The sequence below is a fragment of the Diuraphis noxia genome, unplaced genomic scaffold (assembly GCF_037042655.1).
Source record: "Diuraphis noxia isolate RWA-SAM2 unplaced genomic scaffold, SU_Dnox_SAM2 contig0003, whole genome shotgun sequence".
NCBI classification, from domain to species: domain Eukaryota; kingdom Metazoa; phylum Arthropoda; class Insecta; order Hemiptera; family Aphididae; genus Diuraphis; species Diuraphis noxia.
In genome coordinates, this window is record NW_028301713.1 from 83,926,899 (window position 1) to 83,998,987 (window position 72,089).

Here is a 72,089-nt window from a genome sequence, read left to right on the forward strand (position 1 = left end):
TTTATCGTTAAGTTCACATTATTTTGCATCTAAAACACGTATTTACAATACATTTGGGTGAATACAAAAAATAGAAAAAAAATTTGGGAAAAAATTGGGTAAAAAATGGTGATAATTCCGCTAAATATCGTTTAAAGTCATTTGTATTGAACTAATCATACTTTTTATATTTTTATCGTTAAGTTCACATTATTTTACATCTAAAACACGTCTTTACAATACATTTGGGTGAATATAAAATGTCGTAAAAAAATTTTGAAATACAGGTGATGAATCCGCTAAATATCGTCTTAAGTCATTTCTATTAAACTAATCATACTTTTTATATTTTTATCGTTAAGTTCACATTATTTTACATCTAAAAAACGTGTTTACAATACATTTGGGTGAATACAAAAAATAGAAAAAAAATTTGGTAAAAAATGGTGATAATTCCGCTAAATATCGTTTAAAGTCATTTGTATTGAACTAATCATACTTTTTATATTTTTATCGTTAAGTTCACATTATTTTACATCTAAAACACGTATTTACAATACATTTGGGTGAATACAAAAAATAGAAAAAAAATTTGGGAAAAAATTTGGTAAAAAATGGTGATAATTCCGCTAAATATCGTTTAAAGTCATTTGTATTGAACTAATCATACTTTTTATATTTTTATCGTTAAGTTCACAATATTTTACATCTAAAACACGTATTTACAATACATTTGGGTGAATACAAAAAATAGAAAAAAAATTTGGGAAAAAATTTGGTAAAAAATGGTGATAATTCCGCTAAATATCGTTTAAAGTCATTTGTATTGAACTAATCATACTTTTTATATTTTTATCGTTAAGTTCACATTATTTTACATCTAAAACACGTCTTTACAATACATTTGGGTGAATATAAAAGGTCGTAAAAAAATTTTGAAATACAGGTGATGAATCCGCTAAATATCGTCTTAAGTCATTTCTATTAAACTAATCATACTTTTTATATTTTTAAAGTTAAGTTCACATTATTTTACATCTAAAACACGTGTTTACAATACATTTGGGTGAATACAAAAAATAGAAAAAAAATTTGGTAAAAAATGGTGATAATTCCGCTAAATATCGTTTAAAGTCATTTGTATTGAACTAATCATACTTTTTATATTTTTATCGTTAAGTTCACATTATTTTACATCTAAAACACGTATTTACAATACATTTGGGTGAATACAAAAAATAGAAAAAAAATTTGGGAAAAAATTTGGTAAAAAATGGTGATAATTCCGCTAAATATCGTTTAAAGTCATTTGTATTGAACTAATCATACTTTTTATATTTTTATCGTTAAGTTCACATTATTTTACATCTAAAACACGTCTTTACAATACATTTGGGTGAATATAAAAGGTCGTAAAAAAATTTTGAAATACAGGTGATGAATCCGCTAAATATCGTCTTAAGTCATTTCTATTAAACTAATCATACTTTTTATATTTTTAACGTTAAGTTCACATTATTTTACATCTAAAACACGTGTTTACAATACATTTGGGTGAATACAAAAAATAGAAAAAAAATTTGGGAAAAAATTGGGTAAAAAATGGTGATAATTCCGCTAAATATCGTTTAAAGTCATTTGTATTGAACTAATCATACTTTTTATATTTTTATCGTTAAGTTCACATTATTTTACATCTAAAACACGTATTTAAAATACATTTGGGTGAATACAAAAAATAGAAAAAAAATTTGGGAAAAAATTTGGTAAAAAATGGTGATAATTCCGCTAAATATCGTTTAAAGTCATTTGTATTGAACTAATCATAATTTTTATATTTTTATCGTTAAGTTCACATTATTTTACATCTAAAACACGTCTTTACAATACATTTGGGTGAATATAAAAGGTCGTAAAAAAATTTTGAAATACAGGTGATGAATCCGCTAAATATCGTCTTAAGTCATTTCTATTAAGCTAATCATGCTTTTTATATTTTTAACGTTAAGTTCACATTATTTTACATCTAAAACACGTGTTTACAATACATTTGGATGAATACAAAAAATAGAAAAAAAATTTGGTAAAAAATGGTGATAATTCCGCTAAATATCGTTTAAAGTCATTTGTATTGAACTAATCATACTTTTTATATTTTTATCGTTAAGTTCACATTATTTTACATCTAAAACACGTATTTACAATACATTTGGGTGAATACAAAAAATAGATAAAAAATTTGGGAAAAAATTTGGTAAAAAATGGTGATAATTCCGCTAAATATCGTTTAAAGTCATTTGTATTGAACTAATCATACTTTTTATATTTTTATCGTTAAGTTCACATTATTTTACATCTAAAACACGTATTTACAATACATTTGGGTGAATACAAAAAATAGAAAAAAAATTTGGGAAAAAATTGGGTAAAAAATGGTGATAATTCCGCTAAATATCGTATAAAGTCATTTGTATTGAACTAATCATACTTTTTATATTTTTATCGTTAAGTTCACATTATTTTACATCTAAAACACGTCTTTACAATACATTTGGGTGAATATAAAAGGTCGTAAAAAAATTTTGAAATACAGGTGATGAATCCGCTAAATATCGTCTTAAGTCATTTCTATTAAACTAATCATACTTTTTATATTTTTATCGTTAAGTTCACATTATTTTACATCTAAAAAACGTGTTTACAATACATTAGGGTGAATACAAAAAATAGAAAAAAAATTTGGTAAAAAATGGTGATAATTCCGCTAAATATCGTTTAAAGTCATTTGTATTGAACTAATCATACTTTTTATATTTTTATCGTTAAGTTCACATTATTTTACATCTAAAACACGTATTTACAATACATTTGGGTGAATACAAAAAATAGAAAAAAAATTTGGGAAAAAATTGGGTAAAAAATGGTGATAATTCCGCTAAATATCGTTTAAAGTCATTTGTATTGAACTAATCATACTTTTTATATTTTTATCGTTAAGTTCACATTATTTTACATCTAAAACACGTATTTAAAATACATTTGGGTGAATACAAAAAATAGAAAAAAAATTTGGGAAAAAATTTGGTAAAAAATGGTGATAATTCCGCTAAATATCGTTTAAAGTCATTTGTATTGAACTAATCATAATTTTTATATTTTTATCGTTAAGTTCACATTATTTTACATCTAAAACACGTCTTTACAATACATTTGGGTGAATATAAAAGGTCGTAAAAAAATTTTGAAATACAGGTGATGAATCCGCTAAATATCGTCTTAAGTCATTTCTATTAAACTAATCATGCTTTTTATATTTTTAACGTTAAGTTCACATTATTTTACATCTAAAACACGTGTTTACAATACATTTGGATGAATACAAAAAATAGAAAAAAAATTTGGTAAAAAATGGTGATAATTCCGCTAAATATCGTTTAAAGTCATTTGTATTGAACTAATCATACTTTTTATATTTTTATCGTTAAGTTCACATTATTTTACATCTAAAACACGTATTTACAATACATTTGGGTGAATACAAAAAATAGATAAAAAATTTGGGAAAAAATTTGGTAAAAAATGGTGATAATTCCGCTAAATATCGTTTAAAGTCATTTGTATTGAACTAATCATACTTTTTATATTTTTATCGTTAAGTTCACATTATTTTACATCTAAAACACGTATTTACAATACATTTGGGTGAATACAAAAAATAGAAAAAAAATTTGGGAAAAAATTGGGTAAAAAATGGTGATAATTCCGCTAAATATCGTTTAAAGTCATTTGTATTGAACTAATCATACTTTTTATATTTTTATCGTTAAGTTCACATTATTTTACATCTAAAACACGTCTTTACAATACATTTGGGTGAATATAAAATGTCGTAAAAAAATTTTGAATTACAGGTGATGAATCCGCTAAATATCGTCTTAAGTCATTTCTATTAAACTAATCATACTTTTTATATTTTTATCGTTAAGTTCACATTATTTTACATCTAAAAAACGTGTTTACAATACATTTGGGTGAATACAAAAAATAGAAAAAAAATTTGGTAAAAAATGGTGATAATTCCGCTAAATATCGTTTAAAGTCATTTGTATTGAACTAATCATACTTTTTATATTTTTATCGTTAAGTTCACATTATTTTACATCTAAAACACGTATTTACAATACATTTGAGTGAATACAAAAAATAGAAAAAAAATTTGGGAAAAAATTTGGTAAAAAATGGTGATAATTCCGCTAAATATCGTTTAAAGTCATTTGTATTGAACTAATCATACTTTTTATATTTTTATCGTTAAGTTCACAATATTTTACATCTAAAACACGTATTTACAATACATTTGGGTGAATACAAAAAATAGAAAAAAAATTTGGGAAAAAATTTGGTAAAAAATGGTGATAATTCCGCTAAATATCGTTTAAAGTCATTTGTATTGAACTAATCATACTTTTTATATTTTTATCGTTAAGTTCACATTATTTTACATCTAAAACACGTCTTTACAATACATTTGGGTGAATATAAAAGGTCGTAAAAAAATTTTGAAATACAGGTGATGAATCCGCTAAATATCGTCTTAAGTCATTTCTATTAAACTAATCATACTTTTTATATTTTTAAAGTTAAGTTCACATTATTTTACATCTAAAACACGTGTTTACAATACATTTGGGTGAATACAAAAAATAGAAAAAAAATTTGGTAAAAAATGGTGATAATTCCGCTAAATATCGTTTAAAGTCATTTGTATTGAACTAATCATACTTTTTATATTTTTATCGTTAAGTTCACATTATTTTACATCTAAAACACGTATTTACAATACATTTGGGTGAATACAAAAAATAGAAAAAAAATTTGGGAAAAAATTTGGTAAAAAATGGTGATAATTCCGCTAAATATCGTTTAAAGTCATTTGTATTGAACTAATCATACTTTTTATATTTTTATCGTTAAGTTCACATTATTTTACATCTAAAACACGTCTTTACAATACATTTGGGTGAATATAAAAGGTCGTAAAAAAATTTTGAAATACAGGTGATGAATCCGCTAAATATCGTCTTAAGTCATTTCTATTAAACTAATCATACTTTTTATATTTTTAACGTTAAGTTCACATTATTTTACATCTAAAACACGTGTTTACAATACATTTGGGTGAATACAAAAAATAGAAAAAAAATTTGGGAAAAAATTGGGTAAAAAATGGTGATAATTCCGCTAAATATCGTTTAAAGTCATTTGTATTGAACTAATCATACTTTTTATATTTTTATCGTTAAGTTCACATTATTTTACATCTAAAACACGTATTTAAAATACATTTGGGTGAATACAAAAAATAGAAAAAAAATTTGGGAAAAAATTTGGTAAAAAATGGTGATAATTCCGCTAAATATCGTTTAAAGTCATTTGTATTGAACTAATCATAATTTTTATATTTTTATCGTTAAGTTCACATTATTTTACATCTAAAACACGTCTTTACAATACATTTGGGTGAATATAAAAGGTCGTAAAAAAATTTTGAAATACAGGTGATGAATCCGCTAAATATCGTCTTAAGTCATTTCTATTAAACTAATCATGCTTTTTATATTTTTAACGTTAAGTTCACATTATTTTACATCTAAAACACGTGTTTACAATACATTTGGATGAATACAAAAAATAGAAAAAAAATTTGGTAAAAAATGGTGATAATTCCGCTAAATATCGTTTAAAGTCATTTGTATTGAACTAATCATACTTTTTATATTTTTATCGTTAAGTTCACATTATTTTACATCTAAAACACGTATTTACAATACATTTGGGTGAATACAAAAAATAGATAAAAAATTTGGGAAAAAATTTGGTAAAAAATGGTGATAATTCCGCTAAATATCGTTTAAAGTCATTTGTATTGAACTAATCATACTTTTTATATTTTTATCGTTAAGTTCACATTATTTTACATCTAAAACACGTCTTTACAATACATTTGGGTGAATATAAAAGGTCGTAAAAAAATTTTGAAATACAGGTGATGAATCCGCTAAATATCGTCTTAAGTCATTTCTATTAAACTAATCATACTTTTTATATTTTTATCGTTAAGTTCACATTATTTTACATCTAAAAAACGTGTTTACAATACATTTGGGTGAATACAAAAAATAGAAAAAAAATTTGGTAAAAAATGGTGATAATTCCGCTAAATATCGTTTAAAGTCATTTGTATTGAACTAATCATACTTTTTATATTTTTATCGTTAAGTTCACATTATTTTACATCTAAAACACGTATTTACAATACATTTGGGTGAATACAAAAAATAGAAAAAAAATTTGGGAAAAAATTTGGTAAAAAATGGTGATAATTCCGCTAAATATCGTTTAAAGTCATTTGTATTGAACTTATCACACTTTTTATATTTTTATCGTTAAGTTCACATAATTTTACATCTAAAACACGTCTTTACAATACATTTGGGTGAATATAAAAGGTCGTAAAAAAATTTTGAAATACAGGTGATGAATCCGCTAAATATCGTCTTAAGTCATTTCTATTAAACTAATCATACTTTTTATATTTTTAACGTTAAGTTCACATTATTTTACATCTAAAACACGTGTTTACATTAAATTTGGGTGAATATAAAAGGTCGTAAAAAAATTTTGAAATACAGGTGATGAATCCGCTAAATATCGTCTTAAGTCATTTCTATGAAACTAATCATACTTTTTATATTTTTAACGTTAAGTTCACATTATTTTACATCTAAAACACGTATTTAAAATACATTTGGTTGAATACAAACAATAGAAAAAAAATTTGGGAAAAAATTGGGTAAAAAATGGTGATAATTCCGCTAAATATCGTTTAAAGTCATTTGTATTGAACTAATCATACTTTTTATATTTTTATCGTTAATTTCACATTATTTTACATCTAAAACACGTATTTACAATACATTTGGGTGAATACAAAAAATAGATAAAAAATTTGGAAAAAAATTTGGTAAAAAATGGTGATAATTCCGCTAAATATCGTTTAAAGTCATTTGTATTGAACTAATCATACTTTTTATATTTTTATCGTTAAGTTCACATTATTTTACATCTAAAACACGTATTTAAAATACATTTGGGTGAATACAAAAAATAGAAAAAAAATTTGGGAAAAAATTTGGTAAAAAATGGTGATAATTCCGCTAAATATCGTTTAAAGTCATTTGTATTGAACTAATCATACTTTTTATATTTTTATCGTTAAGTTCACAATATTTTACATCTAAAACACGTATTTACAATACATTTGGGTGAATACAAAAAATAGAAAAAAAATTTGGGAAAAAATTTGGTAAAAAATGGTGATAATTCCGCTAAATATCGTTTAAAGTCATTTCTATTAAACTAATCATACTTTTTATATTTTTAACGTTAAGTTCACATTATTTTACATCTAAAACACGTGTTTAAGATAAATTTGGGTGAATATAAAAGGTCGTAAAAAAATTTTGAAATACAGGTGATGAATCCGCTAAATATCGTCTTAAGTCATTTCTATTAAACTAATCATACTTTTTATATTTTTAACGTTAAGTTCACATTATTTTACATCTAAAACACGTATTTAAAATACATTTGGGTGAATACAAAAAATAGAAAAAAAATTTGGGAAAAAATTGGGTAAAAAATGGTGATAATTCCGCTAAATATCGTTTAAAGTCATTTGTATTGAACTAATCATACTTTTTATATTTTTATCGTTAAGTTCACATTATTTTACATCTAAAACACGTATTTAAAATACATTTGGGTGAATACAAAAAATAGAAATAAAATTTGGGAAAAAATTTGGTAAAAAATGGTGATAATTCCGCTAAATATCGTTTAAAGTTATTTGTATTGAACTAATCATACTTTTTATATTTTTATCGTTAAGTTCACATTATTTTACATCTAAAACACGTCTTTACAATACATTTGGGTGAATATAAAAGGTCGTAAAAAAATTTTGAAATACAGGTGATGAATCCGCTAAATATCGTCTTAAGTCATTTCTATTAAACTAATCATACTTTTTATATTTTTAACGTTAAGTTCACATTATTTTACATCTAAAACACGTATTTAAAATACATTTGGTTGAATACAAACAATAGAAAAAAAATTTGGGAAAAAATTGGGTAAAAAATGGTGATAATTCCGCTAAATATCGTTTAAAGTCATTTGTATTGAACTAATCATACTTTTTATATTTTTATCGTTAAGTTCACATTATTTTACATCTAAAACACGTATTTACAATACATTTGGGTGAATACAAAAAATAGATAAAAAATTTGGAAAAAAATTTGGTAAAAAATGGTGATAATTCCGCTAAATATCGTTTAAAGTCATTTGTATTGAACTAATCATACTTTTTATATTTTTATCGTTAAGTTCACATTATTTTACATCTAAAACACGTATTTAAAATACATTTGGGTGAATACAAAAAATAGAAAAAAAATTTGGGAAAAAATTTGGTAAAAAATGGTGATAATTCCGCTAAATATCGTTTAAAGTCATTTGTATTGAACTAATCATACTTTTTATATTTTTATCGTTAAGTTCACAATATTTTACATCTAAAACACGTATTTACAATACATTTGGGTGAATACAAAAAATAGAAAAAAAATTTGGGAAAAAATTTGGTAAAAAATGGTGATAATTCCGCTAAATATCGTATAAAGTCATTTCTATTAAACTAATCATACTTTTTATATTTTTAACGTTAAGTTCACATTATTTTACATCTAAAACACGTGTTTAAGATAAATTTGGGTGAATATAAAAGGTCGTAAAAAAATTTTGAAATACAGGTGATGAATCCGCTAAATATCGTCTTAAGTCATTTCTATTAAACTAATCATACTTTTTATATTTTTAACGTTAAGTTCACATTATTTTACATCTAAAACACGTATTTAAAATACATTTGGGTGAATACAAAAAATAGAAAAAAAATTTGGGAAAAAATTGGGTAAAAAATGGTGATAATTCCGCTAAATATCGTTTAAAGTCATTTGTATTGAACTAATCATACTTTTTATATTTTTATCGTTAAGTTCACATTATTTTACATCTAAAACACGTATTTAAAATACATTTGGGTGAATACAAAAAATAGAAATAAAATTTGGGAAAAAATTTGGTAAAAAATGGTGATAATTCCGCTAAATATCGTTTAAAGTTATTTGTATTGAACTAATCATACTTTTTATATTTTTATCGTTAAGTTCACATTATTTTACATCTAAAACACGTCTTTACAATACATTTGGGTGAATATAAAAGGTCGTAAAAAAATTTTGAAATACAGGTGATGAATCCGCTAAATATCGTCTTAAGTCATTTCTATTAAACTAATCATACTTTTTATATTTTTAACGTTAAGTTCACATTATTTTACATCTAAAACACGTGTTTACATTAAATTTGGGTGAATATAAAAGGTCGTAAAAAAATTTTGAAATACAGGTGATGAATCCGCTAAATATCGTCTTAAGTCATTTCTATGAAACTAATCATACTTTTTATATTTTTAACGTTAAGTTCACATTATTTTACATCTAAAACACGTATTTAAAATACATTTGGGTGAATACAAAAAATAGAAAAAAAATTTGGGAAAAAATTGGGTAAAAAATGGTGATAATTCCGCTAAATATCGTTTAAAGTCATTTGTATTGAACTAATCATACTTTTTATATTTTTATCGTTAAGTTCACATTATTTTACATCTAAAACACGTATTTACAATACATTTGGGTGAATACAAAAAATAGATAAAAAATTTGAGAAAAAATTTGGTAAAAAATGGTGATAATTCCGCTAAATATCGTTTAAAGTCATTTCTATTGAACTAACCATACTTTTTATATTTTTATCGTTAAGTTCACATTATTTTACATCTAAAACACGTATTTAAAATACATTTGGGTGAATACAAAAAATAGAAATAAAATTTGGGAAAAAATTTGGTAAAAAATGGTGATAATTCCGCTAAATATCGTTTAAAGTTATTTGTATTGAACTAATCATACTTTTTATATTTTTATCGTTAAGTTCACATTATTTTACATCTAAAACACGTCTTTACAATACATTTGGGTGAATATAAAAGGTCGTAAAAAAATTTTGAAATACAGGTGATGAATCCGCTAAATATCGTCTTAAGTCATTTCTATTAAACTAATCATACTTTTTATATTTTTAACGTTAAGTTCACATTATTTTACATCTAAAACACGTATTTACAATACATTTGGGTGAATACAAAAAATAGAAAAAAAATTTGGGAAAAAATTGGGTAAAAAATGGTGATAATTCCGCTAAATATCGTTTAAAGTCATTTGTATTGAACTAATCATACTTTTTATATTTTTATCGTTAAGTTCACATTATTTTACATCTAAAACACGTCTTTACAATACATTTGGGTGAATATAAAAGGTCGTAAAAAAATTTTGAAATACAGGTGATGAATCCGCTAAATATCGTCTTAAGTCATTTCTATTAAACTAATCATACTTTTTATATTTTTATCGTTAAGTTCACATTATTTTACATCTAAAACACGTATTTACAATACATTTGGGTGAATACAAAAAATAGAAAAAAAATTTGGGAAAAAATTGGGTAAAAAATGGTGATAATTCCGCTAAATATCGTTTAAAGTCATTTGTATTGAACTAATCATACTTTTTATATTTTTATCGTTAAGTTCACATTATTTTACATCTAAAACACGTCTTTACAATACATTTGGGTGAATATAAAAGGTCGTAAAAAAATTTTGAAATACAGGTGATGAATCCGCTAAATATCGTCTTAAGTCATTTCTATTAAACTAATCATACTTTTTATATTTTTATCGTTAAGTTCACATTATTTTACATCTAAAAAACGTGTTTACAATACATTTGGGTGAATACAAAAAATAGAAAAAAAATTTGGTAAAAAATGGTGATAATTCCGCTAAATATCGTTTAAAGTCATTTGTATTGAACTAATCATACTTTTTATATTTTTATCGTTAAGTTCACATTATTTTACATCTAAAACACGTATTTACAATACATTTGGGTGAATACAAAAAATAGAAAAAAATTTTGGGAAAAAATTTGGTAAAAAATGGTGATAATTCCGCTAAATATCGTTTAAAGTCATTTGTATTGAACTAATCATACTTTTTATATTTTTATCGTTAAGTTCACATTATTTTACATCTAAAACACGTCTTTACAATACATTTGGGTGAATATAAAAGGTCGTAAAAAAATTTTGAAATACAGGTGATGAATCCGCTAAATATCGTCTTAAGTCATTTCTATTAAACTAATCATACTTTTTATATTTTTAACGTTAAGTTCACATTATTTTACATCTAAAACACGTATTTAAAATACATTTGGTTGAATACAAAAAATAGAAAAAAAATTTGGGAAAAAATTGGGTAAAAAATGGTGATAATTCCGCTAAATATCGTTTAAAGTCATTTGTATTGAACTAATCATACTTTTTATATTTTTATCGTTAAGTTCACATTATTTTACATCTAAAACACGTATTTACAATACATTTGGGTGAATACAAAAAATAGATAAAAAATTTGGGAAAAAATTTGGTAAAAAATGGTGATAATTCCGCTAAATATCGTTTAAAGTCATTTGTATTGAACTAATCATACTTTTTATATTTTTATCGTTAAGTTCACAATATTTTACATCTAAAACACGTATTTACAATACATTTGGGTGAATACAAAAAATAGAAAAAAAATTTGGGAAAAAATTTGGTAAAAAATGGTGATAATTCCGCTAAATATCGTATAAAGTCATTTCTATTAAACTAATCATACTTTTTATATTTTTATCGTTAAGTTCACATTATTTTACATCTAAAACACGTATTTACAATACATTTGGGTGAATACAAAAAATAGAAAAAAAATTTGGGAAAAAATTGGGTAAAAAATGGTGATAATTCCGCTAAATATCGTTTAAAGTCATTTGTATTGAACTAATCATACTTTTTATATTTTTATCGTTAAGTTCACATTATTTTACATCTAAAACACGTCTTTACAATACATTTGGGTGAATATAAAAGGTCGTAAAAAAATTTTGAAATACAGGTGATGAATCCGCTAAATATCGTCTTAAGTCATTTCTATTAAACTAATCATACTTTTTATATTTTTATCGTTAAGTTCACATTATTTTACATCTAAAAAACGTGTTTACAATACATTTGGGTGAATACAAAAAATAGAAAAAAAATTTGGTAAAAAATGGTGATAATTCCGCTAAATATCGTTTAAAGTCATTTGTATTGAACTAATCATACTTTTTATATTTTTATCGTTAAGTTCACATTATTTTACATCTAAAACACGTATTTACAATACATTTGGGTGAATACAAAAAATAGAAAAAAATTTTGGGAAAAAATTTGGTAAAAAATGGTGATAATTCCGCTAAATATCGTTTAAAGTCATTTGTATTGAACTAATCATACTTTTTATATTTTTATCGTTAAGTTCACATTATTTTACATCTAAAACACGTCTTTACAATACATTTGGGTGAATATAAAAGGTCGTAAAAAAATTTTGAAATACAGGTGATGAATCCGCTAAATATCGTCTTAAGTCATTTCTATTAAACTAATCATACTTTTTATATTTTTATCGTTAAGTTCACATTATTTTACATCTAAAAAACGTGTTTACAATACATTTGGGTGAATACAAAAAATAGAAAAAAAATTTGGTAAAAAATGGTGATAATTCCGCTAAATATCGTTTAAAGTCATTTGTATTGAACTAATCATACTTTTTATATTTTTATCGTTAAGTTCACATTATTTTACATCTAAAACACGTATTTACAATACATTTGGGTGAATACAAAAAATAGATAAAAAATTTGAGAAAAAATTTGGTAAAAAATGGTGATAATTCCGCTAAATATCGTTTAAAGTCATTTCTATTGAACTAACCATACTTTTTATATTTTTATCGTTAAGTTCACATTATTTTACATCTAAAACACGTATTTAAAATACATTTGGGTGAATACAAAAAATAGAAAAAAAATTTGGGAAAAAATTTGGTAAAAAATGGTGATAATTCCGCTAAATATCGTTTAAAGTTATTTGTATTGAACTAATCATACTTTTTATATTTTTATCGTTAAGTTCACATTATTTTACATCTAAAACACGTCTTTACAATACATTTGGGTGAATATAAAAGGTCGTAAAAAAATTTTGAAATACAGGTGATGAATCCGCTAAATATCGTCTTAAGTCATTTCTATTAAACTAATCATACTTTTTATATTTTTAACGTTAAGTTCACATTATTTTACATCTAAAACACGTATTTACAATACATTTGGGTGAATACAAAAAATAGAAAAAAAATTTGGGAAAAAATTGGGTAAAAAATGGTGATAATTCCGCTAAATATCGTTTAAAGTCATTTGTATTGAACTAATCATACTTTTTATATTTTTATCGTTAAGTTCACATTATTTTACATCTAAAACACGTCTTTACAATACATTTGGGTGAATATAAAAGGTCGTAAAAAAATTTTGAAATACAGGTGATGAATCCGCTAAATATCGTCTTAAGTCATTTCTATGAAACTAATCATACTTTTTATATTTTTAACGTTAAGTTCACATTATTTTACATCTAAAACACGTATTTAAAATACATTTGGTTGAATACAAAAAATAGAAAAAAAATTTGGGAAAAAATTGGGTAAAAAATGGTGATAATTCCGCTAAATATCGTTTAAAGTCATTTGTATTGAACTAATCATACTTTTTATATTTTTATCGTTAAGTTCACATTATTTTACATCTAAAACACGTATTTACAATACATTTGGGTGAATACAAAAAATAGATAAAAAATTTGGTAAAAAATGGTGATAATTCCGCTAAATATCGTTTAAAGTCATTTGTATTGAACTAATCATACTTTTTATATTTTTATCGTTAAGTTCACATTATTTTACATCTAAAACACGTATTTACAATACATTTGGGTGAATACAAAAAATAGATAAAAAATTTGGGAAAAAATTTGGTAAAAAATGGTGATAATTCCGCTAAATATCGTTTAAAGTCATTTGTATTGAACTAATCATACTTTTTATATTTTTATCGTTAAGTTCACATTATTTTACATCTAAAACACGTATTTAAAATACATTTGGGTGAATACAAAAAATAGAAAAAAAATTTGGGAAAAAATTTGGTAAAAAATGGTGATAATTCCGCTAAATATCGTTTAAAGTCATTTGTATTGAACTAATCATACTTTTTATATTTTTATCGTTAAGTTCACAATATTTTACATCTAAAACACGTATTTACAATACATTTGGGTGAATACAAAAAATAGAAAAAAAATTTGGGAAAAAATTTGGTAAAAAATGGTGATAATTCCGCTAAATATCGTTTAAAGTCATTTCTATTAAACTAATCATACTTTTTATATTTTTAACGTTAAGTTCACATTATTTTACATCTAAAACACGTGTTTAAGATAAATTTGGGTGAATATAAAAGGTCGTAAAAAAATTTTGAAATACAGGTGATGAATCCGCTAAATATCGTCTTAAGTCATTTCTATTAAACTAATCATACTTTTTATATTTTTAACGTTAAGTTCACATTATTTTACATCTAAAACACGTATTTAAAATACATTTGGGTGAATACAAAAAATAGAAAAAAAATTTGGGAAAAAATTGGGTAAAAAATGGTGATAATTCCGCTAAATATCGTTTAAAGTCATTTGTATTGAACTAATCATACTTTTTATATTTTTATCGTTAAGTTCACATTATTTTACATCTAAAACACGTATTTACAATACATTTGGGTGAATACAAAAAATAGATAAAAAATTTGAGAAAAAATTTGGTAAAAAATGGTGATAATTCCGCTAAATATCGTTTAAAGTCATTTCTATTGAACTAACCATACTTTTTATATTTTTATCGTTAAGTTCACATTATTTTACATCTAAAACACGTCTTTACAATACATTTGGGTGAATATAAAAGGTCGTAAAAAAATTTTGAAATACAGGTGATGAATCCGCTAAATATCGTCTTAAGTCATTTCTATTAAACTAATCATACTTTTTATATTTTTATCGTTAAGTTCACATTATTTTACATCTAAAAAACGTGTTTACAATACATTTGGGTGAATACAAAAAATAGAAAAAAAATTTGGTAAAAAATGGTGATAATTCCGCTAAATATCGTTTAAAGTCATTTGTATTGAACTAATCATACTTTTTATATTTTTATCGTTAAGTTCACATTATTTTACATCTAAAACACGTATTTACAATACATTTGGGTGAATACAAAAAATAGAAAAAAATTTTGGGAAAAAATTTGGTAAAAAATGGTGATAATTCCGCTAAATATCGTTTAAAGTCATTTGTATTGAACTAATCATACTTTTTATATTTTTATCGTTAAGTTCACATTATTTTACATCTAAAACACGTCTTTACAATACATTTGGGTGAATATAAAAGGTCGTAAAAAAATTTTGAAATACAGGTGATGAATCCGCTAAATATCGTCTTAAGTCATTTCTATTAAACTAATCATACTTTTTATATTTTTATCGTTAAGTTCACATTATTTTACATCTAAAAAACGTGTTTACAATACATTTGGGTGAATACAAAAAATAGAAAAAAAATTTGGTAAAAAATGGTGATAATTCCGCTAAATATCGTTTAAAGTCATTTGTATTGAACTAATCATACTTTTTATATTTTTATCGTTAAGTTCACATTATTTTACATCTAAAACACGTATTTACAATACATTTGGGTGAATACAAAAAATAGATAAAAAATTTGAGAAAAAATTTGGTAAAAAATGGTGATAATTCCGCTAAATATCGTTTAAAGTCATTTCTATTGAACTAACCATACTTTTTATATTTTTATCGTTAAGTTCACATTATTTTACATCTAAAACACGTATTTAAAATACGTTTGGGTGAATACAAAAAATAGAAAAAAAATTTGGGAAAAAATTTGGTAAAAAATGGTGATAATTCCGCTAAATATCGTTTAAAGTTATTTGTATTGAACTAATCATACTTTTTATATTTTTATCGTTAAGTTCACATTATTTTACATCTAAAACACGTCTTTACAATACATTTGGGTGAATATAAAAGGTCGTAAAAAAATTTTGAAATACAGGTGATGAATCCGCTAAATATCGTTTAAAGTCATTTGTATTGAACTAATCATACTTTTTATATTTTTATCGTTAAGTTCACATTATTTTACATCTAAAACACGTATTTACAATACATTTGGGTGAATACAAAAAATAGATAAAAAATTTGAGAAAAAATTTGGTAAAAAATGGTGATAATTCCGCTAAATATCGTTTAAAGTCATTTCTATTGAACTAACCATACTTTTTATATTTTTATCGTTAAGTTCACATTATTTTACATCTAAAACACGTATTTAAAATACATTTGGGTGAATACAAAAAATAGAAAAAAAATTTGGGAAAAAATTTGGTAAAAAATGGTGATAATTCCGCTAAATATCGTTTAAAGTTATTTGTATTGAACTAATCATACTTTTTATATTTTTATCGTTAAGTTCACATTATTTTACATCTAAAACACGTCTTTACAATACATTTGGGTGAATATAAAAGGTCGTAAAAAAATTTTGAAATACAGGTGATGAATCCGCTAAATATCGTCTTAAGTCATTTCTATTAAACTAATCATACTTTTTATATTTTTAACGTTAAGTTCACATTATTTTACATCTAAAACACGTGTTTACAATACATTTGGATGAATACAAAAAATAGAAAAAAAATTTGGTAAAAAATGGTGATAATTCCGCTAAATATCGTTTAAAGTCATTTGTATTGAACTAATCATACTTTTTATATTTTTATCGTTAAGTTCACATTATTTTACATCTAAAACACGTATTTACAATACATTTGGGTGAATACAAAAAATAGATAAAAAATTTGGGAAAAAATTTGGTAAAAAATGGTGATAATTCCGCTAAATATCGTTTAAAGTCATTTGTATTGAACTAATCATACTTTTTATATTTTTATCGTTAAGTTCACATTATTTTACATCTAAAACACGTATTTAAAATACATTTGGGTGAATACAAAAAATAGAAAAAAAATTTGGGAAAAAATTTGGTAAAAAATGGTGATAATTCCGCTAAATATCGTTTAAAGTCATTTGTATTGAACTAATCATACTTTTTATATTTTTATCGTTAAGTTCACAATATTTTACATCTAAAACACGTATTTACAATACATTTGGGTGAATACAAAAAATAGAAAAAAAATTTGGGAAAAAATTTGGTAAAAAATGGTGATAATTCCGCTAAATATCGTTTAAAGTCATTTCTATTAAACTAATCATACTTTTTATATTTTTAACGTTAAGTTCACATTATTTTACATCTAAAACACGTGTTTAAGATAAATTTGGGTGAATATAAAAGGTCCTAAAAAAATTTTGAAATACAGGTGATGAATCCGCTAAATATCGTCTTAAGTCATTTCTATTAAACTAATCATACTTTTTATATTTTTAACGTTAAGTTCACATTATTTTACATCTAAAACACGTATTTAAAATACATTTGGGTGAATACAAAAAATAGAAAAAAAATTTGGGAAAAAATTGGGTAAAAAATGGTGATAATTCCGCTAAATATCGTTTAAAGTCATTTGTATTGAACTAATCATACTTTTTATATTTTTATCGTTAAGTTCACATTATTTTACATCTAAAACACGTATTTACAATACATTTGGGTGAATACAAAAAATAGATAAAAAATTTGAGAAAAAATTTGGTAAAAAATGGTGATAATTCCGCTAAATATCGTTTAAAGTCATTTCTATTGAACTAACCATACTTTTTATATTTTTATCGTTAAGTTCACATTATTTTACATCTAAAACACGTATTTAAAATACATTTGGGTGAATACAAAAAATAGAAAAAAAATTTGGGAAAAAATTTGGTAAAAAATGGTGATAATTCCGCTAAATATCGTTTAAAGTTATTTGTATTGAACTAATCATACTTTTTATATTTTTATCGTTAAGTTCACATTATTTTACATCTAAAACACGTCTTTACAATACATTTGGGTGAATATAAAAGGTCGTAAAAAAATTTTGAAATACAGGTGATGAATCCGCTAAATATCGTCTTAAGTCATTTCTATTAAACTAATCATACTTTTTATATTTTTAACGTTAAGTTCACATTATTTTACATCTAAAACACGTATTTACAATACATTTGGGTGAATACAAAAAATAGAAAAAAAATTTGGGAAAAAATTGGGTAAAAAATGGTGATAATTCCGCTAAATATCGTTTAAAGTCATTTGTATTGAACTAATCATACTTTTTATATTTTTATCGTTAAGTTCACATTATTTTACATCTAAAACACGTCTTTACAATACATTTGGGTGAATATAAAAGGTCGTAAAAAAATTTTGAAATACAGGTGATGAATCCGCTAAATATCGTCTTAAGTCATTTCTATTAAACTAATCATACTTTTTATATTTTTATCGTTAAGTTCACATTATTTTACATCTAAAAAACGTGTTTACAATACATTTGGGTGAATACAAAAAATAGAAAAAAAATTTGGTAAAAAATGGTGATAATTCCGCTAAATATCGTTTAAAGTCATTTGTATTGAACTAATCATACTTTTTATATTTTTATCGTTAAGTTCACATTATTTTACATCTAAAACACGTATTTACAATACATTTGGGTGAATACAAAAAATAGAAAAAAAATTTGGGAAAAAATTTGGTAAAAAATGGTGATAATTCCGCTAAATATCGTTTAAAGTCATTTGTATTGAACTAATCATACTTTTTATATTTTTATCGTTAAGTTCACATTATTTTACATCTAAAACACGTCTTTACAATACATTTGGGTGAATATAAAAGGTCGTAAAAAAATTTTGAAATACAGGTGATGAATCCGCTAAATATCGTCTTAAGTCATTTCTATTAAACTAATCATACTTTTTATATTTTTAACGTTAAGTTCACATTATTTTACATCTAAAACACGTGTTTACAATACATTTGGATGAATACAAAAAATAGAAAAAAAATTTGGTAAAAAATGGTGATAATTCCGCTAAATATCGTTTAAAGTCATTTGTATTGAACTAATCATACTTTTTATATTTTTATCGTTAAGTTCACATTATTTTACATCTAAAACACGTATTTACAATACATTTGGGTGAATACAAAAAATAGATAAAAAATTTGGGAAAAAATTTGGTAAAAAATGGTGATAATTCCGCTAAATATCGTTTAAAGTCATTTGTATTGAACTAATCATACTTTTTATATTTTTATCGTTAAGTTCACATTATTTTACATCTAAAACACGTATTTACAATACATTTGGGTGAATACTAAAAATAGAAAAAAAATTTGGGAAAAAATTGGGTAAAAAATGGTGATAATTCCGCTAAATATCGTTTAAAGTCATTTGTATTGAACTAATCATACTTTTTATATTTTTATCGTTAAGTTCACATTATTTTACATCTAAAACACGTCTTTACAATACATTTGGGTGAATATAAAAGGTCGTAAAAAAATTTTGAAATACAGGTGATGAATCCGCTAAATATCGTCTTAAGTCATTTCTATTAAACTAATCATACTTTTTATATTTTTATCGTTAAGTTCACATTATTTTACATCTAAAAAACGTGTTTACAATACATTTGGGTGAATACAAAAAATAGAAAAAAAATTTGGTAAAAAATGGTGATAATTCCGCTAAATATCGTTTAAAGTCATTTGTATTGAACTAATCATACTTTTTATATTTTTATCGTTAAGTTCACATTATTTTACATCTAAAACACGTATTTACAATACATTTGGGTGAATACAAAAAATAGAAAAAAAATTTGGGAAAAAATTTGGTAAAAAATGGTGATAATTCCGCTAAATATCGTTTAAAGTCATTTGTATTGAACTAATCATACTTTTTATATTTTTATCGTTAAGTTCACATTATTTTACATCTAAAACACGTCTTTACAATACATTTGGGTGAATATAAAAGGTCGTAAAAAAATTTTGAAATACAGGTGATGAATCCGCTAAATATCGTCTTAAGTCATTTCTATTAAACTAATCATACTTTTTATATTTTTAACGTTAAGTTCACATTATTTTACATCTAAAACACGTGTTTACAATACATTTGGATGAATACAAAAAATAGAAAAAAAATTTGGTAAAAAATGGTGATAATTCCGCTAAATATCGTTTAAAGTCATTTGTATTGAACTAATCATACTTTTTATATTTTTATCGTTAAGTTCACATTATTTTACATCTAAAACACGTATTTACAATACATTTGGGTGAATACAAAAAATAGATAAAAAATTTGGGAAAAAATTTGGTAAAAAATGGTGATAATTCCGCTAAATATCGTTTAAAGTCATTTGTATTGAACTAATCATACTTTTTATATTTTTATCGTTAAGTTCACATTATTTTACATCTAAAACACGTATTTACAATACATTTGGGTGAATACTAAAAATAGAAAAAAAATTTGGGAAAAAATTGGGTAAAAAATGGTGATAATTCCGCTAAATATCGTTTAAAGTCATTTGTATTGAACTAATCATACTTTTTATATTTTTATCGTTAAGTTCACATTATTTTACATCTAAAACACGTCTTTACAATACATTTGGGTGAATATAAAAGGTCGTAAAAAAATTTTGAAATACAGGTGATGAATCCGCTAAATATCGTCTTAAGTCATTTCTATTAAACTAATCATACTTTTTATATTTTTATCGTTAAGTTCACATTATTTTACATCTAAAAAACGTGTTTACAATACATTTGGGTGAATACAAAAAATAGAAAAAAAATTTGGTAAAAAATGGTGATAATTCCGCTAAATATCGTTTAAAGTCATTTGTATTGAACTAATCATACTTTTTATATTTTTATCGTTAAGTTCACATTATTTTACATCTAAAACACGTATTTACAATACATTTGGGTGAATACAAAAAATAGAAAAAAAATTTGGGAAAAAATTTGGTAAAAAATGGTGATAATTCCGCTAAATATCGTTTAAAGTCATTTGTATTGAACTAATCATACTTTTTATATTTTTATCGTTAAGTTCACATTATTTTACATCTAAAACACGTCTTTACAATACATTTGGGTGAATATAAAAGGTCGTAAAAAAATTTTGAAATACAGGTGATGAATCCGCTAAATATCGTCTTAAGTCATTTCTATTAAACTAATCATACTTTTTATATTTTTAACGTTAAGTTCACATTATTTTACATCTAAAACACGTGTTTACAATACATTTGGATGAATACAAAAAATAGAAAAAAAATTTGGTAAAAAATGGTGATAATTCCGCTAAATATCGTTTAAAGTCATTTGTATTGAACTAATCATACTTTTTATATTTTTATCGTTAAGTTCACATTATTTTACATCTAAAACACGTATTTACAATACATTTGGGTGAATACAAAAAATAGATAAAAAATTTGGGAAAAAATTTGGTAAAAAATGGTGATAATTCCGCTAAATATCGTTTAAAGTCATTTGTATTGAACTAATCATACTTTTTATATTTTTATCGTTAAGTTCACATTATTTTACATCTAAAACACGTATTTACAATACATTTGGGTGAATACAAAAAATAGAAAAAAAATTTGGGAAAAAATTGGGTAAAAAATGGTGATAATTCCGCTAAATATCGTTTAAAGTCATTTGTATTGTACTAATCATACTTTTTATATTTTTATCGTTAAGTTCACATTATTTTACATCTAAAACACGTATTTACAATACATTTGGGTGAATACAAAAAATAGAAAAAAAATTTGGGAAAAAATTTGGTAAAAAATGGTGATAATTCCGCTAAATATCGTTTAAAGTCATTTCTATTAAACTAATCATACTTTTTATATTTTTGACGTTAAATTCACATTATTTTACATCTAAAACACGTGTTTAAGATAAATTTGGGTGAATATAAAAGGTCGTAAAAAAATTTTGAAATACAGGTGATGAATCCGCTAAATATCGTCTTAAGTCATTTCTATTAAACTAATCATACTTTTTATATTTTTAACGTTAAGTTCACATTATTTTACATCTAAAACACGTATTTAAAATACATTTGGGTGAATACAAAAAATAGAAAAAAAATTTGGGAAAAAATTGGGTAAAAAATGGTGATAATTCCGCTAAATATCGTTTAAAGTCATTTCTATTAAACTAATCATACTTTTTATATTTTTAACGTTAAGTTCACATTATTTTACATCTAAAACACGTATTTACAATACATTTGGGTGAATACAAAAAATAGAAAAAAAATTTGGGAAAAAATTGGGTAAAAAATGGTGATAATTCCGCTAAATATCGTTTAAAGTCATTTGTATTGAACTAATCATACTTTTTATATTTTTATCGTTAAGTTCACATTATTTTACATCTAAAACACGTATTTACAATACATTTGGGTGAATACAAAAAATAGAAAAAAAATTTGGGAAAAAATTGGGTAAAAAATGGTGATAATTCCGCTAAATATCGTTTAAAGTCATTTGTATTGAACTAATCATACTTTTTATATTTTTATCGTTAAGTTCACATTATTTTACATCTAAAACACGTCTTTACAATACATTTGGGTGAATATAAAAGGTCGTAAAAAAATTTTGAAATACAGGTGATGAATCCGCTAAATATCGTCTTAAGTCATTTCTATTAAACTAATCATACTTTTTATATTTTTATCGTTAAGTTCACATTATTTTACATCTAAAAAACGTGTTTACAATACATTTGGGTGAATACAAAAAATAGAAAAAAAATTTGGTAAAAAATGGTGATAATTCCGCTAAATATCGTTTAAAGTCATTTGTATTGAACTAATCATACTTTTTATATTTTTATCGTTAAGTTCACATTATTTTACATCTAAAACACGTATTTACAATACATTTGGGTGAATACAAAAAATAGATAAAAAATTTGAGAAAAAATTTGGTAAAAAATGGTGATAATTCCGCTAAATATCGTTTAAAGTCATTTCTATTCAACTAACCATACTTTTTATATTTTTATCGTTAAGTTCACATTATTTTACATCTAAAACACGTATTTAAAATACATTTGGGTGAATACAAAAAATAGAAAAAAATTTGGGAAAAAATTTGGTAAAAAATGGTGATAATTCCGCTAAATATCGTTTAAAGTTATTTGTATTGAAATAATCATACTTTTTATATTTTTATCGTTAAGTTCACATTATTTTACATCTAAAACACGTCATTACAATACATTTGGGTGAATATAAAAGGTCGTAAAAAAATTTTGAAATACAGGTGATGAATCCGCTAAATATCGTCTTAAGTCATTTCTATTAAACTAATCATACTTTTTATATTTTTAACGTTAAGTTCACATTATTTTACATCTAAAACACGTATTTACAATACATTTGGGTGAATACAAAAAATAGAAAAAAAATTTGGGAAAAAATTGGGTAAAAAATGGTGATAATTCCGCTAAATATCGTTTAAAGTCATTTGTATTGAACTAATCATACTTTTTATATTTTTATCGTTAAGTTCACATTATTTTACATCTAAAACACGTCTTTACAATACATTTGGGTGAATATAAAAGGTCGTAAAAAAATTTTGAAATACAGGTGATGAATCCGCTAAATATCGTCTTAAGTCATTTCTATTAAACTAATCATACTTTTTATATTTTTATCGTTAAGTTCACATTATTTTACATCTAAAACACGTGTTTACAATACATTTGGATGAATACAAAAAATAGAAAAAAAATTTGGTAAAAAATGGTGATAATTCCGCTAAATATCGTTTAAAGTCATTTGTATTGAACTAATCATACTTTTTATATTTTTATCGTTAAGTTCACATTATTTTACATCTAAAACACGTATTTACAATACATTTGGGTGAATACAAAAAATAGATAAAAAATTTGGGAAAAAATTTGGTAAAAAATGGTGATAATTCCGCTAAATATCGTTTAAAGTCATTTGTATTGAACTAATCATACTTTTTATATTTTTATCGTTAAGTTCACATTATTTTACATCTAAAACACGTATTTACAATACATTTGGGTGAATACAAAAAATAGAAAAAAAATTTGGGAAAAAATTTGGTAAAAAATGGTGATAATCCCGCTAAATATCGTTTAAAGTCATTTGTATTGAACTAATCATACTTTTTATATTTTTATCGTTAAGTTCACAATATTTTACATCTAAAACACGTCTTTACAATACATTTGGGTGAATATAAAAGGTCGTAAAAAAATTTTGAAATACAGGTGATGAATCCGCTAAATATCGTCTTAAGTCATTTCTATTAAACTAATCATAATTTTTATATTTTTAACGTTAAGTTCACATTATTTTACATCTAAAACACGTGTTTACAATACATTTGGGTGAATACAAAAAATAGAAAAAAAATTTGGGAAAAAATTGGGTAAAAAATGGTGATAATTCCGCTAAATATCGTTTAAAGTCATTTGTATTGAACTAATCATACTTTTTATATTTTTATCGTTAAGTTCACATTATTTTACATCTAAAACACGTCTTTACAATACATTTGGGTGAATATAAAAGGTCGTAAAAAAATTTTGAAATACAGGTGATGAATCCGCTAAATATCGTCTTAAGTCATTTCTATTAAACTAATCATACTTTTTATATTTTTAACGTTAAGTTCACATTATTTTACATCTAAAACACGTGTTTACAATACATTTGGATGAATACAAAAAATAGAAAAAAAATTTGGTAAAAAATGGTGATAATTCCGCTAAATATCGTTTAAAGTCATTTGTATTGAACTAATCATACTTTTTATATTTTTATCGTTAAGTTCACATTATTTTACATCTAAAACACGTATTTACAATACATTTGGGTGAATATAAAAGGTCGTAAAAAAATTTTGAAATACAGGTGATGAATCCGCTAAATATCGTCTTAAGTCATTTCTATTAAACTAATCATACTTTTTATATTTTTATCGTTAAGTTCACATTATTTTACATCTAAAAAACGTGTTTACAATACATTTGGGTGAATACAAAAAATAGAAAAAAAATTTGGTAAAAAATGGTGATAATTCCGCTAAATATCGTTTAAAGTCATTTGTATTGAACTAATCATACTTTTTATATTTTTATCGTTAAGTTCACATTATTTTACATCTAAAACACGTCTTTACAATACATTTGGGTGAATATAAAAGGTCGTAAAAAAATTTTGAAATACAGGTGATGAATCCGCTAAATATCGTCTTAAGTCATTTCTATTAAACTAATCATACTTTTTATATTTTTAACGTTAAGTTCACATTATTTTACATCTAAAACACGTGTTTACAATACATTTGGATGAATACAAAAAATAGAAAAAAAATTTGGTAAAAAATGGTGATAATTCCGCTAAATATCGTTTAAAGTCATTTGTATTGAACTAATCATACTTTTTATATTTTTATCGTTAAGTTCACATTATTTTACATCTAAAACACGTATTTACAATACATTTGGGTGAATACAAAAAATAGATAAAAAATTTGGGAAAAAATTTGGTAAAAAATGGTGATAATTCCGCTAAATATCGTTTAAAGTCATTTGTATTGAACTAATCATACTTTTTATATTTTTATCGTTAAGTTCACATTATTTTACATCTAAAACACGTATTTACAATACATTTGGGTGAATACAAAAAATAGAAAAAAAATTTGGGAAAAAATTGGGTAAAAAATGGTGATAATTCCGCTAAATATCGTTTAAAGTCATTTGTATTGTACTAATCATACTTTTTATATTTTTATCGTTAAGTTCACATTATTTTACATCTAAAACACGTATTTACAATACATTTGGGTGAATACAAAAAATAGAAAAAAAATTTGGGAAAAAATTTGGTAAAAAATGGTGATAATTCCGCTAAATATCGTTTAAAGTCATTTCTATTAAACTAATCATACTTTTTATATTTTTGACGTTAAATTCACATTATTTTACATCTAAAACACGTGTTTAAGATAAATTTGGGTGAATATAAAAGGTCGTAAAAAAATTTTGAAATACAGGTGATGAATCCGCTAAATATCGTCTTAAGTCATTTCTATTAAACTAATCATACTTTTTATATTTTTAACGTTAAGTTCACATTATTTTACATCTAAAACACGTATTTAAAATACATTTGGGTGAATACAAAAAATAGAAAAAAAATTTGGGAAAAAATTGGGTAAAAAATGGTGATAATTCCGCTAAATATCGTTTAAAGTCATTTCTATTAAACTAATCATACTTTTTATATTTTTAACGTTAAGTTCACATTATTTTACATCTAAAACACGTATTTACAATACATTTGGGTGAATACAAAAAATAGAAAAAAAATTTGGGAAAAAATTGGGTAAAAAATGGTGATAATTCCGCTAAATATCGTTTAAAGTCATTTGTATTGAACTAATCATACTTTTTATATTTTTATCGTTAAGTTCACATTATTTTACATCTAAAACACGTATTTACAATACATTTGGGTGAATACAAAAAATAGAAAAAAAATTTGGGAAAAAATTGGGTAAAAAATGGTGATAATTCCGCTAAATATCGTTTAAAGTCATTTGTATTGAACTAATCATACTTTTTATATTTTTATCGTTAAGTTCACATTATTTTACATCTAAAACACGTCTTTACAATACATTTGGGTGAATATAAAAGGTCGTAAAAAAATTTTGAAATACAGGTGATGAATCCGCTAAATATCGTCTTAAGTCATTTCTATTAAACTAATCATACTTTTTATATTTTTATCGTTAATTTCACATTATTTTACATCTAAAAAACGTGTTTACAATACATTTGGGTGAATACAAAAAATAGAAAAAAAATTTGGTAAAAAATGGTGATAATTCCGCTAAATATCGTTTAAAGTCATTTGTATTGAACTAATCATACTTTTTATATTTTTATCGTTAAGTTCACATTATTTTACATCTAAAACACGTATTTACAATACATTTGGGTGAATACAAAAAATAGATAAAAAATTTGAGAAAAAATTTGGTAAAAAATGGTGATAATTCCGCTAAATATCGTTTAAAGTCATTTCTATTCAACTAACCATACTTTTTATATTTTTATCGTTAAGTTCACATTATTTTACATCTAAAACACGTATTTAAAATACATTTGGGTGAATACAAAAAATAGAAAAAAATTTGGGAAAAAATTTGGTAAAAAATGGTGATAATTCCGCTAAATATCGTTTAAAGTTATTTGTATTGAAATAATCATACTTTTTATATTTTTATCGTTAAGTTCACATTATTTTACATCTAAAACACGTCATTACAATACATTTGGGTGAATATAAAAGGTCGTAAAAAAATTTTGAAATACAGGTGATGAATCCGCTAAATATCGTCTTAAGTCATTTCTATTAAACTAATCATACTTTTTATATTTTTAACGTTAAGTTCACATTATTTTACATCTAAAACACGTATTTACAATACATTTGGGTGAATACAAAAAATAGAAAAAAAATTTGGGAAAAAATTGGGTAAAAAATGGTGATAATTCCGCTAAATATCGTTTAAAGTCATTTGTATTGAACTAATCATACTTTTTATATTTTTATCGTTAAGTTCACATTATTTTACATCTAAAACACGTCTTTACAATACATTTGGGTGAATATAAAAGGTCGTAAAAAAATTTTGAAATACAGGTGATGAATCCGCTAAATATCGTCTTAAGTCATTTCTATTAAACTAATCATACTTTTTATATTTTTATCGTTAAGTTCACATTATTTTACATCTAAAACACGTGTTTACAATACATTTGGATGAATACAAAAAATAGAAAAAAAATTTGGTAAAAAATGGTGATAATTCCGCTAAATATCGTTTAAAGTCATTTGTATTGAACTAATCATACTTTTTATATTTTTATCGTTAAGTTCACATTATTTTACATCTAAAACACGTATTTACAATACATTTGGGTGAATACAAAAAATAGATAAAAAATTTGGGAAAAAATTTGGTAAAAAATGGTGATAATTCCGCTAAATATCGTTTAAAGTCATTTGTATTGAACTAATCATACTTTTTATATTTTTATCGTTAAGTTCACATTATTTTACATCTAAAACACGTATTTACAATACATTTGGGTGAATACAAAAAATAGAAAAAAAATTTGGGAAAAAATTTGGTAAAAAATGGTGATAATCCCGCTAAATATCGTTTAAAGTCATTTGTATTGAACTAATCATACTTTTTATATTTTTATCGTTAAGTTCACATTATTTTACATCTAAAACACGTCTTTACAATACATTTGGGTGAATATAAAAGGTCGTAAAAAAATTTTGAAATACAGGTGATGAATCCGCTAAATATCGTCTTAAGTCATTTCTATTAAACTAATCATAATTTTTATATTTTTAACGTTAAGTTCACATTATTTTACATCTAAAACACGTGTTTACAATACATTTGGGTGAATACAAAAAATAGAAAAAAAATTTGGGAAAAAATTGGGTAAAAAATGGTGATAATTCCGCTAAATATCGTTTAAAGTCATTTGTATTGAACTAATCATACTTTTTATATTTTTATCGTTAAGTTCACATTATTTTACATCTAAAACACGTCTTTACAATACATTTGGGTGAATATAAAAGGTCGTAAAAAAATTTTGAAATACAGGTGATGAATCCGCTAAATATCGTCTTAAGTCATTTCTATTAAACTAATCATACTTTTTATATTTTTAACGTTAAGTTCACATTATTTTACATCTAAAACACGTGTTTACAATACATTTGGATGAATACAAAAAATAGAAAAAAAATTTGGTAAAAAATGGTGATAATTCCGCTAAATATCGTTTAAAGTCATTTGTATTGAACTAATCATACTTTTTATATTTTTATCGTTAAGTTCACATTATTTTACATCTAAAACACGTATTTACAATACATTTGGGTGAATATAAAAGGTCGTAAAAAAATTTTGAAATACAGGTGATGAATCCGCTAAATATCGTCTTAAGTCATTTCTATTAAACTAATCATACTTTTTATATTTTTATCGTTAAGTTCACATTATTTTACATCTAAAAAACGTGTTTACAATACATTTGGGTGAATACAAAAAATAGAAAAAAAATTTGGTAAAAAATGGTGATAATTCCGCTAAATATCGTTTAAAGTCATTTGTATTGAACTAATCATACTTTTTATATTTTTATCGTTAAGTTCACATTATTTTACATTTAAAACACGTATTTACAATACATTTGGGTGAATACAAAAAATAGATAAAAAATTTGGGAAAAAATTTGGTAAAAAATGGTGATAATTCCGCTAAATATCGTTTAAAGTCATTTGTATTGAACTAATCATACTTTTTATATTTTTATCGTTAAGTTCACATTATTTTACATCTAAAACACGTATTTACAATACATTTGGGTGAATACAAAAAATAGAAAAAAAATTTGGGAAAAAATTTGGTAAAAAATGGTGATAATTCCTCTAAATATCGTTTAAAGTCATTTGTATTGAACTAATCATACTTTTTATATTTTTATCGTTAAGTTCACATTATTTTACATCTAAAACACGTCTTTACAATACATTTGGGTGAATATAAAAGGTCGTAAAAAAATTTTGAAATACAGGTGATGAATCCGCTAAATATCGTCTTAAGTCATTTCTATTAAACTAACCATACTTTTTATATTTTTAACGTTAAGTTCACATTATTTTACATCTAAAACACGTGTTTACAATACATTTGGGTGAATACAAAAAATAGAAAAAAAATTTGGGAAAAAATTGGGTAAAAAATGGTGATAATTCCGCTAAATATCGTTTAAAGTCATTTGTATTGAACTAATCATACTTTTTATATTTTTATCGTTAAGTTCACATTATTTTACATCTAAAACACGTATTTACAATACATTTGGGTGAATACAAAAAATAGAAAAAAAATTTGGGAAAAAATTTGGTAAAAAATGGTGATAATTCCGCTAAATATCGTTTAAAGTCATTTGTATTGAACTAATCATACTTTTTATATTTTTATCGTTAAGTTCACATTATTTTACATCTAAAACACGTATTTACAATACATTTGGGTGAATATAAAAGGTCGTAAAAAAATTTTGAAATACAGGTGATGAATCCGCTAAATATCGTCTTAAGTCATTTCTATTAAACTAATCATACTTTTTATATTTTTATCGTTAAGTTCACATTATTTTACATCTATAAAACGTGTTTACAATACATTTGGGTGAATACAAAAAATAGAAAAAAAATTTGGTAAAAAATGGTGATAATTCCGCTAAATATCGTTTAAAGTCATTTGTATTGAACTAATCATACTTTTTATATTTTTATCGTTAAGTTCACATTATTTTACATCTAAAACACGTATTTACAATACATTTGGGTGAATACAAAAAATAGATAAAAAATTTGAGAAAAAATTTGGTAAAAAATGGTGATAATTCCGCTAAATATCGTTTAAAGTCATTTCTATTGAACTAACCATACTTTTTATATTTTTATCGTTAAGTTCACATTATTTTACATCTAAAACACGTATTTAAAATACATTTGGGTGAATACAAAAAATAGAAAAAAAATTTGGGAAAAAATTTGGTAAAAAATGGTGATAATTCCGCTAAATATCGTTTAAAGTTATTTGTATTGAAATAATCATACTTTTTATATTTTTATCGTTAAGTTCACATTATTTTACATCTAAAACACGTCATTACAATACATTTGGGTGAATATAAAAGGTCGTAAAAAAATTTTGAAATACAGGTGATGAATCCGCTAAATATCGTCTTAAGTCATTTCTATTAAACTAATCATACTTTTTATATTTTTAACGTTAAGTTCACATTATTTTACATCTATAACACGTATTTACAATACATTTGGGTGAATACAAAAAATAGAAAAAAAATTTGGGAAAAAATTGGGTAAAAAATGGTGATAATTCCGCTAAATATCGTTTAAAGTCATTTGTATTGAACTAATCATACTTTTTATATTTTTATCGTTAAGTTCACATTATTTTACATCTAAAACACGTCTTTACAATACATTTGGGTGAATATAAAAGGTCGTAAAAAAATTTTGAAATACAGGTGATGAATCCGCTAAATATCGTCTTAAGTCATTTCTATTAAACTAATCATACTTTTTATATTTTTATCGTTAAGTTCATATTATTTTACATCTAAAACACGTGTTTACAATACATTTGGGTGAATATAAAAGGTCGTAAAAAAATTTTGAAATACAGGTGATGAATCCGCTAAATATCGTTTAAAGTCATTTGTATTGAACTAATCATACTTTTTATATTTTTATCGTTAAGTTCACATTATTTTACATCTAAAACACGTCTTTACAATACATTTGGGTGAATATAAAAGGTCGTAAAAAAATTTTGAAATACAGGTGATGAATCCGCTAAATATCGTCTTAAGTCATTTCTATTAAACTAATCATACTTTTTATATTTTTATCGTTAAGTTCACATTATTTTACATCTAAAAAACGTGTTTACAATACATTTGGGTGAATACAAAAAATAGAAAAAAAATTTGGTAAAAAATGGTGATAATTCCGCTAAATATCGTTTAAAGTCATTTGTATTGAACTAATCATACTTTTTATATTTTTATCGTTAAGTTCACATTATTTTACATCTAAAACACGTATTTACAATACATTTGGGTGAATACAAAAAATAGATAAAAAATTTGAGAAAAAATTTGGTAAAAAATGGTGATAATTCCGCTAAATATCGTTTAAAGTCATTTCTATTGAACTAACCATACTTTTTATATTTTTATCGTTAAGTTCACATTATTTTACATCTAAAACACGTATTTAAAATACATTTGGGTGAATACAAAAAATAGAAAAAAAATTTGGGAAAAAATTTGGTAAAAAATGGTAATAATTCCGCTAAATATCGTTTAAAGTTATTTGTATTGAAATAATCATACTTTTTATATTTTTATCGTTAAGTTCACATTATTTTACATCTAAAACACGTCATTACAATACATTTGGGTGAATATAAAAGGTCGTAAAAAAATTTTGAAATACAGGTGATGAATCCGCTAAATATCGTCTTAAGTCATTTCTATTAAACTAATCATACTTTTTATATTTTTAACGTTAAGTTCACATTATTTTACATCTAAAACACGTATTTACAATACATTTGGGTGAATACAAAAAATAGAAAAAAAATTTGGGAAAAAATTGGGTAAAAAATGGTGATAATTCCGCTAAATATCGTTTAAAGTCATTTGTATTGAACTAATCATACTTTTTATATTTTTATCGTTAAGTTCACATTATTTTACATCTAAAACACGTCTTTACAATACATTTGGGTGAATATAAAAGGTCGTAAAAAAATTTTGAAATACAGGTGATGAATCCGCTAAATATCGTCTTAAGTCATTTCTATTAAACTAATCATACTTTTTATATTTTTATCGTTAAGTTCACATTATTTTACATCTAAAACACGTGTTTACAATACATTTGGATGAATACAAAAAATAGAAAAAAAATTTGGTAAAAAATGGTGATAATTCCGCTAAATATCGTTTAAAGTCATTTGTATTGAACTAATCATACTTTTTATATTTTCATCGTTAAGTTCACATTATTTTACATCTAAAACACGTATTTACAATACATTTGGGTGAATACAAAAAATAGATAAAAAATTTGGGAAAAAATTTGGTAAAAAATGGTGATAATTCCGCTAAATATCGTTTAAAGTCATTTGTATTGAACTAATCATACTTTTTATATTTTTATCGTTAAGTTCACATTATTTTACATCTAAAACACGTATTTACAATACATTTGGGTGAATACAAAAAATAGAAAAAAAATTTGGGAAAAAATTTGGTAAAAAATGGTGATAATTCCGCTAAATATCGTTTAAAGTCATTTGTATTGAACTAATCATACTTTTTATATTTTTATCGTTAAGTTCACATTATTTTACATCTAAAACACGTCTTTACAATACATTTGGGTGAATATAAAAGGTCGTAAAAAAATTTTGAAATACAGGTGATGAATCCGCTAAATATCGTCTTAAGTCATTTCTATTAAACTAATCATACTTTTTATATTTTTAACGTTAAGTTCACATTATTTTACATCTAAAACACGTGTTTACAATACATTTGGGTGAATACAAAAAATAGAAAAAAAATTTGGGAAAAAATTGGGTAAAAAATGGTGATAATTCCGCTAAATATCGTTTAAAGTCATTTGTATTGAACTAATCATACTTTTTATATTTTTATCGTTAAGTTCACATTATTTTACATCTAAAACACGTATTTACAATACATTTGGGTGAATACAAAAAATAGAAAAAAAATTTGGGAAAAAATTTGGTAAAAAATGGTGATAATTCCGCTAAATATCGTTTAAAGTCATTTGTATTGAACTAATCATACTTTTTATATTTTTATCGTTAAGTTCACATTATTTTACATCTAAAACACGTATTTACAATACATTTGGGTGAATACAAAAAATAGAAAAAAAATTTGGGAAAAAATTTGGTAAAAAATGGTGATAATTCCGCTAAATATCGTTTAAAGTCATTTGTATTGAACTAATCATACTTTTTATATTTTTATCGTTAAGTTTACATTATTTTACATCTAAAACACGTCTTTACAATACATTTGGGTGAATATAAAAGGTCGTAAAAAAATTTTGAAATACAGGTGATGAATCCGCTAAATATCGTCTTAAGTCATTTCTATTAAACTAATCATACTTTTTATATTTTTAACGTTAAGTTCACATTATTTTACATCTAAAACACGTGTTTACAATACATTTGGATGAATACAAAAAATAGAAAAAAAATTTGGTAAAAAATGGTGATAATTCCGCTAAATATCGTTTAAAGTCATTTGTATTGAACTAATCATACTTTTTATATTTTTATCGTTAAGTTCACATTATTTTACATCTAAAACACGTATTTACAATACATTTGGGTGAATATAAAAGGTCGTAAAAAAATTTTGAAATACAGGTGATGAATCCGCTAAATATCGTCTTAAGTCATTTCTATTAAACTAATCATACTTTTTATATTTTTAACGTTAAGTTCACATTATTTTACATCTAAAACACGTGTTTACAATACATTTGGGTGAATACAAAAAATAGAAAAAAAATTTGGGAAAAAATTGGGTAAAAAATGGTGATAATTCCGCTAAATATCGTTTAAAGTCATTTGTATTGAACTAATCATACTTTTTATATTTTTATCGTTAAGTTCACATTATTTTACATCTAAAACACGTATTTACAATACATTTGGGTGAATACAAAAAATAGAAAAAAAATTTGGGAAAAAATTTGGTAAAAAATGGTGATAATTCCGCTAAATATCGTTTAAAGTCATTTGTATTGAACTAATCATACTTTTTATATTTTTATCGTTAAGTTCACATTATTTTACATCTAAAACACGTATTTACAATACATTTGGGTGAATACAAAAAATAGAAAAAAAATTTGGGAAAAAATTTGGTAAAAAATGGTGATAATTCCGCTAAATATCGTTTAAAGTCATTTTTATTGAACTAATCATACTTTTTATAGTTTTATCGTTAAGTTTACATTATTTTACATCTAAAACACGTCTTTACAATACATTTGGGTGAATATAAAAGGTCGTAAAAAAATTTTGAAATACAGGTGATGAATCCGCTAAATATCGTCTTAAGTCATTTCTATTAAACTAATCATACTTTTTATATTTTTAACGTTAAGTTCACATTATTTTACATCTAAAACACGTGTTTACAATACATTTGGATGAATACAAAAAATAGAAAAAAAATTTGGTAAAAAATGGTGATAATTCCGCTAAATATCGTTTAAAGTCATTTGTATTGAACTAATCATACTTTTTATATTTTTATCGTTAAGTTCACATTATTTTACATCTAAAACACGTATTTACAATACATTTGGGTGAATACAAAAAATAGATAAAAAATTTGGGAAAAAATTTGGTAAAAAATGGTGATAATTCCGCTGAATATCGTTTAAAGTCATTTGTATTGAACTAATCATACTTTTTATATTTTTATCGTTAAGTTCACATTATTTTACATCTAAAACACGTCTTTACAATACATTTGGGTGAATATAAAAGGTCGTAAAAAAATTTTGAAATACAGGTGATGAATCCGCTAAATATCGTCTTAAGTCATTTCTATTAAACTAATCATACTTTTTATATTTTTATCGTTAAGTTCACATTATTTTACATCTAAAAAACGTGTTTACAATACATTTGGGTGAATACAAAAAATAGAAAAAAAATTTGGTAAAAAATGGTGATAATTCCGCTAAATATCGTTTAAAGTCATTTGTATTGAACTAATCATACTTTTTATATTTTTATCGTTAAGTTCACATTATTTTACATCTAAAACACGTATTTACAATACATTTGGGTGAATACAAAAAATAGATAAAAAATTTGAGAAAAAATTTGGTAAAAAATGGTGATAATTCCGCTAAATATCGTTTAAAGTCATTTCTATTGAACTAACCATACTTTTTATATTTTTATCGTTAAGTTCACATTATTTTACATCTAAAACACGTATTTAAAATACATTTGGGTGAATACAAAAAATAGAAAAAAAATTTGGGAAAAAATTTGGTAAAAAATGGTGATAATTCCGCTAAATATCGTTTAAAGTTATTTGTATTGAAATAATCATACTTTTTATATTTTTATCGTTAAGTTCACATTATTTTACATCTAAAACACGTCATTACAATACATTTGGGTGAATATAAAAGGTCGTAAAAAAATTTTGAAATACAGGTGATGAATCCGCTAAATATCGTCTTAAGTCATTTCTATTAAACTAATCATACTTTTTATATTTTTAACGTTAAGTTCACATTATTTTACATCTAAAACACGTATTTACAATACATTTGGGTGAATACAAAAAATAGAAAAAAAATTTGGGAAAAAATTGGGTAAAAAATGGTGATAATTCCGCTAAATATCGTTTAAAGTCATTTGTATTGAACTAATCATACTTTTTATATTTTTATCGTTAAGTTCACATTATTTTACATCTAAAACACGTCTTTACAATACATTTGGGTGAATATAAAAGGTCGTAAAAAAATTTTGAAATACAGGTGATGAATCCGCTAAATATCGTCTTAAGTCATTTCTATTAAACTAATCATACTTTTTATATTTTTATCGTTAAGTTCACATTATTTTACATCTAAAACACGTGTTTACAATACATTTGGGTGAATATAAAAGGTCGTAAAAAAATTTTGAAATACAGGTGATGAATCCGCTAAATATCGTTTAAAGTCATTTGTATTGAACTAATCATACTTTTTATATTTTTATCGTTAAGTTCACATTATTTTACATCTAAAACACGTCTTTACAATACATTTGGGTGAATATAAAAGGTCGTAAAAAAATTTTGAAATACAGGTGATGAATCCGCTAAATATCGTCTTAAGTCATTTCTATTAAACTAATCATACTTTTTATATTTTTATCGTTAAGTTCACATTATTTTACATCTAAAAAACGTGTTTATAATACATTTGGGTGAATACAAAAAATAGAAAAAAAATTTGGTAAAAAATGGTGATAATTCCGCTAAATATCGTTTAAAGTCATTTGTATTGAACTAATCATACTTTTTATATTTTTATCGTTAAGTTCACATTATTTTACATCTAAAACACGTATTTACAATACATTTGGGTGAATACAAAAAATAGATAAAAAATTTGAGAAAAAATTTGGTAAAAAATGGTGATAATTCCGCTAAATATCGTTTAAAGTCATTTCTATTGAACTAACCATACTTTTTATATTTTTATCGTTAAGTTCACATTATTTTACATCTAAAACACGTATTTAAAATACATTTGGGTGAATACAAAAAATAGAAAAAAAATTTGGGAAAAAATTTGGTAAAAAATGGTGATAATTCCGCTAAATATCGTTTAAAGTTATTTGTATTGAAATAATCATACTTTTTATATTTTTATCGTTAAGTTCACATTATTTTACATCTAAAACACGTCTTTACAATACATTTGGGTGAATATAAAAGGTCGTAAAAAAATTTTGAAATACAGGTGATGAATCCGCTAAATATCGTCTTAAGTCATTTCTATTAAACTAATCATACTTTTTATATTTTTAACGTTAAGTTCACATTATTTTACATCTAAAACACGTATTTACAATACATTTGGGTGAATACAAAAAATAGAAAAAAAATTTGGGAAAAAATTGGGTAAAAAATGGTGATAATTCCGCTAAATATCGTTTAAAGTCATTTGTATTGAACTAATCATACTTTTTATATTTTTATCGTTAAGTTCACATTATTTTACATCTAAAACACGTCTTTACAATACATTTGGGTGAATATAAAAGGTCGTAAAAAAATTTTGAAATACAGGTGATGAATCCGCTAAATATCGTCTTAAGTCATTTCTATTAAACTAATCATACTTTTTATATTTTTATCGTTAAGTTCACATTATTTTACATCTAAAACACGTGTTTACAATACATTTGGATGAATACAAAAAATAGAAAAAAAATTTGGTAAAAAATGGTGATAATTCCGCTAAATATCGTTTAAAGTCATTTGTATTGAACTAATCATACTTTTTATATTTTTATCGTTAAGTTCACATTATTTTACATCTAAAACACGTATTTACAATACATTTGGGTGAATACAAAAAATAGATAAAAAATTTGGGAAAAAATTTGGTAAAAAATGGTGATAATTCCGCTAAATATCGTTTAAAGTCATTTGTATTGAACTAATCATACTTTTTATATTTTTATCGTTAAGTTCACATTATTTTACATCTAAAACACGTCTTTACAATACATTTGGGTGAATATAAAAGGTCGTAAAAAAATTTTGAAATACAGGTGATGAATCCGCTAAATATCGTCTTAAGTCATTTCTATTAAACTAATCATACTTTTTATATTTTTATCGTTAAGTTCACATTATTTTACATCTAAAACACGTGTTTACAATACATTTGGGTGAATATAAAAGGTCGTAAAAAAATTTTGAAATACAGGTGATGAATCCGCTAAATATCGTTTAAAGTCATTTGTATTGAACTAATCATACTTTTTATATTTTTATCGTTAAGTTCACATTATTTTACATCTAAAACACGTCTTTACAATACATTTGGGTGAATATAAAAGGTCGTAAAAAAATTTTGAAATACAGGTGATGAATCCGCTAAATATCGTCTTAAGTCATTTCTATTAAACTAATCATACTTTTTATATTTTTATCGTTAAGTTCACATTATTTTACATCTAAAAAACGTGTTTACAATACATTTGGGTGAATACAAAAAATAGAAAAAAAATTTGGTAAAAAATGGTGATAATTCCGCTAAATATCGTTTAAAGTCATTTGTATTGAACTAATCATACTTTTTATATTTTTATCGTTAAGTTCACATTATTTTACATCTAAAACACGTATTTACAATACATTTGGGTGAATACAAAAAATAGATAAAAAATTTGAGAAAAAATTTGGTAAAAAATGGTGATAATTCCGCTAAATATCGTTTAAAGTCATTTCTATTGAACTAACCATACTTTTTATATTTTTATCGTTAAGTTCACATTATTTTACATCTAAAACACGTATTTAAAATACATTTGGGTGAATACAAAAAATAGAAAAAAAATTTGGGAAAAAATTTGGTAAAAAATGGTGATAATTCCGCTAAATATCGTTTAAAGTTATTTGTATTGAAATAATCATACTTTTTATATTTTTATCGTTAAGTTCACATTATTTTACATCTAAAACACGTCTTTACAATACATTTGGGTGAATATAAAAGGTCGTAAAAAAATTTTGAAATACAGGTGATGAATCCGCTAAATATCGTCTTAAGTCATTTCTATTAAACTAATCATACTTTTTATATTTTTAACGTTAAGTTCACATTATTTTACATCTAAAACACGTATTTACAATACATTTGGGTGAATACAAAAAATAGAAAAAAAATTTGGGAAAAAATTGGGTAAAAAATGGTGATAATTCCGCTAAATATCGTTTAAAGTCATTTGTATTGAACTAATCATACTTTTTATATTTTTATCGTTAAGTTCACATTATTTTACATCTAAAACACGTCTTTACAATACATTTGGGTGAATATAAAAGGTCGTAAAAAAATTTTGAAATACAGGTGATGAATCCGCTAAATATCGTCTTAAGTCATTTCTATTAAACTAATCATACTTTTTATATTTTTATCGTTAAGTTCACATTATTTTACATCTAAAACACGTGTTTACAATACATTTGGATGAATACAAAAAATAGAAAAAAAATTTGGTAAAAAATGGTGATAATTCCGCTAAATATCGTTTAAAGTCATTTGTATTGAACTAATCATACTTTTTATATTTTTATCGTTAAGTTCACATTATTTTACATCTAAAACACGTATTTACAATACATTTGGGTGAATACAAAAAATAGATAAAAAATTTGGGAAAAAATTTGGTAAAAAATGGTGATAATTCCGCTAAATATCGTTTAAAGTCATTTGTATTGAACTAATCATACTTTTTATATTTTTATCGTTAAGTTCACATTATTTTACATCTAAAACACGTCTTTACAATACATTTGGGTGAATATAAAAGGTCGTAAAAATATTTTGAAATACAGGTGATGAATCCGCTAAATATCGTCTTTAGTCATTTCTATTAAACTAATCATACTTTTTATATTTTTAACGTTAAGTTCACATTATTTTACATCTAAAACACGTATTTACAATATATTTGGGTGAATACAAAAAATAGAAAAAAAATTTGGGAAAAAATTGGGTAAAAAATGGTGATAATTCCGCTAAATATCGTTTAAAGTCATTTGTATTGAACTAATCATACTTTTTATATTTTTATCGTTAAGTTCACATAATTTTACATCTAAAACACGTCTTTACAATACATTTGGGTGAATATAAAAGGTCGTAAAAAAATTTTGAAATACAGGTGATGAATCCGCTAAATATCGTCTTAAGTCATTTCTATTAAACTAATCATACTTTTTATATTTTTAACGTTAAGTTCACATTATTTTACATCTAAAACACGTGTTTACAATAAATTTGGGTGAATATAAAAGGTCGTAAAAAAATTTTGAAATACAGGTGATGAATCCGCTAAATATCGTCTTAAGTCATTTCTATGTAACTAATCATACTTTTTATATTTTTAACGTTAAGTTCACATTATTTTACATCTAAAACACGTATTTAAAATACATTTGGTTGAATACAAAAAATAGAAAAAAAATTTGGGAAAAAATTGGGTAAAAAATGGTGATAATTCCGCTAAATATCGTTTAAAGTCATTTGTATTGAACTAATCATACTTTTTATATTTTTATCGTTAAGTTCACAATATTTTACATCTAAAACACGTATTTACAATACATTTGGGTGAATACAAAAAATAGAAAAAAAATTTGGGAAAAAATTTGGTAAAAAATGGTGATAATTCCGCTAAATATCGTTTAAAGTCATTTCTATTAAACTAATCATACTTTTTATATTTTTATCGTTAAGTTCACATTATTTTACATCTAAAACACGTCTTTACAATACATTTGGGTGAATATAAAAGGTCGTAAAAAAATTTTGAAATACAGGTGATGAATCCGCTAAATATCGTCTTAAGTCATTTCTATTAAACTAATCATACTTTTTATATTTTTATCGTTAAGTTCACATTATTTTACATCTAAAAAACGTGTTTACAATACATTTGGGTGAATACAAAAAATAGAAAAAAAATTTGGTAAAAAATGGTGATAATTCCGCTAAATATCGTTTAAAGTCATTTGTATTGAACTAATCATACTTTTTATATTTTTATCGTTAAGTTCACATTATTTTACATCTAAAACACGTATTTACAATACATTTGGGTGAATACAAAAAATAGAAAAAAAATTTGGGAAAAAATTTGGTAAAAAATGGTGATAATTCCGCTAAATATCGTTTAAAGTCATTTGTATTGAACTAATCATACTTTTTATATTTTTATCGTTAAGTTCACATTATTTTACATCTAAAACACGTCTTTACAATACATTTGGGTGAATATAAAAGGTCGTAAAAAAATTTTGAAATACAGGTGATGAATCCGCTAAATATCGTCTTAAGTCATTTCTATTAAACTAATCATACTTTTTATATTTTTAACGTTAATTTCACATTATTTTACATCTAAAACACGTGTTTACAATACATTTGGATGAATACAAAAAATAGAAAAAAAATTTGGTAAAAAATGGTGATAATTCCGCTAAATATCGTTTAAAGTCATTTGTATTGAACTAATCATACTTTTTATATTTTTATCGTTAAGTTCACATTATTTTACATCTAAAACACGTATTTACAATACATTTGGGTGAATACAAAAAATAGATAAAAAATTTGGGAAAAAATTTGGTAAAAAATGGTGATAATTCCGCTAAATATCGTTTAAAGTCATTTGTATTGAACTAATCATACTTTTTATATTTTTATCGTTAAGTTCACATTATTTTACATCTAAAACACGTATTTACAATACATTTGGGTGAATACAAAAAATAGAAAAAAAATTTGGGAAAAAATTGGGTAAAAAATGGTGATAATTCCGCTAAATATCGTTTAAAGTCATTTGTATTGAACTAATCATACTTTTTATATTTTTATCGTTAAGTTCACATTATTTTACATCTAAAACACGTCTTTACAATACATTTGGGTGAATATAAAAGGTCGTAAAAAAATTTTGAAATACAGGTGATGAATCCGCTAAATATCGTCTTAAGTCATTTCTATTAAACTAATCATACTTTTTATATTTTTATCGTTAAGTTCACATTATTTTACATCTAAAAAACGTGTTTACAATACATTTGGGTGAATACAAAAAATAGAAAAAAAATTTGGTAAAAAATGGTGATAATTCCGCTAAATATCGTTTAAAGTCATTTGTATTGAACTAATCATACTTTTTATATTTTTATCGTTAAGTTCACATTATTTTACATCTAAAACACGTATTTACAATACATTTGGGTGAATACAAAAAATAGAAAAAAAAATTTGGGAAAAAATTTGGTAAAAAATGGTGATAATTCCGCTAAATATCGTTTAAAGTCATTTGTATTGAACTAATCATACTTTTTATATTTTTATCGTTAAGTTCACATTATTTTACATCTAAAACACGTCTTTACAATACATTTGGGTGAATATAAAAGGTCGTAAAAATATTTTGAAATACAGGTGATGAATCCGCTAAATATCGTCTTTAGTCATTTCTATTAAACTAATCATTCTTTTTATATTTTTAACGTTAAGTTCACATTATTTTACATCTAAAACACGTATTTACAATACATTTGGGTGAATACAAAAAATAGAAAAAAAATTTGGGAAAAAATTGGGTAAAAAATGGTGATAATTCCGCTAAATATCGTTTAAAGTCATTTGTATTGAACTAATCATACTTTTTATATTTTTATCGTTAAGTTCACATAATTTTACATCTAAAACACGTCTTTACAATACATTTGGGTGAATATAAAAGGTCGTAAAAAAATTTTGAAATACAGGTGATGAATCCGCTAAATATCGTCTTAAGTCATTTCTATGAAACTAATCATACTTTTTATATTTTTAACGTTAAGTTCACATTATTTTACATCTAAAACACGTATTTAAAATACATTTGGTTGAATACAAAAAATAGAAAAAAAATTTGGGAAAAAATTGGGTAAAAAATGGTGATAATTCCGCTAAATATCGTTTAAAGTCATTTGTATTGAACTAATCATACTTTTTATATTTTTATCGTTAAGTTCACATTATTTTACATCTAAAACACGTATTTACAATACATTTGGGTGAATACAAAAAATAGATAAAAAATTTGGGAAAAAATTTGGTAAAAAATGGTGATAATTCCGCTAAATATCGTTTAAAGTCATTTGTATTGAACTAATCATACTTTTTATATTTTTATCGTTAAGTTCACAATATTTTACATCTAAAACACGTATTTACAATACATTTGGGTGAATACAAAAAATAGAAAAAAAATTTGGGAAAAAATTTGGTAAAAAATGGTGATAATTCCGCTAAATATCGTTTAAAGTCATTTCTATTAAACTAATCATACTTTTTATATTTTTATCGTTAAGTTCACATTATTTTACATCTAAAACACGTATTTACAATACATTTGGGTGAATACAAAAAATAGAAAAAAAATTTGGGAAAAAATTGGGTAAAAAATGGTGATAATTCCGCTAAATATCGTTTAAAGTCATTTGTATTGAACTAATCATACTTTTTATATTTTTATCGTTAAGTTCACATTATTTTACATCTAAAACACGTCTTTACAATACATTTGGGTGAATATAAAAGGTCGTAAAAAAATTTTGAAATACAGGTGATGAATCCGCTAAATATCGTCTTAAGTCATTTCTATTAAACTAATCATACTTTTTATATTTTTATCGTTAAGTTCACATTATTTTACATCTAAAAAACGTGTTTACAATACATTTGGGTGAATACAAAAAATAGAAAAAAAATTTGGTAAAAAATGGTGATAATTCCGCTAAATATCGTTTAAAGTCATTTGTATTGAACTAATCATACTTTTTATATTTTTATCGTTAAGTTCACATTATTTTACATCTAAAACACGTATTTACAATACATTTGGGTGAATACAAAAAATAGAAAAAAAATTTGGGAAAAAATTTGGTAAAAAATGGTGATAATTCCGCTAAATATCGTTTAAAGTCATTTGTATTGAACTAATCATACTTTTTATATTTTTATCGTTAAGTTCACATTATTTTACATCTAAAACACGTCTTTACAATACATTTGGGTGAATATAAAAGGTCGTAAAAATATTTTGAAATACAGGTGATGAATCCGCTAAATATCGTCTTTAGTCATTTCTATTAAACTAATCATTCTTTTTATATTTTTAACGTTAAGTTCACATTATTTTACATCTAAAACACGTATTTACAATACATTTGGGTGAATACAAAAAATAGAAAAAAAATTTGGGAAAAAATTGGGTAAAAAATGGTGATAATTCCGCTAAATATCGTTTAAAGTCATTTGTATTGAACTAATCATACTTTTTATATTTTTATCGTTAAGTTCACATATTTTTCCATCTAAAACACGTCTTTACAATACATTTGGGTGAATATAAAAGGTCGTAAAAAAATTTTGAAATACAGGTGATGAATCCGCTAAATATCGTCTTAAGTCATTTCTATTAAACTAATCATACTTTTTATATTTTTAACGTTAAGTTCACATTATTTTACATCTAAAACACGTGTTTACAATAAATTTGGGTGAATATAAAAGGTCGTAAAAAAATTTTGAAATACAGGTGATGAATCCGCTAAATATCGTCTTAAGTCATTTCTATGAAACTAATCATACTTTTTATATTTTTAACGTTAAGTTCACATTATTTTACATCTAAAACACGTATTTAAAATACATTTGGTTGAATACAAAAAATAGAAAAAAAATTTGGGAAAAAATTGGGTAAAAAATGGTGATAATTCCGCTAAATATCGTTTAAAGTCATTTGTATTGAACTAATCATACTTTTTATATTTTTATCGTTAAGTTCACATTATTTTACATCTAAAACACGTATTTACAATACATTTGGGTGAATACAAAAAATAGATAAAAAATTTGGGAAAAAATTTGGTAAAAAATGGTGATAATTCCGCTAAATATCGTTTAAAGTCATTTGTATTGAACTAATCATACTTTTTATATTTTTATCGTTAAGTTCACATTATTTTACATCTAAAACACGTCTTTACAATACATTTGGGTGAATATAAAAGGTCGTAAAAATATTTTGAAATACAGGTGATGAATCCGCTAAATATCGTCTTTAGTCATTTCTATTAAACTAATCATACTTTTTATATTTTTAACGTTAAGTTCACATTATTTTACATCTAAAACACGTATTTACAATACATTTGGGTGAATACAAAAAATAGAAAAAAAATTTGGGAAAAAATTGGGTAAAAAATGGTGATAATTCCGCTAAATATCGTTTAAAGTCATTTGTATTGAACTAATCATACTTTTTATATTTTTATCGTTAAGTTCACATAATTTTACATCTAAAACACGTCTTTACAATATATTTGGGTGAATATAAAAGGTCGTAAAAAAATTTTGAAATACAGGTGATGAATCCGCTAAATATCGTTTAAAGTCATTTGTATTGAACTAATCATACTTTTTATATTTTTATCGTTAAGTTCACAATATTTTACATCTAAAACACGTATTTACAATACATTTGGGTGAATACAAAAAATAGAAAAAAAATTTGGGAAAAAATTTGGTAAAAAATGGTGATAATTCCGCTAAATATCGTTTAAAGTCATTTCTATTAAACTAATCATACTTTTTATATTTTTATCGTTAAGTTCACATTATTTTACATCTAAAACACGTATTTACAATACATTTGGGTGAATACAAAAAATAGAAAAAAAATTTGGGAAAAAATTGGGTAAAAAATGGTGATAATTCCGCTAAATATCGTTTAAAGTCATTTGTATTGAACTAATCATACTTTTTATATTTTTATCGTTAAGTTCACATTATTTTACATCTAAAACACGTCTTTACAATACATTTGGGTGAATATAAAAGGTCGTAAAAAAATTTTGAAATACAGGTGATGAATCCGCTAAATATCGTCTTAAGTCATTTCTATTAAACTAATCATACTTTTTATATTTTTATCGTTAAGTTCACATTATTTTACATCTAAAAAACGTGTTTACAATACATTTGGGTGAATACAAAAAATAGAAAAAAAATTTGGGAAAAAATTTGGTAAAAAATGGTGATAATTCCGCTAAATATCGTTTAAAGTCATTTGTATTGAACTAATCATACTTTTTATATTTTTATCGTTAAGTTCACATTATTTTACATCTAAAACACGTCTTTACAATACATTTGGGTGAATATAAAAGGTCGTAAAAAAATTTTGAAATACAGGTGATGAATCCGCTAAATATCGTCTTAAGTCATTTCTATTAAACTAATCATACTTTTTATATTTTTAACGTTAATTTCACATTATTTTACATCTAAAACACGTGTTTACAATACATTTGGATGAATACAAAAAATAGAAAAAAAATTTGGTAAAAAATGGTGATAATTCCGCTAAATATCGTTTAAAGTCATTTGTATTGAACTAATCATACTTTTTATATTTTTATCGTTAAGTTCACATTATTTTACATCTAAAACACGTATTTACAATACATTTGGGTGAATACAAAAAATAGATAAAAAATTTGGGAAAAAATTTGGTAAAAAATGGTGATAATTCCGCTAAATATCGTTTAAAGTCATTTGTATTGAACTAATCATACTTTTTATATTTTTATCGTTAAGTTCACATTATTTTACATCTAAAACACGTATTTACAATACATTTGGGTGAATACAAAAAATAGAAAAAAAATTTGGGAAAAAATTGGGTAAAAAATGGTGATAATTCCGCTAAATATCGTTTAAAGTCATTTGTATTGAACTAATCATACTTTTTATATTTTTATCGTTAAGTTCACATTATTTTACATCTAAAACACGTCTTTACAATACATTTGGGTGAATATAAAAGGTCGTAAAAAAATTTTGAAATACAGGTGATGAATCCGCTAAATATCGTCTTAAGTCATTTCTATTAAACTAATCATACTTTTTATATTTTTATCGTTAAGTTCACATTATTTTACATCTAAAAAACGTGTTTACAATACATTTGGGTGAATACAAAAAATAGAAAAAAAATTTGGTAAAAAATGGTGATAATTCCGCTAAATATCGTTTAAAGTCATTTGTATTGAACTAATCATACTTTTTATATTTTTATCGTTAAGTTCACATAATTTTACATCTAAAACACGTCTTTACAATACATTTGGGTGAATATAAAAGGTCGTAAAAAAATTTTGAAATACAGGTGATGAATCCGCTAAATATCGTCTTAAGTCATTTCTATGAAACTAATCATACTTTTTATATTTTTAACGTTAAGTTCACATTATTTTACATCTAAAACACGTATTTAAAATACATTTGGTTGAATACAAAAAATAGAAAAAAAATTTGGGAAAAAATTGGGTAAAAAATGGTGATAATTCCGCTAAATATCGTTTAAAGTCATTTGTATTGAACTAATCATACTTTTTATATTTTTATCGTTAAGTTCACATTATTTTACATCTAAAACACGTATTTACAATACATTTGGGTGAATACAAAAAATAGATAAAAAATTTGGGAAAAAATTTGGTAAAAAATGGTGATAATTCCGCTAAATATCGTTTAAAGTCATTTGTATTGAACTAATCATACTTTTTATATTTTTATCGTTAAGTTCACATTATTTTACATCTAAAACACGTCTTTACAATACATTTGGGTGAATATAAAAGGTCGTAAAAATATTTTGAAATACAGGTGATGAATCCGCTAAATATCGTCTTTAGTCATTTCTATTAAACTAATCATACTTTTTATATTTTTAACGTTAAGTTCACATTATTTTACATCTAAAACACGTATTTACAATACATTTGGGTGAATACAAAAAATAGAAAAAAAATTTGGGAAAAAATTGGGTAAAAAATGGTGATAATTCCGCTAAATATCGTTTAAAGTCATTTGTATTGAACTAATCATACTTTTTATATTTTTATCGTTAAGTTCACATAATTTTACATCTAAAACACGTCTTTACAATATATTTGGGTGAATATAAAAGGTCGTAAAAAAATTTTGAAATACAGGTGATGAATCCGCTAAATATCGTTTAAAGTCATTTGTATTGAACTAATCATACTTTTTATATTTTTATCGTTAAGTTCACAATATTTTACATCTAAAACACGTATTTACAATACATTTGGGTGAATACAAAAAATAGAAAAAAAATTTGGGAAAAAATTTGGTAAAAAATGGTGATAATTCCGCTAAATATCGTTTAAAGTCATTTCTATTAAACTAATCATACTTTTTATATTTTTATCGTTAAGTTCACATTATTTTACATCTAAAACACGTATTTACAATACATTTGGGTGAATACAAAAAATAGAAAAAAAATTTGGGAAAAAATTGGGTAAAAAATGGTGATAATTCCGCTAAATATCGTTTAAAGTCATTTGTATTGAACTAATCATACTTTTTATATTTTTATCGTTAAGTTCACATTATTTTACATCTAAAACACGTCTTTACAATACATTTGGGTGAATATAAAAGGTCGTAAAAAAATTTTGAAATACAGGTGATGAATCCGCTAAATATCGTCTTAAGTCATTTCTATTAAACTAATCATACTTTTTATATTTTTATCGTTAAGTTCACATTATTTTACATCTAAAAAACGTGTTTACAATACATTTGGGTGAATACAAAAAATAGAAAAAAAATTTGGTAAAAAATGGTGATAATTCCGCTAAATATCGTTTAAAGTCATTTGTATTGAACTAATCATACTTTTTATATTTTTATCGTTAAGTTCACATTATTTTACATCTAAAACACGTATTTACAATACATTTGGGTGAATACAAAAAATAGAAAAAAAATTTGGGAAAAAATTTGGTAAAAAATGGTGATAATTCCGCTAAATATCGTTTAAAGTCATTTGTATTGAACTAATCATACTTTTTATATTTTTATCGTTAAGTTCACATTATTTTACATCTAAAACACGTCTTTACAATACATTTGGGTGAATATAAAAGGTCGTAAAAATATTTTGAAATACAGGTGATGAATCCGCTAAATATCGTCTTTAGTCATTTCTATTAAACTAATCATTCTTTTTATATTTTTAACGTTAAGTTCACATTATTTTACATCTAAAACACGTATTTACAATACATTTGGGTGAATACAAAAAATAGAAAAAAAATTTGGGAAAAAATTGGGTAAAAAATGGTGATAATTCCGCTAAATATCGTTTAAAGTCATTTGTATTGAACTAATCATACTTTTTATATTTTTATCGTTAAGTTCACATAATTTTACATCTAAAACACGTCTTTACAATACATTTGGGTGAATATAAAAGGTCGTAAAAAAATTTTGAAATACAGGTGATGAATCCGCTAAATATCGTCTTAAGTCATTTCTATTAAACTAATCATACTTTTTATATTTTTAACGTTAAGTTCACATTATTTTACATCTAAAACACGTGTTTACAATAAATTTGGGTGAATATAAAAGGTCGTAAAAAAATTTTGAAATACAGGTGATGAATCCGCTAAATATCGTCTTAAGTCATTTCTATGAAACTAATCATACTTTTTATATTTTTAACGTTAAGTTCACATTATTTTACATCTAAAACACGTATTTAAAATACATTTGGTTGAATACAAAAAATAGAAAAAGAATTTGGGAAAAAATTGGGTAAAAAATGGTGATAATTCCGCTAAATATCGTTTAAAGTCATTTGTATTGAACTAATCATACTTTTTATATTTTTATCGTTAAGTTCACATTATTTTACATCTAAAACACGTATTTACAATACATTTGGGTGAATACAAAAAATAGATAAAAAATTTGGGAAAAAATTTGGTAAAAAATGGTGATAATTCCGCTAAATATCGTTTAAAGTCATTTGTATTGAACTAATCATACTTTTTATATTTTTATCGTTAAGTTCACATTATTTTACATCTAAAACACGTCTTTACAATACATTTGGGTGAATATAAAAGGTCGTAAAAAAATTTTGAAATACAGGTGATGAATCCGCTAAATATCGTCTTAAGTCATTTCTATTAAACTAATCATACTTTTTATATTTTTATCGTTAAGTTCACATTATTTTACATCTAAAAAACGTGTTTACAATACATTTGGGTGAATACAAAAAATAGAAAAAAAATTTGGTAAAAAATGGTGATAATTCCGCTAAATATCGTTTAAAGTCATTTGTATTGAACTAATCATACTTTTTATATTTTTATCGTTAAGTTCACATTATTTTACATCTAAAACACGTATTTACAATACATTTGGGTGAATACAAAAAATAGAAAAAAAATTTGGGAAAAAATTTGGTAAAAAATGGTGATAATTCCGCTAAATATCGTTTAAAGTCATTTGTATTGAACTAATCATACTTTTTATATTTTTATCGTTAAATTCACATTATTTTACATCTAAAACACGTCTTTACAATACATTTGGGTGAATATAAAAGGTCGTAAAAAAATTTTGAAATACAGGTGATGAATCCGCTAAATATCGTCTTAAGTCATTTCTATTAAACTAATCATACTTTTTATATTTTTAACGTTAAGTTCACATTATTTTACATCTAAAACACGTGTTTACAATACATTTGGATGAATACAAAAAATAGAAAAAAAATTTGGTAAAAAATGGTGATAATTCCGCTAAATATCGTTTAAAGTCATTTGTATTGAACTAATCATACTTTTTATATTTTTATCGTTAAGTTCACATTATTTTACATCTAAAACACGTATTTAAAATACATTTGGGTGAATACAAAAAATAGAAAAAAAATTTGGGAAAAAATTTGGTAAAAAATGGTGATAATTCCGCTAAATATCGTTTAAAGTCATTTGTATTGAACTAATCATACTTTTTATATTTTTATCGTTAAGTTCACATTATTTTACATCTAAAACACGTATTTACAATACATTTGGGTGAATACAAAAAATAGAAAAAAAATTTGGGAAAAAATTGGGTAAAAAATGGTGATAATTCCGCTAAATATCGTTTAAAGTCATTTGTATTGAACTAATCATACTTTTTATATTTTTATCGTTAAGTTCACATAATTTTACATCTAAAACACGTCTTTACAATACATTTGGGTGAATATAAAAGGTCGTAAAAAAATTTTGAAATACAGGTGATGAATCCGCTAAATATCGTCTTAAGTCATTTCTATTAAACTAATCATACTTTTTATATTTTTAACGTTAAGTTCACATTATTTTACATCTAAAACACGTGTTTACAATAAATTTGGGTGAATATAAAAGGTCGTAAAAAAATTTTGAAATACAGGTGATGAATCCGCTAAATATCGTCTTAAGTCATTTCTATGAAACTAATCATACTTTTTATATTTTTAACGTTAAGTTCACATTATTTTACATCTAAAACACGTATTTAAAATACATTTGGTTGAATACAAAAAATAGAAAAAGAATTTGGGAAAAAATTGGGTAAAAAATGGTGATAATTCCGCTAAATATCGTTTAAAGTCATTTGTATTGAACTAATCATACTTTTTATATTTTTATCGTTAAGTTCACATTATTTTACATCTAAAACACGTATTTACAATACATTTGGGTGAATACAAAAAATAGATAAAAAATTTGGGAAAAAATTTGGTAAAAAATGGTGATAATTCCGCTAAATATCGTTTAAAGTCATTTGTATTGAACTAATCATACTTTTTATATTTTTATCGTTAAGTTCACATTATTTTACATCTAAAACACGTCTTTACAATACATTTGGGTGAATATAAAAGGTCGTAAAAAAATTTTGAAATACAGGTGATGAATCCGCTAAATATCGTCTTAAGTCATTTCTATTAAACTAATCATACTTTTTATATTTTTATCGTTAAGTTCACATTATTTTACATCTAAAAAACGTGTTTACAATACATTTGGGTGAATACAAAAAATAGAAAAAAAATTTGGTAAAAAATGGTGATAATTCCGCTAAATATCGTTTAAAGTCATTTGTATTGAACTAATCATACTTTTTATATTTTTATCGTTAAGTTCACATTATTTTACATCTAAAACACGTATTTACAATACATTTGGGTGAATACAAAAAATAGAAAAAAAATTTGGGAAAAAATTTGGTAAAAAATGGTGATAATTCCGCTAAATATCGTTTAAAGTCATTTGTATTGAACTAATCATACTTTTTATATTTTTATCGTTAAATTCACATTATTTTACATCTAAAACACGTCTTTACAATACATTTGGGTGAATATAAAAGGTCGTAAAAAAATTTTGAAATACAGGTGATGAATCCGCTAAATATCGTCTTAAGTCATTTCTATTAAACTAATCATACTTTTTATATTTTTAACGTTAAGTTCACATTATTTTACATCTAAAACACGTGTTTACAATACATTTGGATGAATACAAAAAATAGAAAAAAAATTTGGTAAAAAATGGTGATAATTCCGCTAAATATCGTTTAAAGTCATTTGTATTGAACTAATCATACTTTTTATATTTTTATCGTTAAGTTCACATTATTTTACATCTAAAACACGTATTTAAAATACATTTGGGTGAATACAAAAAATAGAAAAAAAATTTGGGAAAAAATTTGGTAAAAAATGGTGATAATTCCGCTAAATATCGTTTAAAGTCATTTGTATTGAACTAATCATACTTTTTATATTTTTATCGTTAAGTTCACATTATTTTACATCTAAAACACGTCTTTACAATACATTTGGGTGAATATAAAAGGTCGTAAAAAAATTTTGAAATACAGGTGATGAATCCGCTAAATAACGTCTTAAGTCATTTCTATTAAACTAATCATACTATTTATATTTTTATCGTTAAGTTCACATTATTTTACATCTAAAACACGTATTTACAATACATTTGGGTGAATACAAAAAATAGAAAAAAAATTTTGGAAAAAATTGGGTAAAAAATGGTGATAATTCCGCTAAATATCGTTTAAAGTCATTTGTATTGAACTAATCATACTTTTTATATTTTTATCGTTAAGTTCACATAATTTTACATCTAAAACACGTCTTTACAATACATTTGGGTGAATATAAAAGGTCGTAAAAAAATTTTGAAATACAGGTGATGAATCCGCTAAATATCGTCTTAAGTCATTTCTATTAAACTAATCATACTTTTTATATTTTTAACGTTAAGTTCACATTATTTTACATCTAAAACACGTGTTTACAATAAATTTGGGTGAATATAAAAGGTCGTAAAAAAATTTTGAAATACAGGTGATGAATCCGCTAAATATCGTCTTAAGTCATTTCTATGAAACTAATCATACTTTTTATATTTTTAACGTTAAGTTCACATTATTTTACATCTAAAACACGTATTTAAAATACATTTGGTTGAATACAAAAAATAGAAAAAAAATTTGGGAAAAAATTGGGTAAAAAATGGTGATAATTCCGCTAAATATCGTTTAAAGTCATTTGTATTGAACTAATCATACTTTTTATATTTTTATCGTTAAGTTCACATTATTTTACATCTAAAACACGTATTTACAATACATTTGGGTGAATACAAAAAATAGATAAAAAATTTGGGAAAAAATTTGGTAAAAAATGGTGATAATTCCGCTAAATATCGTTTAAAGTCATTTGTATTGAACTAATCATACTTTTTATATTTTTATCGTTAAGTTCACATTATTTTACATCTAAAACACGTCTTTACAATACATTTGGGTGAATATAAAAGGTCGTAAAAATATTTTGAAATACAGGTGATGAATCCGCTAAATATCGTCTTTAGTCATTTCTATTAAACTAATCATACTTTTTATATTTTTAACGTTAAGTTCACATTATTTTACATCTAAAACACGTATTTACAATACATTTGGGTGAATACAAAAAATAGAAAAAAAATTTGGGAAAAAATTGGGTAAAAAATGGTGATAATTGCGCTAAATATCGTTTAAAGTCATTTGTATTGAACTAATCATACTTTTTATATTTTTATCGTTAAGTTCACATAATTTTACATCTAAAACACGTCTTTACAATACATTTGGGTGAATATAAAAGGTCGTAAAAAAATTTTGAAATACAGGTGATGAATCCGCTAAATATCGTCTTAAGTCATTTCTATTAAACTAATCATACTTTTTATATTTTTAACGTTAAGTTCACATTATTTTACATCTAAAACACGTGTTTACAATAAATTTGGGTGAATATAAAAGGTCGTAAAAAAATTTTGAAATACAGGTGATGAATCCGCTAAATATCGTCTTAAGTCATTTCTATGAAACTAATCATACTTTTTATATTTTTAACGTTAAGTTCACATTATTTTACATCTAAAACACGTATTTAAAATACATTTGGTTGAATACAAAAAATAGAAAAAAAATTTGGGAAAAAATTGGGTAAAAAATGGTGATAATTCCGCTAAATATCGTTTAAAGTCATTTGTATTGAACTAATCATACTTTTTATATTTTTATCGTTAAGTTCACATTATTTTACATCTAAAACACGTATTTACAATACATTTGGGTGAATACAAAAAATAGATAAAAAATTTGGGAAAAAATTTGGTAAAAAATGGTGATAATTCCGCTAAATATCGTTTAAAGTCATTTGTATTGAAGTAATCATACTTTTTATATTTTTATCGTTAAGTTCACATAATTTTACATCTAAAACACGTCTTTACAATACATTTGGGTGAATATAAAAGGTCGTAAAAAAATTTTGAAATACAGGTGATGAATCCGCTAAATATCGTCTTAAGTCATTTCTATTAAACTAATCATACTTTTTATATTTTTAACGTTAAGTTCACATTATTTTACATCTAAAACACGTGTTTACAATAAATTTGGGTGAATATAAAAGGTCGTAAAAAAATTTTGAAATACAGGTGATGAATCCGCTAAATATCGTCTTAAGTCATTTCTATGAAACTAATCATACTTTTTATATTTTTATCGTTAAGTTCACATTATTTTACATCTAAAACACGTGTTTACAATAAATTTGGGTGAATATAAAAGGTCGTAAAAAAATTTTGAAATACAGGTGATGAATCCGCTAAATATCGTCTTAAGTCATTTCTATGAAACTAATCATACTTTTTATATTTTTAACGTTAAGTTCACATTATTTTACATCTAAAACACGTATTTAAAATACATTTGGTTGAATACAAAAAATAGAAAAAAAATTTGGGAAAAAATTGGGTAAAAAATGGTGATAATTCCGCTAAATATCGTTTAAAGTCATTTGTATTGAACTAATCATACTTTTTATATTTTTATCGTTAAGTTCACATTATTTTACATCTAAAACACGTATTTACAATACATTTGGGTGAATATAAAAGGTCGTAAAAATATTTTGAAATACAGGTGATGAATCCGCTAAATATCGTCTTTAGTCATTTCTATTAAACTAATCATACTTTTTATATTTTTAACGTTAAGTTCACATTATTTTACATCTAAAACACGTATTTACAATACATTTGGGTGAATACAAAAAATAGAAAAAAAATTTGGGAAAAAATTGGGTAAAAAATGGTGATAATTGCGCTAAATATCGTTTAAAGTCATTTGTATTGAACTAATCATACTTTTTATATTTTTATCGTTAAGTTCACATAATTTTACATCTAAAACACGTCTTTACAATACATTTGGGTGAATATAAAAGGTCGTAAAAAAATTTTGAAATACAGGTGATGAATCCGCTAAATATCGTCTTAAGTCATTTCTATTAAACTAATCATACTTTTTATATTTTTAACGTTAAGTTCACATTATTTTACATCTAAAACACGTATTTAAAATACATTTGGTTGAATACAAAAAATAGAAAAAAAATTTGGGAAAAAATTGGGTAAAAAATGGTGATAATTCCGCTAAATATCGTTTAAAGTCATTTGTATTGAACTAATCATACTTTTTATATTTTTATCGTTAAGTTCACATTATTTTACATCTAAAACACGTATTTACAATACATTTGGGTGAATATAAAATGTCGTAAAAAAATTTTGAAATACAGGTGATGAATCCGCTAAATATCGTCTTAAGTCATTTCTATTAAACTAATCATACTTTTTATATTTTTATCGTTAAGTTCACATTATTTTACATCTAAAAAACGTGTTTACAATACATTTGGGTGAATACAAAAAATAGAAAAAAAATTTGGTAAAAAATGGTGATAATTCCGCTAAATATCGTTTAAAGTCATTTGTATTGAACTAATCATACTTTTTATATTTTTATCGTTAAGTTCACATTATTTTACATCTAAAACACGTCTTTACAATACATTTGGGTGAATATAAAAGGTCGTAAAAAAATTTTGAAATACAGGTGATGAATTCGCTAAATATCGTCTTAAGTCATTTCTATTAAACTAATCATACTTTTTATATTTTTAACGTTAAGTTCACATTATTTTACATCTAAAACACGTGTTTACAATAAATTTGGGTGAATATAAAAGGTCGTAAAAAAATTTTGAAATACAGGTGATGAATCCGCTAAATATCGTCTTAAGTCATTTCTATGAAACTAATCATACTTTTTATATTTTTAACGTTAAGTTCACATTATTTTACATCTAAAACACGTATTTAAAATACATTTGGTTGAATACAAAAAATAGAAAAAAAATTTGGGAAAAAATTGGGTAAAAAATGGTGATAATTCCGCTAAATATCGTTTAAAGTCATTTGTATTGAACTAATCATACTTTTTATATTTTTATCGTTAAGTTCACATTATTTTACATCTAAAACACGTCTTTACAATACATTTGGGTGAATATAAAAGGTCGTAAAAAAATTTTGAAATACAGGTGATGAATCCGCTAAATATCGTCTTAAGTCATTTCTATTAAACTAATCATACTTTTTATATTTTTATCGTTAAGTTCACATTATTTAACATCTAAAAAACGTGTTTACAATACATTTGGGTGAATACAAAAAATAGAAAAAAAATTTGGTAAAAAATGGTGATAATTCCGCTAAATATCGTTTAAAGTCATTTGTATTGAACTAATCATACTTTTTATATTTTTATCGTTAAGTTCACATTATTTTACATCTAAAACACGTATTTACAATACATTTGGGTGAATAAAAAAATTGATAAAAAATTTGGGAAAAAATTTGGTAAAAAATGGTGATAATTCCGCTAAATATCGTTTAAAGTCATTTGTATTGAACTAATCATACTTTTTATATTTTTATCGTTAAGTTCACATAATTTTACATCTAAAACACGTCTTTACAATACATTTGGGTGAATATAAAAGGTCGTAAAAAAATTTTGAAATACAGGTGATGAATCCGCTAAATATCGTCTTAAGTCATTTCTATTAAACTAATCATACTTTTTATATTTTTAACGTTAAGTTCACATTATTTTACATCTAAAACACGTGTTTACAATAAATTTGGGTGAATATAAAAGGTCGTAAAAAAATTTTGAAATACAGGTGATGAATCCGCTAAATATCGTCTTAAGTCATTTCTATGAAACTAATCATACTTTTTATATTTTTAACGTTAAGTTCACATTATTTTACATCTAAAACACGTATTTAAAATACATTTGGTTGAATACAAAAAATAGAAAAAAAATTTGGGAAAAAATTGGGTAAAAAATGGTGATAATTCCGCTAAATATCGTTTAAAGTCATTTGTATTGAACTAATCATACTTTTTATATTTTTATCGTTAAGTTCACATTATTTTACATCTAAAACACGTATTTACAATACATTTGGGTGAATACAAAAAATAGATAAAAAATTTGGGAAAAAATTTGGTAAAAAATGGTGATAATTCCGCTAAATATCGTTTAAAGTCATTTGTATTGAACTAATCATACTTTTTATATTTTTATCGTTAAGTTCACATTATTTTACATCTAAAACACGTCTTTACAATACATTTGGGTGAATATAAAAGGTCGTAAAAATATTTTGAAATACAGGTGATGAATCCGCTAAATATCGTCTTTAGTCATTTCTATTAAACTAATCATACTTTTTATATTTTTAACGTTAAGTTCACATTATTTTACATCTAAAACACGTATTTACAATACATTTGGGTGAATACAAAAAATAGAAAAAAAATTTGGGAAAAAATTGGGTAAAAAATGGTGATAATTCCGCTAAATATCGTTTAAAGTCATTTGTATTGAACTAATCATACTTTTTATATTTTTATCGTTAAGTTCACATAATTTTACATCTAAAACACGTCTTTACAATATATTTGGGTGAATATAAAAGGTCGTAAAAAAATTTTGAAATACAGGTGATGAATCCGCTAAATATCGTTTAAAGTCATTTGTATTGAACTAATCATACTTTTTATATTTTTATCGTTAAGTTCACAATATTTTACATCTAAAACACGTATTAACAATACATTTGGGTGAACACAAAAAATAGAAAAAAAATTTGGGAAAAAATTTGGTAAAAAATGGTGATAATTCCGCTAAATATCGTTTAAAGTCATTTCTATTAAACTAATCATACTTTTTATATTTTTATCGTTAAGTTCACATTATTTTACATCTAAAACACGTCTTTACAATACATTTGGGTGAATATAAAAGGTCGTAAAAAAATTTTGAAATACAGGTGGTGAATCCGCTAAATATCGTCTTAAGTCATTTCTATTAAACTAATCATACTTTTTATATTTTTATCGTTAAGTTCACATTATTTTACATCTAAAAAACGTGTTTACAATACATTTGGGTGAATACAATAAATAGAAAAAAAATTTGGTAAAAAATGGTGATAATTCCGCTAAATATCGTTTAAAGTCATTTGTATTGAACTAATCATACTTTTTATATTTTTATCGTTAAGTTCACATTATTTTACATCTAAAACACGTATTTACAATACATTTGGGTGAATACAAAAAATAGAAAAAAAATTTGGGAAAAAATTTGGTAAAAAATGGTGATAATTCCGCTAAATATCGTTTAAAGTCATTTGTATTGAACTAATCATACTTTTTATATTTTTATCGTTAAGTTCACATTATTTTACATCTAAAACACGTCTTTACAATACATTTGGGTGAATATAAAAGGTCGTAAAAAAATTTTGAAATACAGGTGATGAATCCGCTAAATATCGTCTTAAGTCATTTCTATTAAACTAATCATACTTTTTATATTTTTAACGTTAAGTTCACATTATTTTACATCTAAAACACGTGTTTACAATACATTTGGATGAATACAAAAAATAGAAAAAAAATTTGGTAAAAAATGGTGATAATTCCGCTAAATATCGTTTAAAGTCATTTGTATTGAACTAATCATACTTTTTATATTTTTATCGTTAAGTTCACATTATTTTACATCTAAAACACGTCTTTACAATACATTTGGGTGAATATAAAAGGTCGTAAAAATATTTTGAAATACAGGTGATGAATCCGCTAAATATCGTCTTTAGTCATTTCTATTAAACTAATCATACTTTTTATATTTTTAACGTTAAGTTCACATTATTTTACATCTAAAACACGTATTTACAATACATTTGGGTGAATACAAAAAATAGAAAAAAAATTTGGGAAAAAATTGGGTAAAAAATGGTGATAATTCCGCTAAATATCGTTTAAAGTCATTTGTATTGAACTAATCATACTTTTTATATTTTTATCGTTAAGTTCACATAATTTTACATCTAAAACACGTCTTTACAATATATTTGGGTGAATATAAAAGGTCGTAAAAAAATTTTGAAATACAGGTGATGAATCCGCTAAATATCGTTTAAAGTCATTTGTATTGAACTAATCATACTTTTTATATTTTTATCGTTAAGTTCACAATATTTTACATCTAAAACACGTATTTACAATACATTTGGGTGAATACAAAAAATAGAAAAAAAATTTGGGAAAAAATTTGGTAAAAAATGGTGATAATTCCGCTAAATATCGTTTAAAGTCATTTCTATTAAACTAATCATACTTTTTATATTTTTATCGTTAAGTTCACATTATTTTACATCTAAAACACGTCTTTACAATACATTTGGGTGAATATAAAAGGTCGTAAAAAAATTTTGAAATACAGGTGATGAATCCGCTAAATATCGTCTTAAGTCATTTCTATTAAACTAATCATACTTTTTATATTTTTATCGTTAAGTTCACATTATTTTACATCTAAAAAACGTGTTTACAATACATTTGGGTGAATACAAAAAATAGAAAAAAAATTTGGTAAAAAATGGTGATAATTCCGCTAAATATCGTTTAAAGTCATTTGTATTGAACTAATCATACTTTTTATATTTTTATCGTTAAGTTCACATTATTTTACATCTAAAACACGTATTTACAATACATTTGGGTGAATACAAAAAATAGAAAAAAAATTTGGGAAAAAATTTGGTAAAAAATGGTGATAATTCCGCTAAATATCGTTTAAAGTCATTTGTATTGAACTAATCATACTTTTTATATTTTTATCGTTAAATTCACATTATTTTACATCTAAAACACGTCTTTACAATACATTTGGGTGAATATAAAAGGTCGTAAAAAAATTTTGAAATACAGGTGATGAATCCGCTAAATATCGTCTTAAGTCATTTCTATTAAACTAATCATACTTTTTATATTTTTAACGTTAAGTTCACATTATTTTACATCTAAAACACGTGTTTACAATACATTTGGATGAATACAAAAAATAGAAAAAAAATTTGGTAAAAAATGGTGATAATTCCGCTAAATATCGTTTAAAGTCATTTGTATTGAACTAATCATACTTTTTATATTTTTATCGTTAAGTTCACATAATTTTACATCTAAAACACGTCTTTACAATACATTTGGGTGAATATAAAAGGTCGTAAAAAAATTTTGAAATACAGGTGATGAATCCGCTAAATATCGTCTTAAGTCATTTCTATTAAACTAATCATACTTTTTATATTTTTAACGTTAAGTTCACATTATTTTACATCTAAAACACGTGTTTACAATAAATTTGGGTGAATATAAAAGGTCGTAAAAAAATTTTGAAATACAGGTGATGAATCCGCTAAATATTGTCTTAAGTCATTTCTATGAAACTAATCATACTTTTTATATTTTTAACGTTAAGTTCACATTATTTTACATCTAAAACACGTATTTAAAATACATTTGGTTGAATACAAAAGTAGAAAAAAAATTTGGGAAAAAATTGGGTAAAAAATGGTGATAATTCCGCTAAATATCGTTTAAAGTCATTTGTATTGAACTAATCATACTTTTTATATTTTTATCGTTAAGTTCACATTATTTTACATCTAAAACACGTATTTACAATACATTTGGGTGAATACAAAAAATAGAAAAAAAATTTGGGAAAAAATTGGGTAAAAAATGGTGATAATTCCGCTAAATATCGTTTAAAGTCATTTGTATTGAACTAATCATACTTTTTATATTTTTATCGTTAAGTTCACATTATTTTACATCTAAAACACGTCTTTACAATACATTTGGGTGAATATAAAAGGTCGTAAAAAAATTTTGAAATACAGGTGATGAATCCGCTAAATATCGTCTTAAGTCATTTCTATTAAACTAATCATACTTTTTATATTTTTATCGTTAAGTTCACATTATTTTACATCTAAAAAACGTGTTTACAATACATTTGGGTGAATACAAAAAATAGAAAAAAAATTTGGTAAAAAATGGTGATAATTCCGCTAAATATCGTTTAAAGTCATTTGTATTGAACTAATCATACTTTTTATATTTTTATCGTTAAGTTCACATAATTTTACATCTAAAACACGTCTTTACAATACATTTGGGTGAATATAAAAGGTCGTAAAAAAATTTTGAAATACAGGTGATGAATCCGCTAAATATCGTCTTAAGTCATTTCTATTAAACTAATCATACTTTTTATATTTTTAACGTTAAGTTCACATTATTTTACATCTAAAACACGTGTTTACAATAAATTTGGGTGAATATAAAAGGTCGTAAAAAAATTTTGAAATACAGGTGATGAATCCGCTAAATATCGTCTTAAGTCATTTCTATGAAACTAATCATACTTTTTATATTTTTAACGTTAAGTTCACATTATTTTACATCTAAAACACGTATTTAAAATACATTTGGTTGAATACAAAAAATAGAAAAAAAATTTGGGAAAAAATTGGGTAAAAAATGGTGATAATTCCGCTAAATATCGTTTAAAGTCATTTGTATTGAACTAATCATACTTTTTATATTTTTATCGTTAAGTTCACATTATTTTACATCTAAAACACGTATTTACAATACATTTGGGTGAATACAAAAAATAGATAAAAAATTTGGGAAAAAATTTGGTAAAAAATGGTGATAATTCCGCTAAATATCGTTTAAAGTCATTTGTATTGAACTAATCATACTTTTTATATTTTTATCGTTAAGTTCACATTATTTTACATCTAAAACACGTCTTTACAATACATTTGGGTGAATATAAAAGGTCGTAAAAATATTTTGAAATACAGGTGATGAATCCGCTAAATATCGTCTTTAGTCATTTCTATTAAACTAATCATACTTTTTATATTTTTAACGTTAAGTTCACATTATTTTACATCTAAAACACGTATTTACAATACATTTGGGTGAATACAAAAAATAGAAAAAAAATTTGGGAAAAAATTGGGTAAAAAATGGTGATAATTCCGCTAAATATCGTTTAAAGTCATTTGTATTGAACTAATCATACTTTTTATATTTTTATCGTTAAGTTCACATAATTTTACATCTAAAACACGTCTTTACAATACATTTGGGTGAATATAAAAGGTCGTAAAAAAATTTTGAAATACAGGTGATGAATCCGCTAAATATCGTCTTAAGTCATTTCTATTAAACTAATCATACTTTTTATATTTTTAACGTTAAGTTCACATTATTTTACATCTAAAACACGTGTTTACAATAAATTTGGGTGAATATAAAAGGTCGTAAAAAAATTTTGAAATACAGGTGATGAATCCGCTAAATATCGTCTTAAGTCATTTCTATGAAACTAATCATACTTTTTATATTTTTAACGTTAAGTTCACATTATTTTACATCTAAAACACGTATTTAAAATACATTTGGTTGAATACAAAAAATAGAAAAAAAATTTGGGAAAAAATTGGGTAAAAAATGGTGATAATTCCGCTAAATATCGTTTAAAGTCATTTGTATTGAACTAATCATACTTTTTATATTTTTATCGTTAAGTTCACATTATTTTACATCTAAAACACGTATTTACAATACATTTGGGTGAATACAAAAAATAGATAAAAAATTTGGGAAAAAATTTGGTAAAAAATGGTGATAATTCCGCTAAATATCGTTTAAAGTCATTTGTATTGAACTAATCATACTTTTTATATTTTTATCGTTAAGTTCACATTATTTTACATCTAAAACACGTCTTTACAATACATTTGGGTGAATATAAAAGGTCGTAAAAATATTTTGAAATACAGGTGATGAATCCGCTAAATATCGTCTTTAGTCATTTCTATTAAACTAATCATACTTTTTATATTTTTAACGTTAAGTTCACATTATTTTACATCTAAAACACGTATTTACAATACATTTGGGTGAATACAAAAAATAGAAAAAAAATTTGGGAAAAAATTGGGTAAAAAATGGTGATAATTCCGCTAAATATCGTTTAAAGTCATTTGTATTGAACTAATCATACTTTTTATATTTTTATCGTTAAGTTCACATAATTTTACATCTAAAACACGTCTTTACAATATATTTGGGTGAATATAAAAGGTCGTAAAAAAATTTTGAAATACAGGTGATGAATCCGCTAAATATCGTTTAAAGTCATTTGTATTGAACTAATCATACTTTTTATATTTTTATCGTTAAGTTCACAATATTTTACATCTAAAACACGTATTAACAATACATTTGGGTGAACACAAAAAATAGAAAAAAAATTTGGGAAAAAATTTGGTAAAAAATGGTGATAATTCCGCTAAATATCGTTTAAAGTCATTTCTATTAAACTAATCATACTTTTTATATTTTTATCGTTAAGTTCACATTATTTTACATCTAAAACACGTCTTTACAATACATTTGGGTGAATATAAAAGGTCGTAAAAAAATTTTGAAATACAGGTGGTGAATCCGCTAAATATCGTCTTAAGTCATTTCTATTAAACTAATCATACTTTTTATATTTTTATCGTTAAGTTCACATTATTTTACATCTAAAAAACGTGTTTACAATACATTTGGGTGAATACAATAAATAGAAAAAAAATTTGGTAAAAAATGGTGATAATTCCGCTAAATATCGTTTAAAGTCATTTGTATTGAACTAATCATACTTTTTATATTTTTATCGTTAAGTTCACATTATTTTACATCTAAAACACGTATTTACAATACATTTGGGTGAATACAAAAAATAGAAAAAAAATTTGGGAAAAAATTTGGTAAAAAATGGTGATAATTCCGCTAAATATCGTTTAAAGTCATTTGTATTGAACTAATCATACTTTTTATATTTTTATCGTTAAGTTCACATTATTTTACATCTAAAACACGTCTTTACAATACATTTGGGTGAATATAAAAGGTCGTAAAAAAATTTTGAAATACAGGTGATGAATCCGCTAAATATCGTCTTAAGTCATTTCTATTAAACTAATCATACTTTTTATATTTTTAACGTTAAGTTCACATTATTTTACATCTAAAACACGTGTTTACAATACATTTGGATGAATACAAAAAATAGAAAAAAAATTTGGTAAAAAATGGTGATAATTCCGCTAAATATCGTTTAAAGTCATTTGTATTGAACTAATCATACTTTTTATATTTTTATCGTTAAGTTCACATTATTTTACATCTAAAACACGTCTTTACAATACATTTGGGTGAATATAAAAGGTCGTAAAAATATTTTGAAATACAGGTGATGAATCCGCTAAATATCGTCTTTAGTCATTTCTATTAAACTAATCATACTTTTTATATTTTTAACGTTAAGTTCACATTATTTTACATCTAAAACACGTATTTACAATACATTTGGGTGAATACAAAAAATAGAAAAAAAATTTGGGAAAAAATTGGGTAAAAAATGGTGATAATTCCGCTAAATATCGTTTAAAGTCATTTGTATTGAACTAATCATACTTTTTATATTTTTATCGTTAAGTTCACATAATTTTACATCTAAAACACGTCTTTACAATATATTTGGGTGAATATAAAAGGTCGTAAAAAAATTTTGAAATACAGGTGATGAATCCGCTAAATATCGTTTAAAGTCATTTGTATTGAACTAATCATACTTTTTATATTTTTATCGTTAAGTTCACAATATTTTACATCTAAAACACGTATTTACAATACATTTGGGTGAATACAAAAAATAGAAAAAAAATTTGGGAAAAAATTTGGTAAAAAATGGTGATAATTCCGCTAAATATCGTTTAAAGTCATTTCTATTAAACTAATCATACTTTTTATATTTTTATCGTTAAGTTCACATTATTTTACATCTAAAACACGTCTTTACAATACATTTGGGTGAATATAAAAGGTCGTAAAAAAATTTTGAAATACAGGTGATGAATCCGCTAAATATCGTCTTAAGTCATTTCTATTAAACTAATCATACTTTTTATATTTTTATCGTTAAGTTCACATTATTTTACATCTAAAAAACGTGTTTACAATACATTTGGGTGAATACAAAAAATAGAAAAAAAATTTGGTAAAAAATGGTGATAATTCCGCTAAATATCGTTTAAAGTCATTTGTATTGAACTAATCATACTTTTTATATTTTTATCGTTAAGTTCACATTATTTTACATCTAAAACACGTATTTACAATACATTTGGGTGAATACAAAAAATAGAAAAAAAATTTGGGAAAAAATTTGGTAAAAAATGGTGATAATTCCGCTAAATATCGTTTAAAGTCATTTGTATTGAACTAATCATACTTTTTATATTTTTATCGTTAAATTCACATTATTTTACATCTAAAACACGTCTTTACAATACATTTGGGTGAATATAAAAGGTCGTAAAAAAATTTTGAAATACAGGTGATGAATCCGCTAAATATCGTCTTAAGTCATTTCTATTAAACTAATCATACTTTTTATATTTTTAACGTTAAGTTCACATTATTTTACATCTAAAACACGTGTTTACAATACATTTGGATGAATACAAAAAATAGAAAAAAAATTTGGTAAAAAATGGTGATAATTCCGCTAAATATCGTTTAAAGTCATTTGTATTGAACTAATCATACTTTTTATATTTTTATCGTTAAGTTCACATAATTTTACATCTAAAACACGTCTTTACAATACATTTGGGTGAATATAAAAGGTCGTAAAAAAATTTTGAAATACAGGTGATGAATCCGCTAAATATCGTCTTAAGTCATTTCTATTAAACTAATCATACTTTTTATATTTTTAACGTTAAGTTCACATTATTTTACATCTAAAACACGTGTTTACAATAAATTTGGGTGAATATAAAAGGTCGTAAAAAAATTTTGAAATACAGGTGATGAATCCGCTAAATATTGTCTTAAGTCATTTCTATGAAACTAATCATACTTTTTATATTTTTAACGTTAAGTTCACATTATTTTACATCTAAAACACGTATTTAAAATACATTTGGTTGAATACAAAAGTAGAAAAAAAATTTGGGAAAAAATTGGGTAAAAAATGGTGATAATTCCGCTAAATATCGTTTAAAGTCATTTGTATTGAACTAATCATACTTTTTATATTTTTATCGTTAAGTTCACATTATTTTACATCTAAAACACGTATTTACAATACATTTGGGTGAATACAAAAAATAGAAAAAAAATTTGGGAAAAAATTGGGTAAAAAATGGTGATAATTCCGCTAAATATCGTTTAAAGTCATTTGTATTGAACTAATCATACTTTTTATATTTTTATCGTTAAGTTCACATTATTTTACATCTAAAACACGTCTTTACAATACATTTGGGTGAATATAAAAGGTCGTAAAAAAATTTTGAAATACAGGTGATGAATCCGCTAAATATCGTCTTAAGTCATTTCTATTAAACTAATCATACTTTTTATATTTTTATCGTTAAGTTCACATTATTTTACATCTAAAAAACGTGTTTACAATACATTTGGGTGAATACAAAAAATAGAAAAAAAATTTGGTAAAAAATGGTGATAATTCCGCTAAATATCGTTTAAAGTCATTTGTATTGAACTAATCATACTTTTTATATTTTTATCGTTAAGTTCACATAATTTTACATCTAAAACACGTCTTTACAATACATTTGGGTGAATATAAAAGGTCGTAAAAAAATTTTGAAATACAGGTGATGAATCCGCTAAATATCGTCTTAAGTCATTTCTATTAAACTAATCATACTTTTTATATTTTTAACGTTAAGTTCACATTATTTTACATCTAAAACACGTGTTTACAATAAATTTGGGTGAATATAAAAGGTCGTAAAAAAATTTTGAAATACAGGTGATGAATCCGCTAAATATCGTCTTAAGTCATTTCTATGAAACTAATCATACTTTTTATATTTTTAACGTTAAGTTCACATTATTTTACATCTAAAACACGTATTTAAAATACATTTGGTTGAATACAAAAAATAGAAAAAAAATTTGGGAAAAAATTGGGTAAAAAATGGTGATAATTCCGCTAAATATCGTTTAAAGTCATTTGTATTGAACTAATCATACTTTTTATATTTTTATCGTTAAGTTCACATTATTTTACATCTAAAACACGTATTTACAATACATTTGGGTGAATACAAAAAATAGATAAAAAATTTGGGAAAAAATTTGGTAAAAAATGGTGATAATTCCGCTAAATATCGTTTAAAGTCATTTGTATTGAACTAATCATACTTTTTATATTTTTATCGTTAAGTTCACATTATTTTACATCTAAAACACGTCTTTACAATACATTTGGGTGAATATAAAAGGTCGTAAAAATATTTTGAAATACAGGTGATGAATCCGCTAAATATCGTCTTTAGTCATTTCTATTAAACTAATCATACTTTTTATATTTTTAACGTTAAGTTCACATTATTTTACATCTAAAACACGTATTTACAATACATTTGGGTGAATACAAAAAATAGAAAAAAAATTTGGGAAAAAATTGGGTAAAAAATGGTGATAATTCCGCTAAATATCGTTTAAAGTCATTTGTATTGAACTAATCATACTTTTTATATTTTTATCGTTAAGTTCACATAATTTTACATCTAAAACACGTCTTTACAATACATTTGGGTGAATATAAAAGGTCGTAAAAAAATTTTGAAATACAGGTGATGAATCCGCTAAATATCGTCTTAAGTCATTTCTATTAAACTAATCATACTTTTTATATTTTTAACGTTAAGTTCACATTATTTTACATCTAAAACACGTGTTTACAATAAATTTGGGTGAATATAAAAGGTCGTAAAAAAATTTTGAAATACAGGTGATGAATCCGCTAAATATCGTCTTAAGTCATTTCTATGAAACTAATCATACTTTTTATATTTTTAACGTTAAGTTCACATTATTTTACATCTAAAACACGTATTTAAAATACATTTGGTAGAATACAAAAAATAGAAAAAAAATTTGGGAAAAAATTGGGTAAAAAATGGTGATAATTCCGCTAAATATCGTTTAAAGTCATTTGTATTGAACTAATCATACTTTTTATATTTTTATCGTTAAGTTCACATTATTTTACATCTAAAAAACGTGTTTACAATACATTTGGGTGAATACAAAAAATAGAAAAAAAATTTGGCAAAAAATGGTGATAATTCCGCTAAATATCGTTTAAAGTCATTTGTATTGAACTAATCATACTTTTTATATTTTTATCGTTAAGTTCACATTATTTTACATCTAAAACACGTATTTACAATACATTTGTGTGAATACAAAAAATAGAAAAAAAATTTGGGAAAAAATTGGGTAAAAAATGGTGATAATTCCGCTAAATATCGTTTAAAGTCATTTGTATTGAACTAATCATACTTTTTATATTTTTATCGTTAAGTTCACATTATTTTACATCTAAAACACGTCTTTACAATACATTTGGGTGAATATAAAAGGTCGTAAAAAAATTTTGAAATACAGGTGATGAATCCGCTAAATATCGTCTTAAGTCATTTCTATTAAACTAATCATACTTTTTATATTTTTAACGTTAAGTTCACATTATTTTACATCTAAAACACGTGTTTACAATAAATTTGGGTGAATATAAAAGGTCGTAAAAAAATTTTGAAATACAGGTGATGAATCCGCTAAATATCGTCTTAAGTCATTTCTATGAAACTAATCATACTTTTTATATTTTTAACGTTAAGTTCACATTATTTTACATCTAAAACACGTATTTAAAATACATTTGGTTGAATACAAAAAATAGAAAAAAAATTTGGGAAAAAATTGGGTAAAAAATGGTGATAATTCCGCTAAATATCGTTTAAAGTCATTTGTATTGAATTAATCATACTTTTTATATTTTTATCGTTAAGTTCACATTATTTTACATCTAAAAAACGTGTTTACAATACATTTGGGTGAATACAAAAAATAGAAAAAAAATTTGGTAAAAAATGGTGATAATTCCGCTAAATATCGTTTAAAGTCATTTGTATTGAACTAATCATACTTTTTATATTTTTATCGTTAAGTTCACATTATTTTACATCTAAAACACGTATTTACAATACATTTGTGTGAATACAAAAAATAGAAAAAAAATTTGGGAAAAAATTGGGTAAAAAATGGTGATAATTCCGCTAAATATCGTTTAAAGTCATTTGTTTTGAACTAATCATACTTTTTATATTTTTATCGTTAAGTTCACATTATTTTACATCTAAAACACGTCTTTACAATACATTTGGGTGAATATAAAAGGTCGTAAAAAAATTTTGAAATACAGGTGATGAATCCGCTAAATATCGTCTTAAGTCATTTCTATTAAACTAATCATACTTTTTATATTTTTAACGTTAAGTTCACATTATTTTACATCTAAAACACGTGTTTACAATAAATTTGGGTGAATATAAAAGGTCGTAAAAAAATTTTGAAATACAGGTGATGAATCCGCTAAATATCGTCTTAAGTCATTTCTATGAAACTAATCATACTTTTTATATTTTTAACGTTAAGTTCACATTATTTTACATCTAAAACACGTATTTAAAATACAATTGGTTGAATACAAAAAATAGAAAAAAAATTTGGGAAAAAATTGGGTAAAAAATGGTGATAATTCCGCTAAATATCGTTTAAAGTCATTTGTATTGAACTAATCATACTTTTTATATTTTTATCGTTAAGTTCACATTATTTTACATCTAAAACACGTATTTACAATACATTTGGGTGAATACAAAAAATAGATAAAAAATTTGGTAAAAAATTTGGTAAAAAATGGTGATAATTCCGCTAAATATCGTTTAAAGTCATTTGTATTGAACTAATCATACTTTTTATATTTTTATCGTTAAGTTCACATTATTTTACATCTAAAACACGTCTTTACAATACATTTGGGTGAATATAAAAGGTCGTAAAAATATTTTGAAATACAGGTGATGAATCCGCTAAATATCGTCTTTAGTCATTTCTATTAAACTAATCATACTTTTTATATTTTTAACGTTAAGTTCACATTATTTTACATCTAAAACACGTATTTACAATACATTTGGGTGAATACAAAAAATAGAAAAAAAATTTGGGAAAAAATTGGGTAAAAAATGGTGATAATTCCGCTAAATATCGTTTAAAGTCATTTGTATTGAACTAATCATACTTTTTATATTTTTATCGTTAAGTTCACATAATTTTACATCTAAAACACGTCTTTACAATACATTTGGGTGAATATAAAAGGTCGTAAAAAAATTTTGAAATACAGGTGATGAATCCGCTAAATATCGTCTTAAGTCATTTCTATTAAACTAATCATACTTTTTATATTTTTAACGTTAAGTTCACATTATTTTACATCTAAAACACGTGTTTACAATAAATTTGGGTGAATATAAAAGGTCGTAAAAAAATTTTGAAATAAAGGTGATGAATCCGCTAAATATCGTCTTAAGTCATTTCTATGAAACTAATCATACTTTTTATATTTTTAACGTTAAGTTCACATTATTTTACATCTAAAACACGTATTTAAAATACATTTGGTTGAATACAAAAAATAGAAAAAAAATTTGGGAAAAAATTGGGTAAAAAATGGTGATAATTCCGCTAAATATCGTTTAAAGTCATTTGTATTGAACTAATCATACTTTTTATATTTTTATCGTTAAGTTCACATTATTTTACATCTAAAAAACGTGTTTACAATACATTTGGGTGAATACAAAAAATAGAAAAAAAATTTGGTAAAAAATGGTGATAATTCCGCTAAATATCGTTTAAAGTCATTTGTATTGAACTAATCATACTTTTTATATTTTTATCGTTAAGTTCACATTATTTTACATCTAAAACACGTATTTACAATACATTTGTGTGAATACAAAAAATAGAAAAAAAATTTGGGAAAAAATTGGGTAAAAAATGGTGATAATTCCGCTAAATATCGT